This window comes from Achroia grisella, unplaced genomic scaffold (genome assembly GCF_030625045.1).
Source record: "Achroia grisella isolate CSIRO2021 unplaced genomic scaffold, CSIRO_AGI_Agris_v1 utg1186, whole genome shotgun sequence".
NCBI classification, from domain to species: domain Eukaryota; kingdom Metazoa; phylum Arthropoda; class Insecta; order Lepidoptera; family Pyralidae; genus Achroia; species Achroia grisella.
Window position 1 is genome coordinate 4567006 of NW_026712592.1, and position 72089 is coordinate 4639094.

At 32.7% G+C, this 72089-nt stretch overlaps 3 protein-coding genes across 4 annotated transcripts in view; 1 reads left to right on the forward strand and 2 right to left on the reverse strand.

The window, feature by feature from the left end:
• Positions 1-3265: 3265 nt before the first annotated feature.
• Positions 3266-15651, reverse strand: LOC131853526 (uncharacterized). The gene is made up of 4 exons (XM_059204443.1): positions 15449-15651; positions 10568-10706; positions 6203-10081; positions 3266-6042 (listed from the first exon to the last, which is right to left on the reverse strand). The coding sequence occupies exons 2-4, from the start codon at positions 10688-10690 to the stop codon at positions 5170-5172; spliced, it is 4875 nt and encodes a 1624-aa protein (XP_059060426.1). The 5' UTR covers positions 10691-10706; positions 15449-15651; the 3' UTR covers positions 3266-5169.
• A 2250-nt stretch (positions 15652-17901) lies between these two features.
• Positions 17902-40300, reverse strand: LOC131854480 (SID1 transmembrane family member 1-like). Of its 2 annotated transcripts, XM_059205604.1 has the most exons (18): positions 40194-40300; positions 39702-39803; positions 37389-37501; positions 35626-35741; positions 34851-34941; positions 31906-31989; positions 31468-31580; positions 30913-31043; positions 30043-30126; positions 29467-29572; positions 28019-28094; positions 26684-26854; positions 25434-25551; positions 24589-24711; positions 23573-23689; positions 23143-23278; positions 22159-22363; positions 17902-21010 (listed from the first exon to the last, which is right to left on the reverse strand). In XM_059205604.1, exons 1-18 carry the CDS (start codon positions 40237-40239, stop codon positions 20834-20836), a joined length of 2109 nt encoding a protein of 702 aa, XP_059061587.1. In that variant the 5' UTR covers positions 40240-40300; the 3' UTR covers positions 17902-20833. The 2 variants fall into 2 exon arrangements, with proteins under 2 accessions (XP_059061587.1, XP_059061588.1); XM_059205605.1 differs by lacking the exon at positions 22159-22363.
• Positions 40301-42893: 2593 nt separating this feature from the next.
• LOC131854508 (protein son of sevenless-like) overlaps positions 42894-72089 on the forward strand; it is a 30752-nt gene continuing 1556 nt past the window's right edge. Inside the window, exons 1-31 of the mRNA XM_059205639.1 lie at positions 42894-43205; positions 45881-46000; positions 46526-46663; positions 47240-47416; positions 48045-48254; positions 48512-48641; positions 48988-49091; positions 49591-49758; positions 50221-50285; positions 50671-50801; positions 51485-51585; positions 52175-52283; positions 52818-52959; positions 53654-53801; positions 54300-54480; positions 58765-58873; positions 59067-59223; positions 59596-59808; positions 59919-60014; positions 60407-60589; positions 63555-63717; positions 64248-64369; positions 64640-64759; positions 65590-65686; positions 66404-66547; positions 67178-67313; positions 67793-67852; positions 68287-68368; positions 68874-69030; positions 69668-69746; positions 71442-71513. Coding sequence (XP_059061622.1) covers positions 43110-43205; positions 45881-46000; positions 46526-46663; positions 47240-47416; positions 48045-48254; positions 48512-48641; positions 48988-49091; positions 49591-49758; positions 50221-50285; positions 50671-50801; positions 51485-51585; positions 52175-52283; positions 52818-52959; positions 53654-53801; positions 54300-54480; positions 58765-58873; positions 59067-59223; positions 59596-59808; positions 59919-60014; positions 60407-60589; positions 63555-63717; positions 64248-64369; positions 64640-64759; positions 65590-65686; positions 66404-66547; positions 67178-67313; positions 67793-67852; positions 68287-68368; positions 68874-69030; positions 69668-69746; positions 71442-71513 — 4010 coding nt within the window. The 5' untranslated portion in view covers positions 42894-43109. The remainder of the gene's footprint in view (positions 43206-45880; positions 46001-46525; positions 46664-47239; positions 47417-48044; positions 48255-48511; positions 48642-48987; positions 49092-49590; positions 49759-50220; positions 50286-50670; positions 50802-51484; positions 51586-52174; positions 52284-52817; positions 52960-53653; positions 53802-54299; positions 54481-58764; positions 58874-59066; positions 59224-59595; positions 59809-59918; positions 60015-60406; positions 60590-63554; positions 63718-64247; positions 64370-64639; positions 64760-65589; positions 65687-66403; positions 66548-67177; positions 67314-67792; positions 67853-68286; positions 68369-68873; positions 69031-69667; positions 69747-71441; positions 71514-72089) is intronic.

Genomic DNA, 72089 nt, shown 5'->3' on the forward strand with positions numbered 1-72089 from the left:
AGTGAAAAAGACAGCGCAGTTCCATGTCATTGGATCGGAATTTCTTTTTAGAGAAGCCGGCTCATGTTTGATGTAATTACTATTCGTAAAACAACTGGGTTACTTGTATATTACAACAGTTATATTAACGCATTAACTGGACAATGTAAATAAAAATATTAGACGGTACATGACACCTAATATTGTCGCTCCATAATTTTGCGAATGTGTCGCCATTAACCACCGCAGGTTAACGACCCTATAACCTGATAGTCATATTTGTCACATGTCATAAAGAAGTCCATACGGATGACCAAAGCAAAATATGACAACTGAAGAGGAAGACGCCGCGATTACTAAACTATACTTTACTCTATTGCGAAGAACACTGAACGGTAAATAAAAAAAATAGGCTAAGCTACGCCTTCGGTTTGTATTGGTCATTGTAGTGACCACAGATATATTTTTTATATATATATGTACTTCATGTGTTTTTCTATAACATACAGGTTAGTCGTAAAGGATATACCTATACCAGTTTTCAGAGTTTCTATCAGGTTATAGAAACTTATATAACGTAATTATTTCCACCAAACGTTTCCTGGTGAAAGTGGAAATATCAAAAATAATTTTCAACTTCACATACTAAACCGATTACCTAACCGCATAGATTGTTTAAAGGTAATATACAATATCTACTTTTAATTATATCGTCTATTTTGCAAATTTGGAAGAGTTGTTCACTTTCATGTATAGCCCTTAATACTATCCTTGTGTAATATGGGCCAATAAATTAAAATCAAGTTCCTAAATAAAAAATAATAAATATATATTTATGCGTGCAAAGAACAAGACTATAGAACGAACAGTGAATCAAAACTACTTTATATATTGTTTTAAATTTGACGCGGCATAAAAATATAATAAACTGTCATTCGCACCATGCTACGCAGTATAGTAAAAATAACGGGAATTTACGGGAAGATGAGTAAAGGTAGACGCATATGTCTGCCCATAAAAAAGATTTTATCTACTATCTACCCGCTGCTCTTAAGTTTACCCGTGATCATGGCGGTTGAAACACTGCCGAAATATCGGGAACTTAATATAAAAATAACGTGGTAAGATTTCGCGATTTTTACTAATTATACGTACAAATTTAGTTTCTTTGGTTCAATTTACTAAGATGGCACATTACGTTAAGTACGGTACAGCGATCGAATACAGAATATGTAATGTTTAATGTTAAATACTCATGTTATTTAATTTGATTCCGCAAAGCACCTCTAAATCAATATAACAAGCTATGACGTTACGTGATGTCAGAAAATTACGACAAATGTTAAAATAAAAAGAGCAAATAATAAAAAATACGTACAATTTTATGCTTATATTTCTCACATAAATTATTAAAGAATAATAAAAAATTACATTTTAACACTCATATTTACAATAAACCCTTAAATGCTTACAAAAAAATAAATAACAAAAAAATATAAAATATTTATCTATATACATAAATATAATTTGTAACTAGATACACATAATATAACTATTATTTATACAGCCAGATATAAGTATTCAGCTTATTCGTAATTGAAACATTACTGAACTTTTTGACACATAGCCTTCCTAACCGGACTTGAGTTCATCCACTTCTTATGATTATTAAAATTCAAATATTACACCTACATAGGTAATAGGCTCAAATACAAACCAAAGGTTTCCGAATATAGATTATAAAAAGAAACAAATAAGTCAATAAGGATCTCATATGTTCAAACTGCGTTATAAAAACTCTTTGTCTTATTTTATTAATATAATCTTTGTGATATTTTATTAATATAGTTACGTAACAAATGAATTCATGTTTTGGCGAAATGACTGATGACACGTCAGTTTAGTATACCTGCTCAAATTTATTGTACTATTTTCAGTTTCTCATAACTTCACTACTGTCAGGATTAGTGTGATCTTGATCGTAATCTCTTAAGACTCGCTTTGTAAAGTCTAATAGCTTGAATAATACTATTCTTATTAGAAGCAAAGTATCTAAAGTAATATGATTAGAAATCTCCCCTTTGCCCGCGAAGCGTCTACTCCGGGACAAGTAACCTCGGGTCTCTCGAGTGAGTTAGACTGGTCTTCAACGTTTTTTAAATTAAGATTCTTTGAACATGGGTGCCGTGTATGTTTAGTGGAGAATAGATGGGTTGGTCGATTGAAAATGGAATCTACCTAATTCTACACAATTATTAACAAACATGTAACTCTTATTTGCCGGTGTTAATTCTCGGAGATAAAATGCATGTAAATATTACGGCCATGTTAATTGAACATTGTTTTGTGACGTACAGATTAATATTGACATTTAATGGTGTCATTGTTTGTCAGTAGTATAAGGAAATTGTAATACGACTTCATTTCATATGTTTAGGAATTTCCGTATACCCAGGTACTAGATCATGCTTAATACAATATATTAATCGTATATGCTGCTAATCGCCTGGAAAGGGGAGGAAAATGATTTTTTTTTGTGGATGATAATGGAATGATGAACCCGCCTACGCTAACGGTTTAATCAAAGTTCATATGGGACTAACACGATAGATTGAAAAAAAAAACGAAATCTGTTCTCCGCAAAACAGAGAACACTAATGGGATTAGATAGCCATCACAAAGTAGTAATAATGTAGGCATATTGTGGTGTTACCAAAAGTAAAATAGGGTAATACTTAAAATCTAATGTGTAAAATATTTAGTTGGATTCCTAGAGATTAAGACATATCTAATTAGCTCCGTAAAGTCCCTAATGAATTGTAAAACTGTTATTTACATAACTTAAATTAATCACTTTAAATATTTATTTCGCACTGTGCTGACAAAACAAACATTTATTTAAAACTAGTTTCAGTTTTTGTAGAACAAAATAATTTAAGTGTATTATTTGTCTTATAGTTAAACGTGTCAAATTGATTTGTGTTACTTGCGTATTGTGTATTCGTAATGGTGTAATTATCTATGGGCGGTTTTATAATATACCGTATGATACTACTGTCGCCGTCCCTAGTTCTACGGCAATGGTAAACAAACGGTCAGTGGTTGAACGTAACCGCCATCTTGCATTGCATAGGTCAGGCACAGCGTGATCATACCCATCAACTTTATAAACATGTAAACTGCATAACCCTCACTGTAAATAAATTGTCGATGTCGTAAAGAACAATAACCTATTTCTCTAAACTTCTAAACTTTCCAAGATCCCAAGCAAAGTTTAACATTTCCAATAGCCTTGAGACACATAAGAATCATATGTTGGCAAAACGCCTATTGCACTATATCCAATACACAGTAAAGGTACTTTAAAAATGTATCTACAGTCGTTTTGTGTGTATTGCATACTACAAATAATAATTTGTTATATTTGCAGTGATCGTTTGAGGACAATTCAACAAGTCTTTGAACTGACATTGTAACATATAAATATATGTGTACAGCACACATTTATTCCATATGAGACATGTACACAAATTATAATAAAAAGTTACCTCATTAATGTATGCAGGTACTTTTTTATTCGATAGTTTACATTACTTTACACCATAAAAGAGTCATTTACAATATTTTCTGAAATAGCGAATTCAAATGACCAATTTAAATACCGCCAATTTAACGCGTTAGGTGTGACGTAATATTCTACGACAAAATAAAAACAAATGAAGAGGTGATAACTCAGATTAAATCAATATTATACTTTGATGCAATATTACTATTATTTTCAACTACTATAATCCATTATGGATAAACCTTCATGAAACAATTATTACGTTTTAGGTTATACTATTTTTATATTAAAATTAATACAGTAAAGATGGGCAAAATAAAGTAAACATTATAACTAACACAAATTACCTTAAAGCTTTTACTCGTTTTATTTCAATAGACTTGAAGTCAGGATTTGTAAAACTAGTGAAGAAAACTTGCGGTATGAAGACCGACATATCAGTACACTAGTTTTATATATTTTCCAGTATTATAAATTATTCAATTTTATTATGATTTTTCACTTCTCTATTAATTTGCTATCTATCAATTAAAATATATAAGAATTTCATTCTATTTTGGTTTCAGTACATTTCACGGCCACATGAATTCATTGTATATGTAGACGACAGATAAATATATTTTTTTCTATTGAAACCATTAAGAAAAATAATATACTTAGTTATTATTTTAAACAGGAACATTTATATAAAATAATGGTCTTGCTAGATCTTTGTGGTAATTATGATATAAGGTTTGCAGAGTTTGTGTAACAACAATATTAAACTTGTTAAGTAAAATTTCCGTATTCTACACACAGACCACATTTGAAATAATCTCTAATATGCAAAATGATAATTAAAAAAAATACAAATGACACATAGCAGGACATTGCGATTCTTGGCAAGAATCACTTAGTTAGCACATAATTAATGATGGTCAAGTTATATCACGTAAAATATTACTAACACCATTATTACAATAGAAATGATAACATTTCTATCAATATATTTGTCTAGTATAAAATAGGTTAATATTGGCAATAATAAAATGAGAGGTAAGTATAAATATTGATTTATCCACACAATATGTCCAAATTTAGGCTATAATACTATAAACTTTATAATATTAAACTATTAAAGGAATAAGCACAATTTGAACTCGATTATGTAAGTACACAGAACAAAAATAACTAGAAGTAGTATGGGTCATCTCGTTGACCTTGTTATGCAGTATATATTGAAACGTCAACTGTATAGTCTGTACTATACATTATAAACTGTATAGTGGGTACTATTTACCTGAAATGGAATATAAATTAATCTTTGTTTTAGAAGCCAAAGACAGCCCAGTAATGAATCACTGGAATAACTAATAAATCTAAAAGTATAGCCTTATATTCATTGCACCTTTTATCTAGTTTATTGAGGAATATAAGAAATGTAAAGAATATTAAAAGAAGTAATAAAAGATCTACGCAATATACTTTTAATAATCCTGGTACATAAATTACAATAAATAGTAGTAAACTCTTCTGCTGTTTTTTTCTGTTCTGTGTGTTTATATATTTTGATTTAAAATTATCCTACATATATATGAATTAAAAATCTTATGTACAGTCGACACTGCAGTCTCAATTTAACCTAGCTATAAATTAGGCAGGCAAGCCTGCTCAAAAAGACACAAAACTTTGTGTATGAGCTCATATTGTTCCGAATTTTGCACCATGCCTCCACGATTCAGTCGCATGTTACACACAATGCCGAGTACATCGACTTTATGTTCATTTGTTAATTGCTTTATACCATTGAGTATGGCAATGAGGCAGCCAGTACGACCTATACCGGCTGAGCAGTGCACAATAGTCGGTGGCGAGTGGTGTTCAGCGGAGAAGTCTAACGGTGTCGTCACTGTCACTGTCACTTCACATGGCACAACTTGGTTCTCTAACGGTGGAAACACAAACTTTGAATCTGGTTTCGGGCTATCATTACACTTACACACGTCTTCACTTTGTATATTTGTTTCGTTGAAGTCATAGTTTGAGTCCTTCAACACATCCAAACTTAAGTTGAGGAGGGCATTAACATCTTTAGGGCATTTGTGATCAGCCCAATTGTGAAACCAGTAGTGATATACTATTACACTGTCATAGGGCTTTATTTTGTGGTATTTAACATCCAATTTTCGAATGGTATATCCAGATTTCTTAACCATACCACAGTTTTTAATGGTGAAACTGCTTAATTCTTCGTCTTCTTCAGTTTCCTCAGGACATTCAAACGTGCTTTCTTCATTTAATTCTAATGGGAAGTACTTTTCGCATTTTTGTCTACTGTTTTCGATAAAGTTCGTAAGCATGACAATTTTTTGTACACCCAATGCTGCAGATGGACCAGGGTCAGGGGGCTCAGGGTTGAAAGATGTAGAGTTTTGGTAGACCATGAGCCAGAAATCGAAGATAGTGTTCTGCAATGGTCCTTGCGTCGCTATATAGCTGTTCTTGGAATATTCATGCCCCTGTAAATAAACATAAAAATAATTAAATCTTTATTTATAATGACAAATACACTTGTTATGCATGTATGTTATCGCATGCTCTTTTATGACACTATAATTAAAAGTACATATAGAACTATAAAAATACATAAGCTTTAAAATAAAAAAGTGCAATACCAACCTTAATAAAATTGGCATTGATGTAACCCTCGCTGACTTCATCCTTTAATATGAATCTTGAATGCTCATTTGGTAAAATAGTCTTATATCTATTCTTTGGATGGGACCCAGACACTATCGGCTTTTCTTGGAAGTTGGTTGGCATATCCCAAAACTCCTGATGAAGATTCCTCAATAGACTTTTCTGATATTCAGAGCATGGTTGAGTGGTCACTGGTTCTGGGATAACCATTTGCGGATTGTCCTTTGTTATATCCTCAACTCGACCTGAACAACAATGCTGGCCTTCTGTAGAACTATGGCATTTTACTTTGGAGTACCCATTTTGGAATACATCATTCAAGTCTCGTAACTGCTGTCTAGACAATACACTTGATGCATTTTGAAGATGTTGCATATTTGCTAAGTATAATCTAAAGTCTTCTGATGTACTTTGAGGACTTAGAGGCTTGGTAGTGATATTTCGAACGAAACCTGGTTGGTATGTCGTTTCATCTTGACGCCCAAATGCGTAAATTATCTCATTTTCTTGGTCACCACAAACATAAGTTAAATTTTGAGGATAATCTTGCTCTGAGTAAGAAGCAGACCAAAGATTATCATGAGACCCAAACCCAATTGATTTGTCTGTGGAACATATTCTTCTATTTCTATAAGATTTAGGTATTAAATTTTCAGTACTCAACGACTTTCTATGTTTATCTCTATGTGGCAGATCTTTTAAATTATCTTTGATTAAATTCTCGTCTATGTCCAAGTCTCTTGGCTCCTGGGGTTGTATGTTTAAAGTAAGTGAAGTGTTCGAACTTCGCCTCTCTAGAATACCTTTTCTATGTTCTCCTGTAGTGTTATCTATACTATGATTACTACTAAAGCGACTAAGATTGCACGTAGACCCATTCAGATTGTAATTTGAGATGCTCAGTCCTCTATTTACAGACAGTTGGGGATTCGAAGTGTTAATATTTAAAGTGAGTGAAGTGTTTGAACTTCTACGTTCCAGAAGACCTTTTTTCATTCCCGGTTTAGCATCTTTATTTAAAGAACTATTACTAGAATGTCTACTAAGGTTTGAAGAATGTATATTTAATGTAAGGCTGTTATTTGAGCCCCGTCGTTGTAATAAGCAGTTCTTTGATACATCCCCAGATAAACTAGTGTTTGAAGAGCACAACATATATCTTGTTGATGGAGTTAAATGTTCAGTATTTATTAAAGATGTATTAGAATCTCTTCTTTCCAATGACAATTTTTTATGGCGACAGTCGTTGAGGCTAAAATTAGATATGCTTGTTCTGACTGTCGCCAAATTATGGGTAGATGCTCCTGCACTGCTTAAAGAACAATTTGAGCTTTGTAGACTATGTGTACTGAGCATTAAACTTTGATTTGAATTTCTCCTGTGTAGTTTTTTGACAAGCTTCTCGTCTTCTGCACTGGGTTCAAAATCGTCGGAGGGCACCCCTTCCGGCAATGTTTTAAGATTAGTACTAGACACACTTAAGTTCTGTTTATAATTTAACAAATTTGACCCTAAAGTTTGTCCCGATTCCATGTGGTATCGGCTGTCGGCACCTGATATGTTTATTTCTGGCTTTTCGACGAAATCGGTCATATTCTCGTCAAAAGATCCCATGGTACGGGATCCCATACGAGAAGTGCCTGGTTGATAGAGCATGAGATTCGCGTGGTTTTCTCTAAGAAAAATACCACTGTCCTGTCCTTTCATAAACAAACGACGTTGTTCAGCTCCGGACAATATTGAATTATATCCAATTTTGGCTCCAACAAAATTGGAGTTTACACTTTTTTGTGCCAAAATGCGTTTCAACTGACGTTTTGGTGTATTAGGAACTGACACAGAATTTTGGGGTACTTCCAAGGTCTTCTTTTGTGGTAATGATAAATTTACAGTCTCAGAAGAATCTAATGATGTTGCTTTGACTTTCAAAGTGGGTGTTTTTACTTTCTTTTCTTCAGCGTCTGTATACAACTTTTCAAACTCTAACAATTCTTTCTCCAAGTCGCTGTCTCGTTTCGTTAAATCGATGGTAAGGTTTCGTAAATTCTTTCCTTTTCGTTTCGTTTGAGCCTCTGCTGATATCGTTGTTCCTTCTTCGGTCGTGACAGTGATTTCGAATTCCTTAGGAGAAAATCTGGGCATATCCAAAAAAGACTGTGTGTCAGAACTCTGCCTTAGACATTTCTTTTGTATGAGATCTGGTGATTTAATGTCTTCTTCCTCTACTTCTTCGGGTGATTTATCCTTTCTTTCATCTTCAAATTTAAAAACTGGTCTTTCAGTCATAGGCGATTTGGGATGCCTCTCCATACTTTCACAAGAGGTACTCACATCTTGATTCTTATAAGCTTCATTCATTTGTTCTTTCATCTGCTTCGCTATGGGTAGACCTAAGTTCTGTTCTATAATTTTAGCGTTATCTGAATCTAATGATATCGATTTGAGTCTTTGTCGTCTAGCTTGAGCTGTATTTGAATGTGTTGGCGTTAATTCGTATTTTTCGTCTGCCTTTTCGTCGACATGCAAAGAATCTACTTTGGCACAGCAATCAACTACGTCTGTTTCTATAATTTCGTTTTTAATTTCAGTTTCTTTGTTATCGTCATATTTAGTAATATTTAATTCTATATTTTTATAATTCGTGTCACAACTATTGTGTCTTCTATATTTTTTGGCTTCTTTGTCAGCAGGTGGTGTAAACCTTTCCCTCTCTATTGAATTTCTACCGCCATACTTTTTTGGTCGGGGCGACATTCTTGTGGCTCCTTCTTCCATGTTAACTTGATCAAATGTAAAGTAATTTTCCTTGTTATAGCTATGAATTTTAGGGCTCGGTCTTGCGCTAAGAACTCTTGGAGAACTAGGTTTCTCTGTTAATCCATTACTTCTATTTAAATTATTAGCCAGCGCTCTTGGTGACTGTGGCCCATCGGAATACTCTCGGGGTGTTTCTGGAAAAAATTTTGGTGACCTTACACTATCATAATATACAGATTTAGGAGAAGGTTCGGCAAAAAACGCGGGCGAAACTGTTTCTGGTGGCGTAAAAAACCGTGGAGAACTCAAACAGTCGGCTAAAATTTTAGGTGAGAAATCAAATTTAGATCCGGTAGGTTTTTCTTTTGCAGAACTGCATTCGAGTATTCTTGGCGAATTTTGCATTTCTAGTCTCTCTTGGTGGCCTTCTAAATGTGGACTCTCTGACACACTGCACATATTCAGCCTAGTACTGACTGACCGAAATCTTCTAAGGTTACTTGGCGATTCTTGACCTCTCTCGCTTTCTTTGGGTGACGTCATTGCTTCTTCAGATTCACTTTCCGTATTCAAATTCTCACTTGCAACTTTCTTAACAGCTTCTGGATCAAATCCAAACACTTCAGACTTATCAGATTTGGCGCTACCTAAAAACGGAGATTTGTCGTCTTTTTCTAAAGAAGGCGATCTAGTCGCGCTAAATTTTTTTGCACGTGTTTCTCTAGAAAGATCCGCACCTAGTTCTGAATCTACAATTTGTGCTAATGGTCGCGGTATAGTTGCTGAATATTTGCAGTCTAGTGGTCGTCGAGGCAACCACTGCTCAGGTAGCGGAAGCTTTGGTATTCCTCGAAACTCAGAAAGACCAGGTTCTGAAGTAGATGGACCACTTTGTGGCACTGTGTTTTGGACAATTAGTATTTGAGGAGGATCAGCTTCGCGGTCTGGGTCGGCTGGAGCACCGATAAGAGTGGCTTTAGCAGGAAGGGTTGTAGAGATGGGAGGTGCGGAGTGTGCTGCAGGCGGGGCGGGGATGCGCCAGGGGGGCGGCGGTAAGCGAGCACGAGGCGGCGTCGGCGACGAGAACCGGACTACATGCACCTGAAAACAAAAAGACTTTAATTTATTATCCATACTCGTCTACAAATTTCCTTCTAAATTATTATCTCATAAAACTGTCGCGTTATTTATAAAAGACCGTAGTTAGCTTTATATCAACATTTATCTTAAACTTATCTGGCCGTTTTGACCAGAGGTCTTTGACAAGTGGCAAATGAATCTGTCGATAGTGATAAATTATATTAGTTTGTTGTAAGAGGTCAAGCGAATCTTTAATAGTACAATACAAAACAAAGTACCTGTTTTAGTCTATCTGTCTCTCCATGTATTTCTCTATCATTTAGAATTTTAGAGACTGATTTAAGGAAAGTTTATATTACATACTACCTGAATAAGATTCAACTTGAGGTCAATTTTGCTACACGAGCATACGACCCATTTGATGGTAAACGGTTACTGTGGCTTATGGACGTATAAAACACGCTGACGTCGACGACAATTTAGGCACAAAACTAAAATTATTACTACCTGGTGCGGCGCGGTGAGTTGCGCGCCCTTGCGGCGGCGGCGGCAGCGCGCGGCCAGCACCAGCAGCAGGAGCGCGAGCGCCGCCAGCGCGCCGCACACCAGCCCCGCCTTTGCGGCACACATGCCACGGAACTCACATCTGTTAAACATATCGCATATTTCTATATATTCATAAAATACCCTGCACAAATATTTTTTTCATGTAATTGCTGACGGCTCATCCTAATGGTAATCCGTAATCGGTAATCGTCGCCTATACACGAACACCACTATGAATATCACGTTATCATTGGACACTAGCTAATATACTACACATATATTGCTATTCCAGAAGACTAAAATGTCATGCCTATTATCCTGTAATTTCACTGATTAATTTGCATCCTACAAACGAAACACGAAAAACATAAGCAAGATGCTTGTCGGTTCAATAGATGAGACTGAGTTACCCCACAGACAACTCCTTACAGTTTACCTCTGGGGGAACCAAAGCTGTTCTTTTTAAGATGTTATGCTCATTTTGCGTTTATAAAACAAATAATTGTGAACTATAGTGGCGTGGCAACTAGTTTGCTAGCTTAGATGTTTGGATCACTATATTATCATGTTCCATGGGAATCACGCACGAGGAATGAGTAACGCATTCCTCTCGTCTTGAATTCTTGATGACTCTTGTAAGAATTGCACATTTGTTAAGAGCTTAAGACATGTGTTTATTTCTACAAAATTTGGTTTTATTTAACTGGCTTCTTTTAAATCGACTTGCGTAACATCAGGATGGCATTAGATAGATGTCTCTTTATCACAATGATGAAATAAAATACAAACTTTCTCAGAGAAGACATTTATGAATACTTGGTTATTACTATTTATTTATAATTAAAACCAATGCCTATGAATGGTGTTGTACTGAATCCGGCTAAATTAGTCCAATTTAATCAAACAGCAGAAACAAGAAAACAATGTTTTGTCGCAGGTATGACTCACAAAGCAGCAAATTATTATAAATGTGGACTGATAATGTATCTGTGCAGTTGAAAATTTGTTTAGCGTCAGTAAGAAAATGTAATCTTATCAGCCAACAAAACATTTTATTCAGACAGAAATTGCGGTTGTTTATACAAATATAATTTATATTTTAATTAACTTTTAGATAAAATATCTGCGCCCGAAAGGTTAACTAATAAATATCCTTTTTAATATGTTTATTTGATGGTCAAACATATGACTATTTTACCAAATTCTTAATATATTTACCGTTGTTTATTGTTTAAATAAGTAATGAAGGTACTTATGAAGAATTACTTCATAGTTCAAATATGTTATTAGAACAAAAAGTATTGTTTTAAGTAATAGTGCCATAAGTACTGCGTTATTAAAATTGTGTGTAAATGTTGTATATATATAACAGAAATATATATAATTCAATAAATTCATTCACAGAATTTCAATACTTAGTTTGATAATAATCTAACAAGACGTATGCAGCACTATTCACAAGGTCGAATGAGGCATATTGCCTATCGCTACCTAAAATAACAAACAAGCTGGCGTTCCACGTGATGGTGAAATATGGAACCGCAAATTACACATTTTAGTATTATGAATTTATGACACTTTTGGATCCCTTCGATTCATAAATACGTAAGTAACTGTTGTATCAGTTTTTATGTATGTTTAATATGTACTTTCTAATATCTAATAATGAATACCCTTTAGACTGAAATATCACATAATATGAAGATTACTTGAATGTAGAAATATGTAAAATACTGCTAGTCTACTGCAGTAAAAATCTGCATTAAAATAAAATTTATAATATCTAATAATATGTATTCATTGTGTTCATACTGTGTCGTCATTATTAACAAGTGAAGTATACATCAAAAATATAATCTTAGTCATTTAGTTGTGTTGAACAACTATCTTGAAAATATATGACTTAGCATTAGTCACATGGTAATTTAGGGTTGCGAGGTACATATTAGGGGGAATATCCATTACCCATGTAATATAATCTGAGGGTTGACAACGTATAACAATCGTTGATATTAAATTTTTAATGTGACAGTTTTCAAATATACATTGTTATACACTAATGAAGAAGGCTAACTAGCTCGAGGTTTGTTTAATATAAAATGGAAATCGTCACATAATCTTGAAAAACATAATGAACTTCATGAAGAAAATATTGTGCCAACCTTATTTCATCCGTGTCATCAGTTTACATACCGTGCATGACGTCTCCGGAAGTTAGTAATTAATTGAAGAACACGTCCGTTCATCTAGCCATGTCTTCATAAACGTCAACACTCAAGATTAATTTCAACACTGCCACTACCTACCTCTTCGTTTTACCCTGGTAGACCTTGTATGAAGTCCTCTGTATACCTGTATCTCACGTAAATACGTGATATAGAGATTGAAGATGTAAGGTGCTATTACGGGATAAGAGGCATAACATCTTAATCCTCTGGAATAGGTTACCAATTTTTATTGGGCTATCAGCTTACTAGCCATTTCAGAGGCATACTAAATAAAAGAGAACAGTCAGGGCCTTTGAAGTATCGAAAAAATTGTATAGTTAGTTATGTTACTTTATAGCAGAAACGAGCTTGCGTCTCACCTGATGTAAGTGATTACCGCCGCCCGTACGCACACGCAACACCAGAGGAATTGCAAGTGGGTTGCCAGCCCTTCCTGGTGTAGTGTATGGATACAATAAAACTTGTTTCGGGATTTAACCATTAGTTTCGGCATGTCTTGGCGTACCTTAATTGCCTTAAGGCACCTAATGTGCCATTAACTTTGATTTATTAAAAACAATATTTGCACTCAAAGCCAAAGACATATATATATAATAATTTACAGTAGAAAAATTAAGAATAGATAGATGAGACCTCACAGGTTAGCTACACTATTATTACAAAATAATAAGCCCTGATTGATTAGTCATCACCACTAAGCAGAAAGTACTGAAGTTATTAAAAAGAAATAGATAGCTATTTAGTATGTGTATTCATTGTATAGAGAAGTTATCAAGAAATGTCGTTTTTCACATATTTCACAATATTTTCTTGATAAAAAAAATTCAAATTAAACTTTTAGCTACCATCTATAGATGATGTATCTACTCTTGAAAAGTGATTTTTAGCTTAAGATGTGATGTTCTGTTAGAACTCCCAGTCACTATCCTATACTACTTCATATAATTTATAGTAATGTTATAAGAGGTATTTGTGTGGTTGCAGAAAATAATCACATGCTCAATATTTTTATTTTGCTTGTTGCTTATATTAAGTTTATTTGAATAAAGATTATTTCTATGTCTATATATTGCATTCCACAATGTAAATATCTGTGAACCAATTTTGAAAATTGTTATAGAAATAACAATAGAAAACCATATTATTTGTGTGTGTTTCATGGGCTCAAATCACACTATGACCTATAGCAGACCTACAATGAAAAATGTAGAAATAAATGATAGAAAATATGATGCAAAGGAAGTTGCGTTGCTAGTTTGTTATGTATATGAATATATATATATATACTGTATCAATAAATATATAAGGTGATTGCTGTTATTATGAGCAGAAATATAAATTAAACTAGCAATTTCCCACTACTTTCCACTGCTTTATTTTTAGATAAAGACAACCCTCATGGTAATAAAGATAAAAAACACTTATACAAACATACTTTCACGTTGGTACTCTCACTAATGGTACAATACTACAGACTTTAGAAAAATAATTAATTACGTTCATTATTGCATAAAATATATTAGCTGTAGTTAAAACCAAACAATTACAATGTATACTTTTGTCCTTCTAGGGGAATTTTCGGTGTTAGTTTATTTTATAAGTACAAATAAAGTTAAAAACGAAAATTAATGAAAAAAAATATTGCAACAAATATTTACTTATTGGTTAATTAAACATTAATTTTTTTTTATTAAAAAGTGAAGTCAACACATGAAAAGAAAAATAGTAATGGAAGTAGGCACAGAAACAGCAGTTGAGGCAGTTAAAAAATATGATCCACAGAACATATGTTTAGATACTTTTCAAACATTGAATTATTTGATTAAATGGGCATACAAGTTGTTATTTATACAATGTTGATGCCCAATTAATCAAATATATCATTATGTAGTGAAAAAATACATCTTCTATGTGATAATACATTATCTGTGGTACCAAATACATAATATTAGTATTTTCATAAATTTATTTCTTTCATAAATTCTTCTAAAAGAAAAATGTATCTTAAAAATACTAACATAAAAAGTGTAGGATTTTAGTGAAGAACAGAAATCAGCTGGTTTTTTTTATTCGGTAGGTATAACTTATACCCAAGGTTAAAGTCCTTAACTGAAGATTAGGCTGTATGGTCTTGTACCATTGGCTAAAAAAATATACCCCTACTATTATTTAAACTTTTCATTTAATGTTTATAGCTAAACAGTACTCTGTACTTAACAATGTATTCATACATATTCAAAGGAATTTTAACCCTCAGGGCACAATATTTTAAATTAAACATATTATTGGAAAACAGTTACATTGTGTTTGTCTTTTAGTAAGCCTAGACTTGTAGTAACTTGGTTGATTATTATTAAATGAATTGTTGGTATATTTGAAGTTTCTACTCTAGTACGGAGAGAACTGTGCCTTGCAATTAGATGTTAATGTTAATTATTATTTAACGTAAGAAATAAATTAGGACTAAATTTTTATTCACTATTTAAGAAGTTTTAGGATGGAATTACAAAATCGATACATATGTGACTTCTAGTAACATCATTTTTTTAGTATTTAGAGTGCCTAATCATTGCTATAAATTACAAGTTAAGACATATAAATGGTTAATACGTACTGTTCATTTAAAAAACGTCGACGAAGGTCTTAATGTTTGAACATCCAATGTGTAGGTGCTGTTTTAATGGAAATTCACAGTACTCGACACAAACACACAATTCAGTTAACGTCACTGACACTGAATCAACAATTTTGGAAATGTTTTCGAATAATAACAGGACGTTTTCGTCCAAAGCAATCAACCCATAGGATTTGACGTTCACGGATCGGCCATTTTTATTTCAGGACAACAAAAGGGGTGAATGTTGCCATTTAACTAAAAGTTATTTCCCAGTTTAAATCAGCAAAAAAAAACAATTTAATTTTACATTTTTAATTTTTTGAAACATTTTTTTATTTAAACTATCACGTATGTACTATTTATATAAAGATAACTATACATATCTTATAACGAACTTTAAAACAAATTATAACATTTTACAAATGGGGAAATTATCTAACGTTTAGTTCGTCATGAACAAAATCGCCCACTTTTCGCATGATGATATTACGAGTGACGCAATGACTAATAAATAAAAATAGACTTCATGATACTCCGCTACATTGGAGGGAGTAATGTCGCGGGTCTGCCTCAACCGGCTACTTATTGCCGTTCAACGTGGTAGAGCCATCATTCAACCTACCAGAGCATGCGCGTTGTGCCGTTTGTAAATTGGGGCACTGGAACAGCGGCCCTGCCACTGCTACCTTGCTGCTAGGTCATCGATGCACATAATGTATATATAGTAACGTTACTATCTAGGTCGCAGGTTTTTGATCCAAATTTCATTGTGAGAGTAGGTATATTGTATTTACATGAATGAATGATATAAAGAAAGGTTTATTGAAATATATAGATACCTTATCAACCATTTATCTGCCTACTTAGGTATATAGGTAGAAAGAATATAAAGTTTATCAAAACGATATTTCGGAACAGGAAGTTAGCATTTGTATCTATCACTAGATGACCAATACAATTAGTTTTAAATTAACCAATACTGATGATTCTTGTATAGAAAGAAGTATAGTATTATTCATTTGTAGTTTCGTTTTTTAAAAAGATGTCATTAGCACTGTCTAAATAGGTGTATTAATTGTTTTATAATGACGTAATAAAATCTTTTATTCTAATTTTCCTCGTAAAACCTTTCTCCTCTTGCCCTTATTATCGCGTATATTTACCATGTCCCTCAAAGGTAATGAGTTCGAATCTGGTGAACACCAGACTATGTCAATTTGTATTTCTAACTGACTCTCCGTTGATGTAAACAACAATTTTAATCCAAATTAATAGACCAATTAGTAACCGGGGTAGGTTATTAGGTAGGATTCGAACATGCCCACCAAATATGAAGTTAAGAGTTACATTGACCGAGGCGCAGTTGACAATGCTTCTGACTATTTTTATTACTGTTTGGCTATAATTACGTATTCTGAAGCGCGTTATTGAAATAATTGATTTTTAACTATATTAAAAAAAATCCATACAGTAATAGAATACCTTTAATATAGACGCAAAAGTATTTCCTTCATAAAACTAAATGGATGAATACATCTTAATGAAATTTGATGTGAAGATAGATTATGTCACGAAGACGCACATAGGCTACGCTGCCTATCTTTTATCTCAATAAATAGACGAAGCCGCTGGTTACAGTTAGTATAGTCACCTAATTAATTGCACAATGTCGTCACATTGTGCAATTAATTAGGTGCATACATCCTGGAAACATTATAATTGCAAAAGTTTGTGTGAATATTGATGTTTATTACTTTCCCGTGAAACTTACTGTATCTATAGATTATAATGAAATTTGTTACACAGAATATTTCATAGATTATTAGTATGTAAGTATTAGTTGTTACTCGTGACGTCATTTGATTTTGAGACAAAGGAACCTATTTACGTCCTCATGATATAATGTATATATTCGTCTTGCATTTCGATCTGTTCAAGTCTTATTGAGTCGTGAAAAGGTAACGAACAGATAGACATCTTTTCGTATTACTATGTAACTTTATCTAATCTGTGATAGGTACCTATTACCAGCTACTTTAACTGCTTTTATTTGAGACTACCATCAAATATGCTCGCATGGAAATTTAGTTTTATTTTTATTACTTTTATCCTAAAATAAAAATAGCATAAGTTGCTCCTTCGAGAACATTAGCTATCTGCGAGTGAGTCCCGTCAAAAGAGATCCAGCCGTTTCAGAGATTAGCAAGAAGAAACGGAGACAATCATACATTTTAAATATTTTTTTACGTAAGAATCGTTTCTTTTCAAACTCGTTTAATGGAAAGCTATTAGTAGATATTAAATTATTGTAAAAGTAATTGTAGGGGTTTTGTTTCTGTTTTCTATAGATCTTGGACGGCTGAATAAAATTTTCTTAAATTAGAAAACAATACATTATCCGGTAATAGTATGGAAGTATGAATAAAGATAATAAAATAAAAAACCACGAAGCATAAAAATTGTTATATAATTTAAAACATATTTTAGAATACAAAAATAACAATTACGTTATAATTAACATACTTAAATCTAGACAATATGTAATACATATACATTGCTTATTACTGAATTCACCTTCTATTTTTAATTACTAGTTAATTTTCCGTTTTTATACTTACATATAGCGCTTAAACTACTTTTACCTACTTTATTTATTATACGATATCACATTGTGACTTAGTATGATTGACAAACCTTACCAATAACATTAATTGATAGGCCTATTGTACCACAATACAAGTGTGTTCGACGTTTTAAATGATTTTAAACGATGTTTTAAATGTTGATTTACAATACGGAGTATTTGAATTTGTTAGGCTTATTTTTATACGAATAAATTAATAACATTAGGGACACAAAATCCCATGATTATCGTAATCATATAATACTATATAAGTATATACCATGTACATAGATACTTTGGTAGCAACCTATAAAAAGATCAAAATATACTATTTTTTTGTTCGCCATATGCACTCTTATCTCAATAAAAAGACAGCATCATTGTTTATAAAATACGCTACATAAAGAAAACAAATTATTCAGTTATTAAAGATTATTGCGGCGTAGGTGTCCGCGTTAGTCATTTGTATTGATAAGAATTATGAGACAATCCACGCACGTAAGTAATTTCATGTAGTAAATAGAATATTATAATTACATGCATCTTTTTTTGCTTTCGTGTTTTGTATAGAACCCGTGGCAAATTAATAGCCTGCTTCACTATGTAATTCGTAAGTTCGTAGTATCCAAATAATGAATTTATAGAAAAAACGAAAACTTCAATTATGGAACTATTTTATTACGATCTCACTTATGTGTCTGTCATATAATGCACGAGCCATGAATAAAATCGTGAACATCTTCGATATCGAAGGCAATTATTAAAACACCCCAACGATTGTTTCTTATTTATTTTTGGTTGATATACCCCACCCTCTTTAGGCATCCCAGGCTGAACGTGGTAATACGTTACGGTACATGTTAACGAGACAAAGCGGTCTAATTACAAAATATTATATTGATGGTTACACAAAATAAAAAAATAACATCAATTCATGGAAGACATATTTCATCTATCATTAAAACAACATTAATTATTTTCATAATGATAATATAAATATAATAAAATTTTCATTAGTATAAGAAATAAAAAAGTGATGAGTAATTAAATTAATAAATAATAATTCAGAAACAGATTATATCATAATATTCATAGGAGATAAGTTTCTATATAATATTATTCAACAACTATATAGAAATAGTAAAAACTGTGTTGCCTAATAAAAATAAACAAAAAAAAACTTGTAATTTCAATGTAAATACAGTTAGTACTTTTCTTTTTCGTAATGTAAATTATAATTACGTATAATAAAATTTTAGTATATACAACAGAAAATTTAATTACAAAACGAAAACAGTGTAATTAATAACATCAAGCGATAACGTTGTTTTAAAGATTTCAGTCAATGTCAGTAAGATCCTCCCATTTAATAATTTTCTATATATTCACCCACAATGATGTATATAGTTACTATGTAGGGAACAGAGAACCGTAGATGAAGCTGCCACATCAATCGTTACATACATTTTAATAATTCGTGTCAAGCATAATGTGATAGATAGTCCGATTTTTCACAGGAAGTTTTAATACTTATGTTTTAAAGTTTCCTAAACTTTTTTAATATCTAAATAATATAATAATACAAAAAATATTAACAAATTATTACGTAGCGTGGTCAATAAAATACATAATAAACTACTTAAAATAATTTACATAACACTACATTGTTGAATCTAAAAAAAATAAAAAACATACATTACTTGAAATATAACTAAATAATTACAACCATAATATTAGATTTCATTTGTCCACTAATAAAAGAGCACACCAAAAAGTTACGAGTGATGTATCACATTATCATCTTAATGTAATCTTGTTGTCGTATCACTATAAACGTATATGTTTCTTTTAATTTACGTTCATTTACAAAATAATGTTATTTGCACAAAGCGGATCTTTAATAGCAAGCGTACACCAACATTTAGCATTGTATAAGTTTGTATATTATTTTTGTACTTGCATTCGCATTGCATTATAAACAATGATATTATTTATAAATAACATTGAATTACCTTTATTTTACTTATTAAATTAGTATTGAGCAGTCGTGTCACATCATATAAATACTATAGAATACTACGCCTCTCATTAATATTTGGAATGTACGACCGGCGTATCTTGTGATAACAAATACACTAATTTTATAAGTTAAATTTATTTAAATAGTAGAAATTATTATTATTATATAAAAAGGCAAGAGCTCTAAGATACATGAAAGCGGCACAAAACAAGCCAAAGAGTATATTAAAATTTACAAAATTAATACAATTTGGAAATTATTAGAGTTTATATTTACAGAGTGTTTCATATTATTTAATTACAAATGGATAGTTACATTGTATACAGTAATCCCCCTATAACACGGGCATTCCCCCATATAACGCGGGGATTTCACACATTATATTTCGGTACTAATTGTTCATGTTGATTATGTTGATTTGTTTTGTACAGTTCATAATTAGTTTTTAAGTTCATATGCATAAGTTTAGTTTTGATTTGATTTTAACAAGAAGTATATATTTCGTTCTCTATATAGTTTATTCTAAATATTCGATTTAAACTCAGTCCCAGCCAGAAAAACAAAACGTGAATAATTTATACACATACGCAAAGCTTTATACCAGGTGGTAAAAATCGTTATAAGGGAAAACTCCTGTAACGTGGAACCAATCTACCGTGTTATAGAGGGGGGATTATTGTATATGCAACATATTGACTTAAATTAAAATTAGACCTTACAAACGTTAGTACGCTCTATTTCAAAAGACCTTTAGTAAACGCCTGGGCGTCCTCCGCTCGTTATCGTCGACAGTAAGCAGAGCGTTGAAAGAGAGGTAGAGAGCGATTGCCGATGCCGCATGCCATACGTCATGGGAATCATAGAACTGTAGTATGGTGCACTCCGCGTTGTGACGGCGGGACTGCGCCGGGGTTTGCTGCAGATTGGAGTATGAAATTAATAAACTAATAATAAACTAGCTGTGCCCGCAGTTTCACCCAAGTGAAATTTATCGCTGTGTGTTATGCTGATGTATAAGCTATAGTATTGTAAAGTTACATTAAAATCGGTTCACTAGTTTTAGTATGAAAGGCTAACAAATGTACATCCACACATGAAAACTCACTTGCGCGTATATAATATTGAGAGTAAGATTAAATGAATTAGTTAATGATTTGTTATTATTTTCTTTAATTCCGGTATCATTTAAACAAATGTAATAACAACCAATTAAATAAAATGGACTTACGCAAAATAAAATTTAATGCATTAAAATATTTGATAACATAATGAATCAAGGATATATCGCAAATCATATCACTCGTCTTGTAAATGTAAATAACTTTTAAACTATTAGTAATATACATATTTACAATAAACATCTAAACTACAAATAATAACATAACAAATGTATATAACAATTATAGAAACAAAAACATTTACCATTCTCTGCTAATCCTAGCGTAACCCAAAATAGCAAACGGCAGCTAAGAATTGTAAAAATACATTATTAAAAAAATGTCAAGGATAAATCAGAAAGCACCGGACTATCTGACTTTGCTAAGTTAGGTAAACGTTGAGGTACAGGTCTTGATATAGTCTCTTGTAAATTTACTAATACTAATCATATGTTATAACTAGGTGTTGAGATGGATGTGTGGTGTGATACCAATGGATAAGATAAAAAAACTAATATATTAGAGGAAGTATGAAAGTGTCGCGGGTGTCGGCGTGGTTACAGAGTAATCGTCTGTCGTGGTATGGGCATGTAATGCGTAGGAACGAAGGTAATATTTTAAAGAAGGTATTACATATGAATGTGGATGGTTATATGGGCAGAGGAAGGCCAAAAAAGAGATGGATGAACTGCGTGAAAGACATGGTAAGAAAGGGAGTAAGTAACGAGATGACTGCGAAAAGGGATGAATATAAAAACATAAACGCTGACTCCAAATAAATGTGATAAGGATGAAGCAGATGATGATGATATAACTAGGCGTATTGTATAACGTATACGAAAAATAAACTAAGCAGTAACTAGGAACAAGAAAGTATGACAAAATAACAACTAGTAACAACACTCACCGACCACTTGGTTTTGCCATTAAGAAATAGTTTCAATGCAAAGATCCAAGTTCCAATGGCACCTGCCAGGTATAGCCAGCAGTAGATTGGCACCCTTTCACGGTTCACCAACTTCATCACGATATAGAACATTATGTATACAAAGGTGTTTGCCATGAGAACGGCAAGGAGATGGGGAGCGATGTCTTTTTTGGGTTCGACAATACTGGAGGAACAAAAACACATTATTACAATTATGTACATTAATGGCAATATACATGTAATTATATTAGAGAAAACCATAAAAAATCTTTTACTAAACCAATTTGCGTTGTTGATTAGCTATAAAATACATTTTTGAGTTTCCAATCAAAAATAATAATCTCAGGATAATTTACACAGCGCCATTTAGACCCAAGTTAAGCTAGTTATGGCTTGTTTTATGGGCACTAAATAATTGACACAAATACATACATATATTTTTTAAAAGTAAATACACAGTCATTTTTAATAAATAATATTTTATACATAGAAAACACCCAGACTGATACAAACAATCATACTCATGAATACGAATCTTTGTGCCGTGCGAGAAATCAAACCCGCGACCATCGAAAGTAAGGCGGTGTGCTAAACCGCTAGGCCGTAAAAGGTGAAAGAAATGGAATCATTCATATGATTCAACGGAGTCATTCAGTTCAAAACTTTATGAAAAGTGTTAATTTTACATTTGAAAACCTACTTTTTAAATAGCGATTCTGCTGAGACCTTTCTTATTTGGACCGTACTTTTAATTAAGAGGGGTGAGGTCACTTACTCAATTGATTAAAACCAACAGTTCGGGTGAAGTGTTTGGCGCTTCGCACGGTGTGCTTATACCGTTACAGTCTCTGTTGCTGTGTGGCTGCCAGCTTTAGCAGGCCTTCTTAGTTGCGCCTCGGACGAGTAGACCAGGTTGGGGAATACCACCAGGAGAGCCCGGTGTTGCTAGCTACGACTACTCACCCGTATATCGCCAGTGCCCAGTTGACCGCATTGGCGATGGCCAGCAGAATGGCTCTCACGGTGTTGTCGGGCCTTAACGCGCGGCGTAATCCGTGAGTCCGCAGCGAAGTGACAGCGCGAGAGAGCACAGCACATTCTGCATGTAAAAAAATTTGAATACTGTCTTTATTACTAGCAATAACAATAATAACTCAGGACAATTCACACAATAACTAGACTATAGAAATACTTAAGTGTATTTTTGTTTTGTAAATACATAACATACTTAAAAAACACCCAAACCAATACAAACTAACATATTATACTCATAAATACAAACGTTTATATCGTGCGAAGAATCAAGCATTGGAAATAAAATGACGTCCTATATGCTTGACCACCGACGTCAAATGAGCTAGTAATGTACATTAGACTTGAATAAGAAACGTACCAACACGAAACCGTCCCACGTAATATATCTTAAGCGTGAGTATAAGACAAGTGAACAGGTGTAGCACCGTGAATATCACCCAGAAATATATGCTGGCGTACAAGATCTCGACCAGACCTGCAAACAAATGAAGAGACTGTTAATGTTTAAAAAATGTATATAATATCAGATAGTAAATTAATTTAATAAATCGTATTTTAGTGTACTTTCGTATTTTAATTAAATCATATTTTATGAAAACCACAAGCGCGAAACTACCCTAATAATATAATGGTTAATGTAACAAACGTCTAAATATATTTTTCATTATAGGTTGTTTTACTTAAAAAAAAAACGATTAACGAGTTTTATACAACAAAAACATGGACATCACGTGATAATGTAAGGGCCGTGATAGCACTCATGTGTTGCCATACCGGAGGACTACGGTGTCATGTCTCGTATCTTGTAATTTCACTACCTTACCTTGCCCCTCAATTTAAACACATCCTACATTGCAAGCTGCTTGACGACTTGAATAAGCGAGACAGATGTAGCCACCCATACGACTTTTTAGAAAGTCTACCTCGATCAATAGTTTACATTCTTAAATGTGTGTATTATAAATATTTTCATTTATTTATTAATTGTGTAAATAAAAACAAATAAAGTAAGTGCGTTATTCATATTTATTTACGGAATTACGAATAACGTTACAGATTCCATACAATTATTTAATCTACTAATACGATTTGATTTGGAGATTGGCAAAACTTATTTTTAGTTCGACTGGAGACTGGAGACATCCCTTTTTTGAAGCAAGTTCTCTATTGGACTAATTAATATCTTCATATCCCGAAATATTATCAGTGTATCATTTTATAATACATTATCTTTTTTATATTGCTTAAATCAATCAATATTATATTAAACACGAAGAACAAGATGTTTATAATAATTATGGGATGTGTTCTTGTTGTAACATCTTGTTCTTAAAATGTGTGAGTTAACTGAGAAAAAATCTGTAAAATACTTACCGATTATTATAAGGACCGCGAGCATAATGAAAGTGGCGTGGGCAGTGGCGTTAACGTCGGGATGTCGGTTTTGGTACAGCTTCACCATACATAATACTGCCATCACGTACATGAACGACGAATCTGTTATATTAGACAAAGGATTAAGTATCTTACTCAGGGATGATGTAACTTTTTATTAATATGAGAGACTAAGCCCAGTACTATCGATTATTAATAGTGATTTATATTTTTACAATCATAAAATTAAAAACATTCTTCCTGAATACAAATATGATATACATTATTTATTAATCTAATGATTAAATTTAAAATGCGGATAACTCACGAATTATTATTTGTATAATTCAGAACAGATTAGCACGGGGTGGATTGTGGGGTTTTATGGAACACATATTTTTATTATTTCTCATATAAGTTCATGATTTTCACTACCTACTTCTTAAAGAAAACTGGCGTGAATTTAGCTTCCTGTCTTTTAAATGAAAAGCATTTTAGGATCGAATTCTAGTCGCAGAAATGACCTCAAATGTACAAATATCCATACTTCGTAACTTAACTACTACGAGGCAGTTTGATACGTTAAGATTTTTATTTATTTTCATTATAATCTTTTTAATCTCGATACACTTAATCCAGCGCCTTTCACACACAGTCACTTAAAATCCCCGACTTATCAAACCCTCGTATTATCATTAATTTTCTCATTCCCACTACATCTCAACACCCTCAGTTCCTTTCTTTACTCCTACACACGTATTCAAGCATACAACCTCGTATCCACAATCATATGTTTAATGTTAATGGCCATAAGAATTAAAACAATTTTTACACATAGTACATACCGAACTGAAAGTTCATCTTGTTAGGACAAAGGTGGTAGCAAGCTGACAGTACACCCTCCATCACTAGCACCAGCCCCATGGAGTAAAACAAACCATGGTGCTGTGGGATCCCCTTATCCTATAAGTTATTAGTACGTAAATGTGATATACAATATATAGATTACCGGCAAATAATTTAAAACTATCATGCTACAGTACACTCTTGAACAGTATTGATGACAATTCTTTTTGATAATATTAATATAACTCATCGGGTCCTTAATAAGGCATTTACCTCTCCTAAACCTTTCCACTAGGCTGCTCTAAGATTCGAGCTAACTCACTCTATTTTACATTATTCATTTATTTCGGATATTCATCTATATTATGTTAGTAAACAACTTATAAACTTTGTCAGTGAATTATAATATATATGTATATATATATCCTTGTTGTTTGACTTCATATATCTATTTCCACGTCTAGATGCACTGGGTCCGCAGCAGTGCAATATTATTACTAATAAGTTATAGTGACAGGGTACAAAAACTCTACATTATTGTTTCTGATTCTAATGCATTGTAATTTTGCGTACAAATGTGTGTCCCTACGCTTCTTATGGTCTTTCTTCAAATAATTTATATAGTTATCGGCAAGATTTCTTAATTCTTAAAAACCATAACAATTTATAATTAATTAGTTTTTATCAAAGTCAGTCTCAACCAAGCTATATTTTATAATGCTAGATAGATGCTACTAAAATGGCAAAGATCGCATAGAGGTCTTGTCTAGTATCGAGTACTACGCTAGACAGAAAGCTCGTGAGTTCAAATATGGTTAAATAAAGAAAATAAATTCTGACTGACTCTTCGGTGCTGGTTAAATCGATAACAAAACACCAAATTAATCCGAGTGACGGCGCCCCATACCAAATTGGATTTAAACAAACTAATTCGGGTTTTGCTGACTTACTGGTCACGTGGTTTTATAGTTCATATATTATATTTATTTTCCTATGAATAATTTTGTAATATTTTTGTGTAAAGAACATTTACTCTAAATAAAACAAATACTGAAGAATAATGTAACTACTGACTAGGCAGTATGGGCAATGCTCTTCGCCTGTCCAAATTGGACGAATTTTAACTAAAAAACAACAACTAAAACAGATAAGAATTTTTGACAAACAATAACAGTGGGCATGTCAAGTCATGTTAACGAGCAGAGTATATTAAGTCTATATACATTGAAACTTATAAAAAAAAGTTTACCAGCTCTTGGGGTTTAGAGGCTCTGACTTTGACTTGTATCACAAACACCAAGCCCAGTACCACATAACTAATATTGCTGTACACGTGGTTGAAATCCGACATCATGCCCAGTGGATGCGCGCATAAGAAATTGTAGTAACATAAGTCTTGATTCCCGGTTTGAAACACCATCTATCAAAATTAAAAAAACATTAAATTAAATAAAATAAAATATTATGTAGGACATTTTAGCCACCTATTAACGTCAAGTTTTTTGTACTAATATTTTTCTCCTACCGTCCATTTAGTGCTAGTTACAGTATACAGATTGAAGAGGAGAACTGGCAAAAACTCAACTGAATTTCTATTATTTTAAAAGCCAGTTTGCTTATATTAGGTACTTATATAGGTGTCTACGTCTAACAATAAATGAAAATCCCGTGCAACAATACAACTATTGCCATACACGTTTGTCATTTAAGTAATCGTTTAATGAGTGGTAGGCTTTGCTCAACCAATATGATTTAACTGATGTTTTAAACATAATCAACACATTTATACCAGAGTTGCCAACCGTCCTGTTCCTAGGATATGTCTTAGTTTTTGTAGTGTCCAGGTACCTAGTTATTAAGCAGAGTCCTGGGGTTTTATTTTTTTTATTTGGTGCGCATTTACATTCACTTTCAACAGTTATAAATTTTATTCAAATACTTTTATTTATTAAAAGAGAATGATTATTTTAATGACTTGAATTTCATTACATATTAATTTAACCATTGCAACTCTGTTACTCCATCATGTTTTTAAACTGAATTGTCCTGATAAAATAACTCCAATACTTGGATTTATAAATTTGATGTTAGCAACCCCTAATCGTATAGATTAATATTGTAGAGATGTAAAATTTTTGAAATTGGATGTTGGGGTTAATCTGTGATCAAAAGATCCGATTTTTTAAATTATTTTATTGTTCGGTAGCGTATTAATCGACGAAATAAATATGCTATATAATAACACGCAACGACCAACAGGTTCGGAACTGCAATAAAAAACTGTTGCAAAAACGCCGAAAATGTGATGCAGACAAAGTCCGTGCTACAAATATATGTATGTGCCGATGTGCTATATTTATGAACTTAATGGCAAAGTGAAATCCTGAAACTGTTCTTATCTGATGAAAAGAGGTAACGACTATGTACATAAACACCTCTATTATCAGAGAGACAGTAAACTTTGTACAAAGTCCCATCCTATCTACGGTGTATTCACCTTTCCATAGCCATTCAAACTATAGTATTGAACTTATTTATTTAGTACTTAAACAACGATATAAGAATAAACTTGGATGAATAATACCTGTTGGTAAGTGTACAAGAGCTGCACTACAGGCAAAACGTAGAAGACCGCTACGGTAAGAGCGCTCATGCAGTACCTGTCATGATACAGAAACAGAAATTGTAAATTGTATTGAATCGTAAAGTATGTTGGACTCTTTGCTCTTGATTAGCGTCTTATTTGGGCTGTTGTACGTGCCCATGTAAAATGTTACTTAGCTATAGTAAGTTCGAATCTAAGCAGAGCTTGTGTTATGGGTACTAGACAATTTATATAAATACTTAAACACTTTTTTTTAAATACATATATAATATACATAGAAAACACCTAAACCAATAAAAATCATACTAATGAATACAAATGTTTGCGGCGTGCGAGGAATAGAACCCGTGACCACCAAAGAATATACATATACTTAGCATCGTGACCAAGTAGTTTATATCACGACTTCTATCCAAAAGGTCGTGATTTCAAATCTGAAAGACATATACCTATATTTATTAGTGACCCTTTGGGGATGGCTAATACTATAAGCAATCTAAATTAATCCACCGCCACTTTGAATTCAAATATACACAGAGAAATGGGATTATGTTCAAAAAGTTGCTGTCATTATCGTTACAATAATTATAATTGGAAAGTAAATGGATTTGGAATATGTTTTTTAAATATCCTCCGATGTAATGTAATCGCAATAGCAATTCATTCAACACATACAGGATTAATCAGAAAGGTAGTATCAGTCATGAAAAAAAACAACATTTTCCAAGAAATACTAAAATAATTTTTAAATTTTTAATACTAAACCCCGATCACATGGCATAGTTGCTCTATTTAATCCTTACTAAATTTGGTACGCAGATAGTCTAAACCCGAGGAAGGACAATTTTAATAAAATGAAGTGGTTAAACGGGGAGATGAAGGTTGTATAGAAGTATCGTCATTTTTAAAGCTAGAAACATGAAGCTTCATGTCATATTTGTTTATATTTAATCAGCAGCCTATTTTTACATGACATTCAAAGTTAGTAAAAATATTACCTTTAAATGGGTAAAATAATATAGAGGATGAAAGTTTGTATGGAAATTGGTCAGCTTTGAAGCTAGAATAATAAGACTTTTTTTGCTTTTGGGGTTAGATTATTAAATATTATTCTTTATTTGGTCAAGGTCACTATTCCACGCGGACGTAGATGCGGGCACAGCTAGGACACTATAATTGTGTTGGTATAGCTTTTCCTACTAACCCTGTTACATCAAAATTCATCCTTCACTGGTGCCCGCAAACGTGAACCGTTAGCGCAGCCGCACACATAATTCTATTTGTCACTCAAAAGACAGTTATGTTACTCGTAAATGGCGAAAAATGGCGCCATCTAATCTCTTTCAATCGGAATTAATTAACAAAACACGGGTATGCTTATTGATTGGCGGTACAGAAGTTGTAAATACTACTAGGATAATGATCACCTGTTTGAACGGCGCTCATAGGTACTTGGGTGTGCTGTACTGAGGTCAGCGACTGTCAGCGACCATGTGGGAATTAACCCATCGTCTATTGTACGTTCTCTTGATTCTGTAAATGTAAATAACAACATAAAAAAAAGAAGGGAAGCAAAGGTATTTCAGTTTACAATTACAATTACTTTTTTTATTTTCAATTAAACAGCATAGACAATAGTTTTTTAGAAGTCGGCGTGTGTACCTCTGTACCTCACTCATTTCTGCCGCCAAGCAGCTTGCTTTTTATGATGTGTTCCGGTTGAAGGGTTGGAGATGGTTGTGAAATTACTGGGTACGGAGACATAATATGATATCTTGGTACTCTGGAATGGCAGCGGTTAAAGTGATGATGTCCGTGTAATGTCAAAATGTTAATGTTGACGGTTACCACTTACCATCAGGTAGACCGTCAGCTTATATACCATTCTTATTATTTGGGGTACACTCCCTAATAAGTCAGCGTTCTGTACAGACGTCTGTGTTTACGTCTTAACATCTTATGTATATATTTTTTTATTCTGAAGACATAAAAAATGCGACAACCTTCGTCAGGTGTTTCTTCGACATGTGGACGCTGCTCATTGGAAGTAGACGGCACCGGTTCATATTCTATTATCCTCTCCTCAACTGCAATGATAACAACATGTAAAAACTCAAAGTATGTGTCCATAATACAAAACAAAACCACGAGACACCCAGGCTACACACCGGGCTAAGAATTCAAAGGAAACCTATAATTATGTGTAGCGCCAAAATGTATGGTTACTTAATTTATATTCTTTCATTTAATTCTATAGCTATGTATGACTCAATAACGGGTATTACTGTATTCCATTTACAATTGCAATCTATTCTATTAGATCGAACTATACGAAAAAAGTACACGAAGAATATGGCACCTGAAAATAAGTGTGGATTAAGTCCTGGGTGGATGATTATATTCGAATAATAAGGGAATATGTATACGTAGTAACATATACACATATGGCATAAAATTAGTTGGGTAGTATTTTAAACAAATTACTTTTTCAATGTCTATACTTATTTGTATTGAGTCACCTCGCGACGCTGAGTAACCATAGAGCATGCAATAACGCATGCATTGAAATCGTTCCAATAACAGCGCATGCCGTATGCGCATCTTGATCCAGAACTCATGGGTTGACTTTCAACATTTCATAATATATTTCAATTGATAAAATGAGATAAAATAAAACATTGAATTGAAAAATTAACCAATTGAGCACATCAAACGATTTAGTCACTTGTGTAAAATTTTGTAATAGATTTTTTAATAAGGGGTCATCCTTATTAAAAAATCTATTACTTTTTCAAAAAAAACTTCGAATAACTCAATTAAATGCGCATTAGTGTAGACTTATGGTTTCATTCAAAAATAGTGTTAAATAATACCTGTATAACTCGATGTATAGTTCGGCAATACGAGGAGCACAGTGAGTAGTGCCACAAGGGCGAACAACGCTAACGGAACCAGCACGCCCACCACGTACTCCTTGTACGATATGGTTGCAATGACACGGAACCTATACATTTGAATATTGTTATTGAGTATAAAATAATGATTAAATTTTCCCCTGCGTTACATTTCAATATAAAATATAGCCTATGTGTTATTGTGATGCATACGCTATATTAATGTAAAGAGTAACAAACATTCATATTCATAAACTTACGCGTTTATATTATTACAACCGGTGCCGGCGGTTTCAACCGCGTTAAATTTCAATAAGAAATATAGCCTGTGTTATTGTCATGCATAAGCTATATGTATATATACTGTGAAGTTTCATCAAAATCCGTTAAGTAGTACTTGCGTGAAAGAGTAACAAACATCCATACTTACAAACATTCGCGTTTATAATATTACATTAAGATTAAGATATAAATGTTCATTCATCAAGTTAACATTCAGATAACGGTAAGCGTTGTGCAAAAGCTAATTTTTACCTGAAGTCCTTGGTTCTGTTCCCAAGGTTCGGTGGCAGAAGCGAACCTGTGCATGCCTTGTCATTCTCATTCACAATGAATACCACGTAGAAACCCGCCGGAAACATCGATTGCTACAAATACATCAATGATTTTCATTATAACTTATGACATATTATCCATACTAATAATACAAATGGCTGAATGGATCTAATATTGTATAAACTTATATACCTATTATTTAAAAATGAAGCAATGTCTTGGGGACTAACTGGTGACCATATACTAAACATTGCCTATTACATGCATGTTGTCTTAAACTTGTAAGAGTACAGTTGAAATTGACAATAATCTGTAGTTCAGGGTCTTTCAAATATAACATACATCTATTATACAAACAGATTTATACCCATGACCCAGACCCAGACCTGGCGAATGCCCATAATAAAATATACTCACAGTAAGCGTAATCCCGCCCTTGCTGGTCATAGTCAAATGGTACCCTTGATAGGATATATTATCTTCTGTATCGAAAACTGGACACTGAAAAGTATAACGGAATTATTAATCAGTTACTAAGGACCACACGACGTGGTTCTATTATAACATTTACTAGAATTTATATCAACCGAGTTTTAAAATGATGTTGGGGTCGCGAAAGGCAATTCTAACTTCTAATAACTACTAACATATTGTTGTTTTTAATTGAGGATGATAATAATAATAACCAAAGGACTAGTCACGCAGCGCTATATAGTACCAAGCTACCTAGATCTCGAGTTATGTATACCTAACAAACAACTTATGAATTAAATAAATGTATTATTTTTGTTTTATACATATAAAACACCCATACACAGTCATACTTATAAATACAAATGTTTGTATCGTCTTAGGAATTGAACCCGCAGCAATAACACAGAAACTATCAGTTTTCGCCTCTTCCACAATAAATGTATGTATGTAGTTAAAGAAGATAAAGTTATCAAATTGTGTGAGTCAACCGGTAATGTATCGGAGCACACTGAATAATAGGCGTTATAAATCCGTACTTCCCCGAACAATATTCACTATTACAAAGAGGTTTTGTATGTATGATTATTCGGTGTAAATTAATACCGGTTCTCCTGATCCGATTTTAAAATTCATGTTAGTAAGGAATATTATTCCCGAGTGTTATAGGCTATATAACATCACGCTATGACCAATAGAAGCGGAGCAGTAACTGCTGCGTAAATGGTTAAAGTTAGGGAAAACAAATGTATGACGAACTTGTTCTATTAAATTTAATATATTAAATCTATAGGTAATATTTAAAAATCCTAAAAAAAGGCCGATACTGTCTGTCGGCCTAATGACTTTTTTTTAGGCTTAAGGGGGTCTTCCTATGTGATGGGTTGAAAAAATCGATTTTTTTTTTTCATAAATTGCTCCCTTAACATGTCTAGAATACGGTAGTAAAGCGATTTTAGAAAATTCGAAGTCGTTTTAAAGATACAGCAGGTAAAAGAAAGAGCGGTTCGGAGCGGTGAGTTGGCAGTTAGAGACCGGGCCTATTGTGTACCGTCGGCTTTATACCTGGCCTGTTTTTATTAATATATTTGTTTATACAAGTTTAGACACGTTTCTACAGACTTAAAAAGGATAAAACCAATAAAGGAATAGGAGGAAAAGGAGCAGGTAAACTTACCGAAGTTATCCAAGAAATTACAAAATTCTACGGATTAGCAATTCGACGCCATCCAGATTCGCTTGAAGATATGAGAAAGGAAGTTTGGGCAACGTACTATCACAAATGTTCTTCTGATGAAAACCCTCAGCATCAATTTTGTCCAGAAGGCGAAGACAGTTGGTGTAAACCAATTTCATCACGATAAACCACCTCTAATTCCGCAAGTCCAAGAAGCTATCAAACCGGTTTTCGAAGATTTATCGAAAGACGAATTATTAATTCGTTGTTTAGGAGCAGAGACACAAAACAATAACGAATCTTTGAATTCTTTGATTTGGACTTTCGCTCCTAAACATCTTCATTCTGGTCCCAAAGTTGTTGAAATTGCTAGCTACTTAGCAGTTATTATCTTTAATGAAGGTTTTCAAGGTATTTTAAAAGTTATGTCGATTATGGGATGCCCTGTTGGTCGTGAAGCCCAAGCGTATGTTGAGAAACGGGATGAAAAGCGCATCTTACGCTCTGAGCGGCGCGTAAGTGATGTCGTTAAACAAGCCAGGATTGACTCAAGAGCTGAACAATCTGCTTTAAAAGAGAAATATATATATTTCACGAGGAAGAGGAAGGTACTCTATGGACCAGGCATCGCCGATTGAGAGTAAGTTGATATTTTAATAGTTTTTAACGGACTTGAAACTTTAAACGCGTTTTTCTCAAAACTGTGTTTTTCAAACTTTCCTCCATTGTATCTCAGAAACGGCTGGACCGAATTACTTTAAATTTACTCAATATATGTAAACGCATGGAATGAACTATTATCAATCGAAAATTTCCAAAACTTCGATTTTTTTATAGCAAAAAACAAAAAAAAAAAACGCCTAATTTGCAACTTTTATTTCAAATGTCTATCAAAAATCCAATTTTTTTTATATTCATTTGATTATAGATCATTCCGTGCTTTTAAGCCTACAAATTAAAAGCGTTTTTTTTTTTTTTTCAGATAAGCCGCGTAAGCCGGAATTGTCTAGGAAGTGGGAGCTCTTTTTTTTTCGAAAACGGGGGTGTTCAGAGCGCTGTAACTCTAGTTTCTATTGAATATTTTTAGTATATATTTTATATTTATATCCAAATATGTGTTAATAAATGATAAAAAACTTGAAGCTCTAAATATTTACTGGTCGTAGAAAAAAAATCCTAAAATATCCCTAAAAAACAGGCCGTCACATAGGAAGACCCCCTTAACTCACTATAAGTTTGTTATAGTAATTAAATATCTTCTGATCTAATGCATTATTTGTGAATGTGTTTATATAAACATGATATTAATCATTATCGAAATAAATAAGTAATTTATTATAAGTATTGATTTTTCAACAAAATTGTCCTACATTACATCATTTGATTTCAACGAACACTTTACAGGATATCTTACTTTTAATAAAAGAAGAACCTGAATATTGGGCCCGTGCGAAGCCGGGGATAATCGTCTATATAACACAAGGCGTTAGAATGTATCGCACATACGAATGTCTTTTTTAATACGATGTGTTAAAGGAAATTAAATTTAAAGCCTTGATTGACTGATCGTGTAGTTCTTCACTTATTTCATAGAACATGCTATCGCCCATTCGGGGAAGTTTATACTTGTAATGTGTAGGACTAATAATACTTATTAATTCGCGCGCAACTTAGGTATTTCATTCGAGGTAAATCATATAATATAGCTACTTACAGAATTGTTTTGTATGGAGACGGTAGCACAAATATCACTGTTGTTAGATTCTATCATAAGAATCACACTCTTTGGTATTGAGTAGTTGAATCTGGTTAAGAATAATACAAAATCACTTAAAACATTATATAAGAGTGTCGTCATCTATTTAACAAATAGTTATCGCTATAAATTTTTCTTTCATTTATTATACATACTTCCAATTCATCCCATTAACTTACTCTTATATTATATTGAACATTTATTATTTAAATAAATTATTAAATTTAAAAATCACGAATGTAATTTCTATTTTTCGAATAATGGCAATTAAAATCAGCGCTGTAGTGACACGCTGCAGCACCAGGTGAGTGAAGGCCCTTTTAGCTGGCTTGGCGCAATATTAGTTTTTAAGTTCTTCTATATTTTCCACACAAATAATTTTTTGACGTTTAAACTTCACGCAAGAAAAATCATCAAGCTTGACAAAATAATACTTAAATAATAGAGGACGGAGTATTTTCGTATATAAGGCAATTGGGCTATATTAGGTGTTTAGATCCTGTAGCACTGCAACTTTTACACTGTCAAGTAAAATCTACTGAATGGTTTCGAATGAAATTTGCTACACAGGTTAGAGCACATCCTAAATTACTTGGATATTGTTAATTCCAATTTGCGCGGAATACAGCCTTTTATAATTATTGTTAGTTAACGAATACATTCCTGAAAATCGGTATTACTTAACCAACTACTTTTTTAGTACATCAATGAAGAGTACATAAATATGACTTACCTAGGAAAGTACTCGTCCAATGTACCATTATTATGTTCAGTCTGTGTAGGCGGCGAGCTGTCAAATGAGAAATAGTAGTACTTGGGACTGCTCGGGTTCGCCTTCAAATCTGTCCACTTTCAAATTTTATATTATTAAGAAACATAACCACAATTTTATACTTACTAAAAAATGTTAAGAATGAGAGTAGAAATATATATATATATATATATATATCAAATAAAGAAATGGTATTATTAATATACAAGTCGTTGAATATGTATTATAAAAAATAAGATATTTTTGGCTGTTTGTATTTTGTGAGTTCATACACAGATTTTCAAAAATCGAGAATTAGAAGTTTTGATTTCCCACGAAAATCTTACCCTATATTCTTATATAGCGTAATATTTTCGTGGGTTCAATACATTTTTGTATAAATCAATGATAATTATCAGTTAGTTATTTCTATGGCCTTGAGTAAATAGGATATTAAAGTGTATAAAAGGTTGGAATATCGCGAATTGGATTGTAAAGGGAAAAGAATGATTACTGTTCTTTTACTCAACTTATTATACTTAATTCTTACACCCTCCATATCTCGTATAGCGCCTACTCTCCGGTTCCTAGACGTTTTCTTATTTGTGGGATTGTCAAAAAAATATAAGGCCAATACAGTAAGACCCTGCTTAATGCTATTTCGTTTAGCGTAGATTCGATTTAGCGCTCCTTTATTCAAACCCGGGGATTCCCTGAAATGTTGCACAAAGCTAGGTTTTCAAATATGTATATAACGGAAAGACGTCCAGGAAATAGTTCAAGAAACAGCAACTAGTCTTTCTAATATTGAGCTCAAGGAATTGAATGAGTAAGAAGAAAACGAAAATATTGATAGTAGTGTGTTTCCGAAGAACAAAAAGAACTTTCGATGACGTTTGAAATAAGGTATATATACTTATAAACCAATATATCGCAAATGATTTAAGTTTTGACAGAAGTTCAAAAGCAAAACAGGGTGTTATAGATGCTTTATCCACTTATGAAAAACTTCAAACAGAACCTAAAAGGAAAACGCGAACTACAATATATTCCTTCTTGACAAAAAGTGAGAAAATTGAAAACACAGAATATAATTAAGTATCTAAGTGACATCTAGTGGATCTAAGTTACAATTATTTATTTTTGTAAATATATTCGTTTATATTGTTTTTAATTTTGTAATAAACATATGTTTGTATTTATTTTATTAAAAAAAACATAAGTAAGTAAAATATAAGTATTAAATTTAATGTCTAACTAATTTTCTATCCATCTTCCCTTAATTCCATTATTTACATGTTACGATAGCCTGTTTCGTTTAGCGCTGAAACTGTTTGGAAACTATAGCTCTCATTAAGCGGGGTCTTAGGGGAGAAAGGGGATTGTTAATAATGTGACATAATGACTCCATTGCTAACAAACTACCATGTCGGGTGACCTCCACGCAGTAGTCCCTGGATACCAGCCGATCGCGATAAATTGGCTAGGAATTTGTCACGATGGGCTAACTGACCTGACCTCATGCTCTTCTTATCATCCTCCACTGGTGCCCCGCCAGCGTAAACAGTTAGTGCAGGCTAGTGCACCATTCCATTATCATCAATAAAAAAGAGGGGTCTTACTGCACATAATAATAATACGAATAATTATTTTGATAAAATATACTATTGATTTAAATATTAGACAACTAGATTATAAACAGAACAAAATAAAATTGAGCTGAACAACGATTAAAAATAATGTACCTTATCAAGTTTTATGTAGAAATTCTTAACCCGGTGCACCTTGATGTCCAGAGAAACATCAGTGGGTTTGAATGTTGTCACTTGCAATTGTGGCCGATTTACAGTTGTAATGTCTGTGGAAAATAGTGAAATCAATGTTTCCTTTGCCCATATCATTTGAAAACGGCGAGATATGTTTACATTATTCAGTCAACCCGGTAATTAATTTAGTATATATAAATTCTTACTACATTCTCTTATATAGATTAAAATTCACATTTTAAATGTCTATTTTTATTTAATAACTAATACTCTAAAAATATTATAATTTCTTCAGTTACTTAACCGTAATGATCTTTATGATTTTCATTCCTGTCTATCACATTCACTTGTCATACTACTGTTATATATTAAATCAAATAATTATATTAATAAATTACTTAATACGGCTATGAGCTAAAACTCTAAAATGACTTGAACACTTTAATTTTTGTATCTTGTTTGCTGAGATGATTTAGCAAAAAAAAACTTTTGTACGAAAATCGCTACTTCGGATTATATTTAAGTTTCATAGGCCTATGAAATTTAAATGGGAACCTAAAGGAAACGATATACAAATACATAATATCTTATTAAATTGTTAATTTTAAAGATTCATTTACTTCATTCCATTTACTGCGCTTTGTCTCAGTTTAAAGACTTCAATAAAAATTCTCTTTAATTTATATATATATATATATGTAGGCGAGTGTTTAAAAAAAAATTAAGTACAATTAAGTCCGTTTCAGTTTTAAGGTTTCACATAGAAACGGTGTTAGTTATCTAATTTTTCACCTGATAAAATGATTCAACGTGGTTTTGTGTATATTTTTTCTTATTATTTTAAATATCACATTAATTGTAAATTAATTTATTAACAAAATAATAGATGGCGTTGTATAAATGCATTTTTTTCTAATTTCATTATTTATCAACAATAGACAATGTCTACACATATTACGCAGAATTCAACGGTTTAGCCATTATTGTTATTATTTGTTTATGATTTTATTGAGCTTCCTCTAATGAATAAATTAATAGAGACGTTCATTATAGTTGATAATATAATTCTATTACGAATCACTGAGATTACAGAAAACAGTATGTGATACTTTTTATACTGTTTTCTGCGATTTATCATAATAATCAGATACATTATTATTAGGCTTGCAACGAATAGTGTATTCGGCAGTATACCGAATAGTAAATTATTATGTATAATATGTTTGATTTGATAAAATAATTATATACTGATTCTTATATTACAGACCAAATAAGTTGTAAATTTATAATTCTACATACATTATGTGTGTTGTATACTAGTACTTCCATAAAATAATGAATCGTGTTAAGCACATTCTTATAATTACTAATATTTTTTTAGGGCACATACAAGCGATTGAGATCAACTCAATACTGGTGTAAATCAAATGTATTAAAAAAACACTAAAGCGTGAGTCAGAATCGCACAGAAAGTTCGATTAATACCGCCTATTGAAGCATCGGCACAGAATCAATAAACGTTACACACATTGCTATCAGTCATTATCTTTAGTTAATTTAGCGATAAATGTATGTAGATACAGTATACAAGTAATACGTAGTAGGTATACAATGTCTCCAGGTGACTTGACTGCTTAAATTTTATCGAATACGTACAGAAAATCTTCAACAAAAATAATTATACTACTAGATAAACTAAATTTATTTTGTTTTACGAATATTTAAAAAAATCTAAGATATACAAATATAAAAAAATCGAACGGTCACTACGCCATGGCTGTCACAACATATTATTGACAAATGTATGTATGTATAATAACACTAATAATAATGTAAATAAAACAAAGTCCGGTTAAATAGTCTACACACCCTGATAAGAATTCGATTCCGATTTCACAACACAAATGACGACAACGTTGTCTAGACGTTAATTGTTCCTAATGATGTGCCTTATTTAGTCAAATTGTTAGAAGCGATCTAGTGATTGACTCCGATTGTTGGGTTTAGCTAAACTGGTATAACTAAATAATGACTGAATTTATTTACATCATCTTTGACTTGTCTCGATCTACTCTCCGTCTTAAATAACAGAATGACTATAAATACATCACATAAAATAGAAAAACAACAAAATTATTTTTCGTATACATTTTATATGCCTTAATTGATATTTCAAAAACTGAATTATGTAACGTAATCAAACAGTATGTAGATCACCAGCTCAGCTAGGAATTATCGATAGTAACAGAACATATGTTTATTATTATTTAATTAATAATAACTTGCACTCACTAGAGCCAGCGTCATGAGGGCACAGTGTCCTCCCCATATCAGTGAAGATCATTGAGGTGTGAGGTGTTGATACAACCAATGGCATCTCCCATGACAATATACCTAACAAACAGAAACATATTATGTTTTATCATTCCCAACTTTTTATTACTGTTCAGAATAAATTCCGGCATTAAGCTAAATACAGTAAATAATAAATAATAAAAACAAAGCATTTCTTTAATGACTCACAGTTAATTTTTCCTATGAACATAATAACTAATAAAAGTATGTAACAATTTTTAGTCTTTTTTTATTACTGTAATATATTTCTTTTTTGACTTATTCAACTCTCATGACATGACATTATGTCAACTACATTTTTTATACCACATAATATTATGGCAACCTTCCAGTTCCAGTTAATAAACAAATAAATTAAGCAAACATGTTATTATACTGAATACTATGCAGGCATAGTAACAGATGCAGATTGTAGGAAATAAATCTCACCTTTCTGCTGAACAGCTGTTATGAAGACAGGGTATGTAGTATTCATTGAAGAGTTACTATATACATGAACACGTGTAGGGAACCCATGCCAGTTGTCATTGTCCTAAACACAAACATATACATGTAGTTCATTCATCATTAAGTTTAAAGAAGATATACTTCTTGCACTGATCCCTATCATCATATGTTATAGTTTACTCTGCTTTTATATATATCATCTTTCAGCCGGTCAATCCTTATTTTTTGTTTCACTCTCTCAATTTACATCCAGCCATGTTCATTTAAAATAGGTATTTGAATATATATAGTTCATTCAATAATAGTAACAGAAAGTAATAATAATAATAATAATAATAATCTCAGGACAATTCACACGGCGCCATCTAGACCCATGTTAAGCTAGCTAAAGCTTGTGTTATGGGTACTAGATAACTGATACAAATACATAGATATTTTTTTTTTGTAAATACATACATATTATACATAGAAAACACCCAGACCGATACAAACAATCATACTCATGAATACAAATGTTTGTTACACGAATCGAACCCGCAACCATTGTCTTTGCTAAAAAAAACTAGATACTAAGAGAGGTTGTCAACATATATATAGTAGTAAAATATATATAGTACTTATTAATGATGTTTGAAAATTTTAAAGCTATTCTTACTATTACTTTAACCATTGTGTTACTATTTGTCCTGTATGATATTGATTTTTTTCAAGTTCATATAATTCATTATCTATTTACCTCGTCAAAATCCATTATATGTTCAGTCCAATTGTTCACACTTATATGAATTACAGTATCATATTCAAACCTGCAACAAGTATTATATTTACTTTAATTTTATTAAATATTGTAAATATTATACAAAACTTGCAGCTTTGCCATGCTTCCACCAAAACTGGCGAAGTCCTACCAACTCTTTCTGAGCGCAACTCAAGGCACTTCTAAGTCTACCTTCCCTATGACAGTAAAGATTCTGAAATCATATTGAAAATTACAAAACTTTGCAACAAACCTTACCAAAATAAAAAAATATATTCCTAAGTCTGATTTAACAAATTTTTATACTAACTCAGGAGTAATATATAAATTATAACACACCAATTTTAGACATATTTACCCCCTCCTACCCTTTGTCACAGCTTATTTCAATACTAAATTTAAATGTGACGTCACAAAATCTAAGATCCACCCAAATACAGATTATGATATAAAAATAAAGTGATATATGAATATATTAAGAAAAAAAAATAAAGTTAATATACAAATGCATGTTTTATATTCTATATATGATAATAATAATTAAAAATATAATGATGTATGATTACTGATTCAATAAGTAAATTTTACAATTTAAGTCTTGCACATTCACACTTACATTGCATTATGCAATACCTTTGCAATTCCTTTTCGACAACTTAACATTGAAATTATGCCGACTAATATTTATAATTATTTTCTGTTATAGAAATAAATAAATTTGTATCCAATACTTACGTGTTGTATATAAATTTTTTTTCGGGGCTATTGTTTACCGAGAAATTACTGTTTTGCAAACAATTAACCATACAATTAAATAGCACTACACCTAGTAATAAAAATGAAAACATTGTTAAGATTTACATGTATTTTTGGAATAATTTGTGACATTACTAGCAGTGTAATATAAATTATTTACTTATATTCAATATTAAATCAACATCTAAACTGAATGATCCATTCTACACACAAAATAAAATTCAAATAAATAATCTAGCGTTGTGTCTAGCAAACGATCTAGTTCAGTTGAGCGTTCCCAAAGATGAACTATGCAAACTAGTTCGCGTTTCGGTCTTTGGTTCATTTAATAAAAGTGTGATAAAACGCAGAGTCATACTAAAAACGAGAATACATATTTGCGGGAAATAATAATAGAGGTTGACAAATTTACAATAATGCCTTTATATAACTCGAGTCGGACGAACGAACTGAATGAATCAATTAGTGCGGAACGAAGATCTGAAATAATCAGAATTGTTGTTTTTAGTAGTGTATAGTAGTATTAATATATTTTTTGAGTAGTATCTACCAGTTGACCAATGGCCATCTGGTATTTTCCCTAAATTTTGTCAAATTTCGCACAATAAGTTTTTTTAATACTTGATGGTACTTTATTCGGTTCATGATACAGCGGGCTTTTTCTTTTTTTTAATAAATTGTCTACGTCGGCGCTGCACTATAATCTAATTATAATAATAATAATTTAGTATCCTGATAATATTTTTTATTTATAAAACTTTCTAATAATTTATTACGTTGTTTATTTCCTGCATTAATCGTGTACTTACTTTTGAATACGTTAATAAACAATTGATATGGTTACCGACTTACCGTGTTGGCTACATCAGCAACATGTGTGTGTATCTTTACGAAATAGCAAAAAAGGCTGATTACATTATAAAATATATCAGAACAATTTTGTTAGAAACTTAATGTCATAAAGTATTATAATATATCGTATAATATAATTAGTAATTCGGAATAAATAATGTACAATTTAATTAAATTAATTTACTTTTCTTACTACCCTGGTAATAAATAATAATATTTGAATGCGAATACTAGAATTTAGTATTGACTAAACTTATTGTGAACGCACCGACTGTAAATTTATTGAACATGGCGTCGTTTTGGCCATCAAATGAATCTTTGAATTTACAATTTAATTAATTTCTTTTCTTAAACTCTGTCTATTACGTATTTTATTTGTTGATTGTGATCTTATTGTGTTTTATTAATTAAGATTTCGCCTGTTGAGATTTTGGAGACTGCCGAGTTTCCAAAATAGTGGAGATGAGTGTGTCTGTTGTTTTGCAGTGATAACTAGGTTCTTTATACATGAATTCGCGGGGTTGGTCATTAGGATGCTGCCGACAGTGGAGGAGAGTCGCGGTTATGATTTCCAGGATCCTGAAAATGTGGACAAGTGGCAGGGTCTTTTCGTCAACTCACTGCGCAAGGTTTGTATACAAATGTTTAAGACTACAATTGAATAAATTTCGTGTTACATCTACGTCTATTATGTTGTGTAAGTGTTATATTCTAAATATCAGGATAAAAGAAATTTAGTTTAATATATATTAGGTTAAATTTGAACATTTGTATATCTAGGTAATTAGGTAGTATACATTGTTTTCAGAGGCTCATGATACTGATTCTGTTTTTTAAGATGTTTGTTAAGATAACAATTGTAATTCTGACAGAGGTTACTGCAGTTTTACCGGTTATTTTATCAATATTATAGATTAGTGTATGAAAGTAATTACTTACTTTTTTTCATTCATTTGCAGCAGAAAATGCTGCATCTGTAAATCTTGTTTTGTGATACCCAAATATGTAGTGTGTTTGTAAGGTATTGTTTATATTATAATCATCTTACTATAGAATTTACACATAAAAGGTTAGTAAATAGTGATTAATTGTTTAAATTGTGAAGCGGAAGCTCTAAGAGTTGGCTCCTTCTTTCTCTCACTCTAGGAATTCGAAGGTTATATATAAAATACACACTGTAAGAACATAGCCATCCATTAGTATTAAACCTCTCAACCATGACAATATTTTATGTAATATATATTTATTATCATTTATATTGCACACATTTTGCAATAACTACATGTTTATTCCTTTTTTGTTTTATATATATGTACCAAATAAAGAATAAACATGTAGTTAACACAGTACATATGTATGGGTGTTTCTCTGTAAACTGGGCAAGGCGTCCTAAGAGGGAACTTATTTGCTATACATGGATATTTATATTTATAAATAAGATTTATTTTCAATAAATCTTATTTAGGGAATATCCATCTAGGTATTTATTAAAATACAGCAGATGAACCAAAAATATTCCCATTAGTTTTGAATCTATTAAGCATTCTCTGGAAATTCTGTACAGGGGACTGTTAATTGAATAAAAAGATACAATTTTTATATCAAAATGCTTTATTTGTATATTATAATTCAACTTCGGTTAACAATTATGTAACTAAACCTTGGAAAAAATTATAAATCTGATTTAACTGTATGATATCGTATTCAGACTCAAACTTCAGCACTGAAATCTTAATATTGACTTTTTTAGTTATTTCACAATCATATAATCTTCATTTTTAAATGGTAGTACTATACAGAATTTGGTCCAACTTCATTTTCAAATTCTGAATTAGTGTAAACAACTTCTACATTAGGTATTGGCTTGTTCATAAATGCAGGAGACTGTTGCCAGAGGACTGTTTAATTTGATTTCATTGATAAATAGTATAAATAAAAATAAGTCTTACCTGAGGACTGGCTGTTAACCCAACAGCATAAACTGACTTCCACAGAGGGATTCTCTCATAGTTCTAAATATGATGGATTTCATGCTGTAATGGCAGCTACCACATAAACTTCAGAATTGTTTGTTTGTTTGTTTGTTTGTAACACTTTATTGTACAGTAAATACATTTAAATTAACTAAAGATACAATGGGTATTGTTTTGATTATGATTGCTTAGTTTGAATTTGACTACTTACATGTGATGAAGATGGCAGTGCAGTATAGCATGTGTTCATTGTTTACTGTTTATTCATATGTATATGTATCAGCTCAGAAGCGAAAGCACAAAACACTGACAATTAAAGAAAATGTGATATTTTAGATCTGTAACCAATCTTTCAGTAATTGACATACATGATGAAATATGATTTATACTTCAAAGTGCATATACATAGATACATATATAACATAGAATTTTATCACTGGACCTATAATTTGTCTGATTACAAGATACTCTTTTGTAAAAAATTCCAGACTACAGGGTACCCTTAGGCCTCTATAATCTCTCTAACCCTCTGTAATCTGACAAATTTGATGGTCTGACACTGCTCTGCAAAACATTTGTCGGATAACCGGGGGTTCTCCTGTATATTGTTGTATTCCATTAAACATAGAAATGACATTGTATAATATTTAGAATAAATGATTTAGATTTTATTCAAAGGAACTGTTGACAAAATGCAGACAAAGGAAAGACAAAATTTCAATGTATTTTTTTCTAATTGTGAAATAACATTAATGTAAAACATAGGTTTCCTTAACAATCAAACAATAATAGGACAACATGATTAATTCCAATAGTTAACAGTCTCTATTAGTTTAGTCTGTAGTAACTATTCTGGTTTGGTGACATGCCAAGTGACTGGTATTTGGGCCTATTAAAACAATTTTGCTACAATAAAGTTTATTTTCTTAGATTTGAAGTGTTGAGCAGTATATTATGTTTTTTTTAATTTTTTTAATTTATTTTAATGAATATTGGCCTGTGACATAGAGTAGTGTCTAGTTTACAGAGACATGTCCATGTACAAAAGTTCTTTTAGAATTGAAAGAATGAAAGAAAATATTTATTAATACCATTGCATTCTCATATGTATGGGTTAAAAAAAAAATGTATATATATATATAGATATATATATATATATCTATAGGTAAACCAGGCATACTCAAATACAAAATAAATTGCTGACAAGTTGCATATATAGTACATTAGTGCCTATGAATGAGACGGAATAAAATATATATTTATACCTAATAGTAGATATAAATTGTTCTCAAGTTGTAATTATAACTCATATAACTATAAAATTTTTGTAGGTACTAGACCAAGTGCATCCAACATTAAATGCTGAAGACAGTGCATTGCAGTATGTGGAGTCTTTGTGTTTACGGCTGCTCGCCATGCTTTGTGCAGTGCCATCCCCACTTACTGTACAGGTATGCATGATTAACTTCTATTACTCTCATGTAAAAAATATCTCCAAGAATTTTTTTATGCTTGGAGATATTTTTTTACATTTCAGTATAATAAAAATATATGATACTTTTACTATATCGAATTTGTATAGTTCTAGCATAGGAGCTCATTACACAATGTGCGGGGTGGAACTTTTAATTTTTTTCCAGAGAAAATTGATATCACTTCCTATTGGAGTTTGTAGTTAGCATTAATAAAGTAACGAACTTTGGCCATTCACATTTATCAAATTTAATTAAAATATAAAAAAAATATCTATTTCAAAATATTCAGTACATACCTATACTATATATTGTATCAAGTATGATTATCTTTAGTATTCTTCTATGGATATTGTCATCAACATTTAACATTTTAACCACTGACAAAATATCAGAGCAGACATTCTTTCATCTTCAAATAGTATCTGTTAAGAATAGTTGACAAGTTGACTAATATGGTATAATATCATTAATAGTATATTTTATTCTATGTGTTAACATCAGGATGTGGAAGAACGAGTGGCGCGAACGTTCCCGACGCCACTCGACAAATGGGCACTCGCAGACGCTAGGGACGCTGCAGTACAACGACGCCGCCGTGCTTTGTTGCCGCTCGACAAGTTGCACCATATGCTTCAAAAGGTAAAATAGAGAAGATAAGGAGAAGTACATCTTAATTTGGGAGCATAAATAAATTTATATCTACAGTTCTAAAGATAAATTGGCAAAATTGGTATAGGATCAATATAGAAGTAAACAAGAAGGGTCATCGCAATTCAATTATTTTTAATAATTCAATCACAATTAACCTAGTATTTATGCTAATACATAGATAAAGATATATAAAAGAAAATAGATAGATTAAAGATAATAACATCAAATTTATTATATCATTTAATAAAAAAAAACAATAATCAAATTGTCCTCTTTTTAAAGGCTGTAAAGCATTTTTTTCAATTCATAACTTGCTTTTAGTCTATATTTATTTTTTAATATAAGATTTTTAAGCGTGAATCTGCTTTGCTCACTGGATAATCCACCTCTTTTTGGGCATAAAAAATTTTAGTTACTAGTTTAGATTCTTTGAATACTTTATAATCATGGATAATCATGATTATAAAGTCTTCAAAGAATCAGTATCCTTATTACTTATGTCTTAACATTGTACAAACATGTAGCCACTCATTTTAAAAACTTTAGAATTGTTTTCACTAACAGGAGGTCCTTCTATACAAGATCGATATGTCAGTATCAGTCTTCATCACAGCAATACTGGAGTATGTCAGCTCGGATATACTGAAGTTGGCTGGGAACTTTGTGAAGAAGATTTCTCAGAAGTCTGGCTATGAGACTATTACACTCTCTGATATAAAGACAGCCATGTGCGCTGATAAGGTAATTTATTTAGCTGCTTCACCAATTTTTCAATTGCAATTTTTTTTGTGCACGATGATGTGATATCACTCTTGCTTTAACTGAATTTTTCAGCCTGCCGTCAGTAGGCGATTATAAGATGACGGAGCCAGTTACGTCTGTTACCAAATGTAATGAAAAAATAAAAATAAAATTATCTTTATTAGCGTTAGGTCTTGCTTCCCTACATTATGAATGAAAACTATATTCAAACTGTTAAGAAGCTATTGCGTGCATTGAAGATTAACGTGCACAAATGCATGTCAAAAAACCGTATACACCCGAAAATTCTTAAATGTTATTAATTATAACATAAGTATAACACGAGGAATTGTATGTCAACATACGTATAACATGTAATTATATCTTAAAACTATTATAAACGCAAAAGTTAGTATGTATGGATGTTTGTTACTCTTTCACGCAAAGACTACTGAACGGATTTTGATGAAACTTACAGTAATATAGGTTATGCATCAGAATAACAAAGGCTATATTTTTTATTGAAAGTTAACGCGTGAAACCGCGGGCACAGATAGTATAAACATATTTAGTACATGTGTAATTGTATTTGATGTACAGTGTGAGATTGTTTACGATTTGACTGCAGGTACTCATGGATATGTTTTACCAAGAGTCAGAGATGGCCTCCGAGGCTGGTAGCAGTACAGCGGAACAGCGAGGTCGGCGAGGTTCCTTGACTTATGCAGAACTGGTTAGGGATCTGTTAACCGATGAGAAACACTTCCTCAGAGAATTGCATCTTATTATCAGAGTGTTTAAAGATGAGCTGGAGAAGATACTGGATAAGGATAGTCGGGTGAGATTATATTTTTTAATAATGATTGATTTAAAAAGACAGTTGTATCGTCAGAGTGACAGCCTTCACCTAGTAATTTCTTGTATGCAATCTGTTAGTAATAACAAAACTGATCGCAAGTAGAACCATTAAAAATAATATGGTGGAATATAAATTATAGTAATCTTATACCTATATGTTTTTACCACTATACCATTTGTATTTGTGTAGGTGTAGGATAATTACTTGTTTCATACAATCCATATTTTTATTTACAGTCAATTTCATTAATATTCGGCAACATAGTGGACATCTATGAGTTAACCACCACGCTGCTGGGGAACCTCGAAGACGCGATGGAGATGTCTCAGGACTCACCCACTCCCTACATTGGCAGCTGCTTCGAAGGTGATATATCTTTTGTTTTATAATAAAATTAGGTTTGGATTATCTGTGTGTTTTCGACATCAATTCGAACACTTTACCTATTCTTTAAGAGTCTAGCGATAGCATTAAGATATGGAAATGTTCATCTTAATAAGTTATTTTCTTTTGATGTGTCCCATGATGTGTGAATCTTTCCGTAAGACCAAAGCTGCCCTAGTAGACTTAATGAATGTGCAGGTATATAGGTATATATACATAGAATGCGGTTAATGTGTACCAGTGAATCAATAATTCAATATGACTTAATTTAACGGTAACAAAAGTGATAAAAAATATATCAATAAACAATTTTCACTTTGATCTACAGAGCTAGCGGAGGTTGAAGAGTTTCGTGCATACGTCCGTTATGCGAACATCGTAACACAGAAGGAGTCCCGTGATGAGTTGCAGCGGATTGTTGATGATCCACTTGTGAGTTATTGCATCAAGTTATTATTATGAACTTTTGCGTTCTAGCATTACGCCCCCTCTTATTTTCCTCTATAATAGTGATGATATTTTGTTATCATTTGAGACATTGATATGTCGAATCTATGATTTTATATAATAGTAAAAATAGGACAGTAAACTGTGAAATATTAACAATATACCATCTAGCCTTCAGTTATTTTGTATTCTGACTTGTGTCGTTATACATTCTCATTTCTATTACATAAGTTCAACTTCAAGTAATGGTTTATTAAGTAGGTTAATGTTGTAATAAATGACAACTTATTAATGATTCTAAATGTAACTTAATTTATTATGTGTTAAACATTGTTGATTTTTATTAACCGAAAGTCATTAACTTTTTATATTAGACTAATCAAAACTTTTATTAAAATTATGAAATGGTTGAAATAATTACTTTCTTTCTTAGTAGTATCTATAAAAAATAAAGTATGAGCTGGTTAACAATTTGTTTTTACAGCTGTCTGAGAAACTGGATACCGCGGGTCATGGATTTCGATTGGCAGTGAAATATTACTTGCCTAAACTGCTCCTTGCGCCTATCGCACACGTCTTCCTTTATCACAACTACGTACTCGAGCTTCTACCTATAGCACCTGCCACTGAAGATAGAGAGAGCTTTAAGCAGGTTAGTATATTTAATGTGACGGAAGTGTGAACCTCTCATAATTTATTCATGATAAGTATATGCGTTATTGATCGTTTCTTTTCATATGCAAACTGTATTAAACATTCTTGTCTCTTATTCCGTTTTCCATATCCATACTTGTATGCATAATGGATACTGGGATGGCTGACTGCTGTACTACTCGACTTTTTTTTACTGTTTAGAGCACTTTAGGGTTTCATACTATTACATAACTGCCAGTTTCAATATTTTTGAAATTAGAATAGTTTAGCAGTGTTTCATAATAAATACGCGGTTAAGATGTATTGCCTTTGCCAGCAGTATTAAAATGTTATTAAAACGAACACTGACAATATGAAACAAACTTGATTAATGACCAAATTTTTATTACTATATGAAGTGCTTAGTTTTTTAATAACAATGTATTAAAATATGATAATATATTAATTATTTTATTTACAGGTCGAATGCAATTTACATCCAATCAAGAAATTATTAATTAAAGCATTGGGAAATGGCCCTAAAATGTAAGTATACATAAAACATAATTTAAGGTCTAAAAGATTTCCCTCCCTTTTGAGGGCGAGACCTTGGATTTAGCGCGCTTACCCAGAAGAAATCTATACATCGTAGACTTGAGTAATCCTGGGTTGTGTTTCTCCGGGAACACAACAGCTCGTAATTATTCCTCTAATCATCAGTTTTCATAAATTCATCGTGTCGTGTCGTGTCCTAACATTTTTCCTCGTTTTCTTTCATCCTGAGTACTTCTTAATTTCTTACTTTATCTTTCCAGCTAATTCTTTCGATCCTTTTCCAACACCACATTTCGAAAACATCTAATTTGTCCAATATTATTAACTAAATGTTAATGTAATTTATGTGAGTGATGATTTGCGGTCGTTGTGGCAGGGACGCGACGCTGCGGATGGCGTCTCGGTCACGACGGCAGCTGGCCATAGAGAAGTGCAACGAACTGGCGCGCCTCGTCGACAACTGGGACAACCGTGACATTGGACAGTGTTGCAACGAGTTCATTCGAGGTATGATCCATAGAATACTTCCTTACTAATATTATAGGTGCGAAAGTAACTTGTGTTATAAAGTAACTCTGTCTGTCACGCTTTCACGCCGAAATACTGAATCGATTTAAATCAAATTTGGTACACAGATAATCTAGTAGGACATAAACTACTTTTTAATGCGAAAATAAGGTTGTAAAGGGCTGAAAGGGGAGATGAAAGGTTTATTAGAAGTATTGTCATTTTTAAAGCTAGAAAGTTGAAACTTATATTTTAGACTGTTGATTAAATATAAATAATGTGACAATCAGAGTTAGTGAAAATTTTACCTCGAGTCCGTAAGGTAAAATTTTCACTACCTTTATTAAATTAAATGTAAAATAAAATAGGGGATAAAAGTTTGCCTGGAAATTTGACATTTTTGAAACTAGAACGGTGTCATTCATGTGTTTTTTTTTGTAAAATAGTCTAAATAATTAAAATGCTATTCAGGGTCACGCAGACGAAGACGGGCAAAGCTAGTATGATTTGAATTTAAAAAAAATCCCCGTGTTGACTAGATAAACAATCAGACATATAATACATTTACACCAGTGTGACTTGACTGAAGACTTAATAGCTTAAAATACCTATTTAAGAAATAAGGTAGACATTGAGTCTATTAGGTATAAAGTTAAGTGATATGATATTTGATGTATGCACAGAGGACACATTATCAAAGATTGGTCCGGGTCGCCGGATAGCAGAGCGACGGGCATACTTGTTCGACGGTCTCTTATTACTGTGCAAGCCAATTACTAGTTTGGTGAGTTTAACTTTTAATTGTTAAAAATACGTGTCTAGTCCTAACACCGGAAGGATACTTTATACAAGTTCGTTTGCCTTGGTATCTATTTACCCTCAAGTAACATGCTGGTTCCAGAATATATTTCATATAAATGTTTGAAAAGAATATATAGCACAGGGTCTAAGGCGATGGCGAACATGATATGGAATATAATATGGAAGTATGAAATCGCCGGTTTACATGACTGTAGATTATATAGTTACGAGAAGACGTATCATCCTTGCCGATCAATAGCGACCTGACATGGTAGTTTTTAGCAATAAGGTCACTAGTAACATTACCACAGGCGACTCGTAAATATATGCCCTGGGTTAAACTACTCAGGGCCTACCTTCTTATATTTTTCAACTAAAAAAAAATTATTCAATGTATCGCCTATTGTTTTCAGTGAGGGCTAGGGGCTCTTTATATCTACGGGATTCCTGGGCCGCAGCGCAAAAAGCCCTTAGGTAGAACTGCCCCTGCATTACTAATAATCCACTTCCCATATAATGCATCTGTATTTAGCTGCCGTATCTGTATGTAACTGGGAGCCGTGTGCCTACAGGTGGGCAGCGCGGGTGGAGCGCTAGCGGCAGGCGCCACTGCACAGCTTAAACTCAAGGAGAAACTTCACGTACGGAAAATGGAACTCGTTGACCGCAACGACGCCGACGGTGAGTAGTCCCTGATAATGACAGGAAATGCAATAGATCACAAGCAATATTCTTAGGAGAGGGCAGTAGAAGCATTGTCAACTGTCCACATTGTGGTCAATGTTCTAGTTGATATGCCTACATGTTGCAAATATATTATTCTAAAGGGAATGGGTTGACTTTGGCTCATCTCGTTGGCAGAGTAAAGTCATTTTCGATAACTACCATTTTTACCACAAGTTAGTGACAGATCGTAAATGCGCACTACAGTAACTTGGCAGATTAAAATAATTCTCTATACCTACCATTTCTACCACAAGTAAACGACAATAAGCGTTTTGTTTATTATTGATACGATAATCCAGTATAACCTCGACATATGTCTACGACCTCGTCTTAGTCCACAGGAGTGAGTAAGCCGCTACATAAATTATAACATTACATTCCATTAGATTGCCTGTCGCTTTGTTTTCATAAAGGAATAATGTATTACATTTTTCGTATTTAGGTTGTCTACTAATAGGTAATAATGGTATTTGCATTGGTTGTACACAGAGGGTCGTCACCTGGTGGAACTAAATCCACGCGTGGGCGGTGCAGTGCTACTGGCTTGCGCCTCCTGCGCTGAGAAACGGCACTGGATGTGCGACCTTGTCATGCTCAACACAAAGCCGATGCTCGATCGCACACTAGACAGGTGAGTGTTAAAATAATAAAATAGAATTATAAATATAATCATATCATATCTCTGAACAATTCACACAACATCATCTAGACCCGAGGTAAGCAGAGCTTGTGTTATGGGTACTAGACAACAGTATTATCCATAGATTTTTTTGAATATATATGTACATAGAAAACGCCCAGACCGAACATAACTATTAGTATTAACAAATGTATATATAAACTAAACAAATAAAACGCTTCCAACATATTTAACATACTCTGCTAAAGCGAGCGTAACCCGAAAGCGCAAACGCAGAAGCTAAAAGAATTACAAAAATATGCTCAATAAAAATAAAACGCCCAAACCGATATAAACAATCATACTCCTGTATACAAATGCTTGTATCGTGTAAGAAATCGAATTCGCAACCTGTTAAACCCTAGACAACTGAAGACGTCAAATAGAATTATGATCATAGAAAACAATATATGTACGAATTCCATATTTATTACTATTATTATTAAAAAAGAATGAAGACAATGATGATACATAGAAATTTAAGTAACAAATAGTAATATTGCAAACAAGATCAAGGTGTGTCACACTAGAGTGCCAATATTAAATATAAATTCCACTGTTATTGAAATTACTATTGTTTCTTTTTTTATTTTTCTTCGAGCATTGTTCTTTGCGAGGTGAATATGTTGTGATGGATTGGTTATAGCATCCTGTTGGATTTGGAGCGACGTCATCCGCTCAGGCTACCGCCAGTGTCACTGTATCGGTTTGCAGTACCAGACTCGCCCCAAAACATCGTCTTAGAAGAGCCCCCACGACATCAGGCGGATAACGCGCCACCGCCTCTTATTAAGGTAGTATGAATTAATTAATTTCTCGTGGTATATACAAGTTTCTTTTAATATCATATTTTACCCCTCTGATCCGTCCCCCGTCCAATTCAAACGGGCATCGAAATTACTACGGCCTGAGTCGAGGTTCGAACACCTAGTGGTCCCTCAGACTAAAGTCGTATCCGTCAGTCGGGAAGCCTTCAACGACTCCATAAGTCCATCCACGTGTTTAGAGTGCCATCTGCACTCGCCCCCTATAGTCCGGTGTAACTATAAAGGCCAGCTGCAGCCAACACCATTAGAGCAGTCCCTAAAAGTAACAAATTTTACTAGTTGAAGATAGAAAGGTGCACGTTCCTGCACCAGTCTATTTTTCCCTTAAATTTCTCCCTTATCACTTAGGGGTATGAAAAATAGATAGTAGCCAATACTCAGACCTACTGAATATGCATATAAAATTTCATAAAAATCGGTCAAGCCGTTTCGGAGGGGTATGATAACTAACAACATTTTTTTTAGGGTGCTACACTCTTAAAACTGGTGGAGCGTCTCACGTACCACATCTATGCGGATTTAAAGTTGGTCCGCACGTTCCTCACCACATACCGCTCGTTCTGCTCGCCCGGGGAACTTCTCGATTTGCTGGTTGAGAGGTTCAACATACCAGAGCCGAGTGAGGTTTACGACGCACCCAGACCTGGTGAGTGCAATGTAGTTTGCTCGAGCATAAGTGTCTTGTCTCCCGTATTAATACTTGAATTAAAAAGGTTTACAATGTAGTAATTGGAAGAAAATCGGATATTCGTTATTTGTTAGAAATATACAATGTAATATCTAGAACAATTTACACACCATCTAGTCTCAAGCTAAGCAGAGCGTGAGTGAATGAGTACTAGACAATTAGTACAAATAATAGATTACTTGTTTTTGTAAAAGCATACACAATAATTATAGAAAACACCCAGACTGATACAAACAATTCTCTGTGCCGTGAGTAGAATCAAGCCCACAATCATCGGAAGTAAGGCGGTGTGCCACTAGACCACTGAGGCTGTCAATATATGTATTAGGCGATCGTTACAATATTGGATAACATTGCCTATCAAATATTCGTAATCTATAATTTTATATCAGTTATAACGTGATTTGTGACGGAAATCATAAATATGCTCACCATATACTAGTAACAATTTGCACATATACAATTGACGAAGTACCTGAAAGTAAAAAAAATACTAATACATTTATATTATATACTAGCTGTTCCCGCGACTTCGTCCGTGTGTAATTTAATTTTATTTTCTAAAATAAAAGTAGCCTAAGTTACTCTTTATTACATCGGCTACCTACCAAAAAAAGTCCCATCAAAATCGGTCCAGCCATTTAAGAGATTAGCCGGAACAAACAGACCGACAGACAGACAGAAAAAATTGTAAAAAATGTTATTTTGGTGTTTATATCGTATTTATATTCATATGCATGTAGTAAAAAACGGTTATTTCAATATTACAAACAGACACTCCAATTTTATTTATATGTGTAGGTGATTACTATAATATTATGCATTGGCAAAGCATTAATCTTAGTAAGCATATTAATTATTGTATTATTAATTTACTATAAATACCATAACATTTCCCCATGAGCAGCATGGGCATGGACAGGCTTTACTAATTGCAGCGCCATCTATCCAAGTCCGACATAAATATATAACTGTTTCACCACAGTATTTATGTATACATACATTATATGTTAATTTGTGTGTATATGAAGTGATGCAAGTAAGATAATGTACAATTAAAGTAAATAATTACATTGAAACCAGGGACCAAATTATGTAACGATGTTATTAACAATTCTCGATCATAACTCACTAGCTGTGCCCGCGATTTTGTCTGCGTGGAATAGACGACGAATGGCGAATTTCCATACAAACATTGATCCTATATTTTATTATACCCCCTAAAAAATCTTTACAAACTCTGTATGTCATATTTCTTTATATTTACTCAACAACCTAAAAAATAAGTTTCAAGCTTCTAGCTTTAAAAATAACAATACTTCCACGTACAAAACTTTCATCTCCACTTACAACCCTTTTTTCGCATTAAAATGTAGCCTATGTCCTTTCTTAGGATCTAGACTATCTATGTTCCAAATTTCACTTAAAACTATTCAGTAGTTTTGGCGTGAAAGCGAGACAGAAAGACATAGTTACTTTCGCATTTAGAATACTACTAGTAAGGACTAGTAAGCATTAAAATTGGTCGGTTTACGATTCTCTAGGAACCACTTGAGAGTTGCAAATGCGAGCTAAGTTGTATAGTTCGCAATTGCAACCGTTAACTGGTACAACATTACAACAAAACACATAAATGCAAAATTGTATGCTTTGAACAAATACAATTGAGTCTTGTTAATAAAATCATTACGTAATTAGACCCTAAACATATTTGACTAGTTATAATGAGCTTTCGTCGATTAAAGAGCTTTATTGGGATTAGAAATAAGCATTGATTGGTTCGCTTTACGCTGAAACATAATCATTCACATTGGCCTTGGCATCGTAATGACACTTGTGATAATATGGGTCAAAACACATGAATAACAAAAGTTCGTACACGAGTATCACTGATAGATACGTTATTACCTTTATAACTTTTAAACAAAAGTTTTGTTAGCTAAAATGAAAAGGTAAACTTACTACCTATCATAAATAAAAAATAGAATATGTTTATAAACTAATGTTTAAAAAAAATGTAGGGAATAACATGATATGCCTTTTAAATTGAATTAATTTGAAATCTATTAAGAAATTAATAATATAAAAATAATAATATCATAAAAACATGACATTTTAGAGAACAGCGCTAGATTAAAAAATGTAATGACTATTCAAAAGTGCTTCAATGTAAGTTTATTTGAATAAATGATTTTCTATTCTATTCTAATAATTAGTGTCTGCTTGCATTTTTCTATTTCTATAAATGTATTTTATTGAAATAAAGAAGTCATTTGATTATATGTAACAAAAATTATGTTTAAAACAAAGTTGTCAGTTTATCACAAGAAATAGTAAGCAAACAATAAATATAATGAACATTATATATGACTATTTAATACTGGATTGTTATTAAATCTCCGTACTTCTAATCATTGTAAGCACATTAAATTCGCCTTTTGTATGACATTTCATTGGTTAGAAAATCTAAAATAAAAACTTTAGTGTTAGATGTAATTTGTTGTTAATTAAATATCATCAAATCTGATTATAGCCATAAGACTGATGGCTGATAGAATGATAAAAAAAAGATGTAGTTTGTGATAGGACGTAATGTGTTTTGACCCATGAACCACATTTCACCAAAATTGCCTCTCTGTGCACGCTAGTCACGCGGATCAAGACGAAGAAGGACGCCAGTCCCAACTCATCGCTAAACATTTATGCCGGTAATGTATATGTTAATGTTGGATATAGTGCGCATGTATTAATATGAACCAGTAAGTCGTGTATGTAAACTATTGTTGATTATGTATTGACGATGTTTCGAATGCTAAAATGGTGCCATAAAAATTACAATTATACATGAAATATCTGTATCGGTACTATTCCTTACAATGAAATTATTGGTATATGATTATATTGATTATAATTTATTTTATCATTTAATCATTATGCATGTTCCATTTACAATAAGCGCTAAATGTCAAGTTAAAGTCATAACAACAGATACAAATGCGTTCCATACTTAAAACAGCAGACTGTATTAGAGAAAGTTAGTGCAAGTGCATTTTATTAGCAGTGGCAGAGCTTAATTTACCATGTGGTCTAGTTCACTGGTTTATTCACAGTATAAAATATCGCTAACGGTTTCCATTTCAATCCAGAATATATTTATATCTCTGTGTGTCTGAATTTGCACTTTCGCTTTCAATTCGAACAACCGCCTTGATCGCAAATACACACACTGAGTATCAACTACGTTACACAGCTGTATATTTTTAGTATTTACCTGCACTTGAACATAATGCCATGATCGTACATAGTATGCATTAATATCTGATCGCTTTTATGTGGTGTCATATGATATGCTTTCAAAATATTTCTAAGTTTCTCTTATCTTTACTATTATGAGTGAAATTGTTCTAATAGGTAAGTATTTTGCAGTAAAGTATTTTACGTTACTTCGAGCAGCCCTTTTTTATATATTTTTTGTCTCTATTCGTCAAATTAGAAAATGCAGATGGATTTGTTATACAAAGTGAAGCATGATTTGGCCCATCAGAAATCGTTTATAAATCGTATATAGTGTGATGGCGTGTAGAAATCTATAATTATCTCCTTTTGCTGAACTGCTGTGTATATATGAGACAAGTTCGTTAGTTGATAAACAAGAAATCTAGAATGAGTTGCCTAGTCTTCTATCTTTATAAGAGATCTTAAAGCAATGTATTATATTTTCTATCGGCAGGAGTAGAAATTGAAAAGCAATAATACGTAATACTAGTCCTGCAAAACAATGTCTTAGGTTCCCTACGGACTTTTAGAGTATACACGAATGCCTTTGTATACATATTGGGTTATCTGTGCCCGGTATATAATGGTATAAGATAATTCCATTATGAAGTAACAATTCGTGTATAATGGTTTGCTTGAAAGGTTAAAAAAGCTAATAGAATTTCTAGTACAAGATGCTAAATACTTTGAGTTTTGACAATACAGGAGTTATGCTATATATTCCGTAATGTCACTGTTGATAGTCACGTGTATAAAGTGGACAACCATGTACAACATACATTTCGTTATGACTGTCAGTTTGTCAAAAACTTTTTGCTATCCTTATGTGTACTTATTGCTATGCTGACCAGAAAAGTTTTTTAATATGTTCTATTAAACTTGAATGAATTTGTATTTCTTTCCAAAATATCTTTAGATTAATTTAAATCTTGTACATATAACATAATATTTAATTCTTTATTGCAGACGGAATAGAATGTGTAGGCAGTAGTGATGCAGAGAAGCTCAGTAAGAACACAGCGAGAGAAGACTGGAAAAGGTATAGGAAGAAATTTCAACAACCCGTTAAATTTCGGTGAGTATCAATTCTGTAATTATTAGAAACTATTGAATAAGCAGAAATATTTTTATTCATAAATTCTATTCTCACATTGGTAGTTTTGTTTCATTTATTTATATCATTAGGTTCCACCACTGTTACAGTCTTCTTGACTTTATGATATATTATTATCGTATATTACTCTAAATGTCTTTTATAATTTGTGCAGAGTAATCAATGTACTAAGGCATTGGGTGGATCAACATTTCTATGATTTCGAACGTGAACCGACGCTCTTGGAACGCCTGCGTGAGTTCCTCGAGTCAGTGGATGGGAAACCGATGAGGAAGTGGGTCCAGAGCGTACTGAAGACTCTCCAGAGGAAGGTCAGTAAAGTTTAGTTCAGTAGTTTTGTAGTGATCTTTTTATGTAAGAGTAACTGTTGGTCAATCCATTGATTTGGTTTCTTAGAATACCTACCATACCGAGACTTCAAGTAATTTAGATAGATTTATAATATAAAAAAACCGATTTCAATATTTATACAATTATTAATGGGAACAACCAACACAGGAATACATTTCTAAAAAAATGTCTACATAGGTCTCATATATCTTCACCTAACATTCTTCGCTCTGTATGTATGGTCTCTGTATAGTTCGGTAAAACAATTGTTTCTTGTTACAAAATGTAGTATATATAAATATATATATAATATATTATATATTTTAGATATCTGATAATATGTACAATTTCAGAGCGGGCAGGGCGCGGAGCCGGAGGGCGGCGGGTGCGGCGGGTGCGGCGGCGGCGGGGGCGGGGGCGGCGTGTCGCACGTGTTCAACCGCGCGCCGCCCGCCCTCGTGCGCCACGTGGCCGACCCCGACCGCCACGTCTGGCACCCGCTCGCGCTGCACCCGCTCGAGCTCGCGCGACAGCTCACGCTGCTCGAGTTTCAACTCTATCGACAGGTGAATTCAGTTGAATTTATATTATTTAAACAAATTTAATGTTCTTAATATAATATACATTATATGAAATTACCCATTGTAACTAAAAAGTTTTTTATTCTCCAAACTAGGTGCGCCCTTCGGAGTTGGTGGGTGCGGTGTGGACCAAGAAAGATAAAGAAAGATCTAGCCCCAATTTACTTAGGATAATTAAACACACCACAAACGTAAGTTCTTGATAGCTTGAGAGATTACTATTCCTTATTTTAATGTTTCCCTTTTCATTCTGTTTGTGATTTGATTATAATGAATATTATTGACAAACAAATTGTAGGAAAGAGATCATATGTATTTAATTTAATTTAATTATATGTAAACTTTCAACTGCGCTGAGTATTAGTTGATTGGTGATGAATTCCAATTTAATCCATTGGAATTCACCAGTAATTAATAATTAATAATTCTGTAATAGTGTTTTTTATGTGAGAGAAACAATAAATAAATAGTTCCATTAATGAGTTCAATTCCAAGAAGTACAGTGTGGAGGTATTAATTAGAGATAAATGTATTTGAGGTACAGAAATTATTTCCCTAGTTTATATTATAATTTAATATACAGTTTACACGGTGGATGGAGAAATGGATAGTGGAGAGTGAGAATTTGGAGGAGCGCGTAGGAGTGGTGTGCCGGCTGTTGGAGGTGGCGGTAGCATTGAGGGACCTCAACAACTTCAACGGAGTGCTCGCCGTGGTGGCAGCCTGCGGCAGCGCCAGCGTACACAGACTGAAGGCCACCTTCCAGGTACTCGCATAGACATCTTACTAATGTTATAAACGCGAAAGTTTTCTGTGTGGATGGAGGAATGTTTGTTACTCTTTCACTGAATGGATTTTAACGAAACTACAATAATATAGCTTATACATCAGAATAACACATATGCTATAAATTACACGCGGGTGAAACCGCGGGCACAGCTAGTAGATTACATAGTGGACGTGTGGGGATGTCGCTCACTCACACAAGTGTCACGTCCAATCAGACAATCTAGAGATTCTATATGTGATGATATTATTTTATCGTTATTTGATGATTGCTCACGCTATCACAGGTATAATGTAATCTGGATGTCTATCTTTACCGAATACCTAGGTATGTTTAATGTGACTGCAAATACCTGTAATCACAGGATGAAGTAAAAGATTTGATTTTAAATATTCAATTATTCAATATATTTATTACTTGCTGTACCCGCGACTTCGTCCGCGTAATAATGAAAAAATATTTAACTCAATTAACACAATATAAGTCAAATAAATAAGTTTCATCATTTTAGCTTAAAAAATGATAAAAAATAAATATTTAATCAATAGGCTAAAAAATAAATTTCAATCTTCTAGCTTTAAACATGACGATACATCTATATGACCTTGGATCTACCCTTTCAATCCTCTTGTAACCCTTTTTCACATTAAAAAGTAACCTATGTCCTTTCTTAGGATCTAGTCTATCTATGTCTGTTTCAAATTTCAATTTAAATCGGTTCAGTATTTTTTTCCTACCCCCCCTCCCCCTAAGAGTAAAAATTTTACAAACATTGAATGTCATATTTATTGATATTTAAACAACAGCCTAAAAATGAGTCTCAAACTTCTAGTTTTAAAAAATGACGATTCTTCATACAGCGTACCATTGCAATTACAATCCTTTTTTCACATTCAAAAGTACCCTATATTCTTTGTCCGGGTGTAAATCTACCCCAAAAGAACCAATGAAAATAGTTTTATTGTTCTAGTTTCAAAAATTACGAATTTACATAATAACTATCATCCCCTATTTTATTTTACCCTCTTAAGGATAAATTTTATACAAACAATGAATGTCATATTTATTTATATTTAATCAACAGCTTCAAAAATAAGTTTCAAGCTTCTAGCTTCAAAAATGACGATTTTACATAAAAACTTTCATCCCCTATTTTATTTTGCCCCCTTAAGGGTAATTTTTTTACAAACAATGAATGTCATATTTATTTATATTTAATCAACAGCCTCAAAAATAAGTTTCAAGCCTCTAGCTTAAAAATTGACGATTTTACATAAAAACTTGCATCCCTTATTTAATTTTATACCCTTAAGGGTAATTTGTTTACAAACAATGAATGTCATATGTGTTTATATTGAATCAACAGTCTAAACAATAAGTTTCAAGCTTCTAGCTTCAAAAATGACGTGTTTATATAAAAACTTGAATACCCTATTTTATTTTACCCCCTTAATGGTATTTTTTTTACAAACAATGAATGTCATATGTATTTATATTTAATCAACAGTCTCAACAATAAGTTTCAAGCTTCTAGCTTCAAAAATGACGATTCTTCCATACAATCTTTCATCCCCCTTTTAACGCCTTACAACCCTTTTTTCGCATTAAAAAGTAGCCTATGTCCGTTCTCAGGGTCTAGACTATCTGTATATCAAATTTCATTCAATCGGTTCATTCAGTAGTTTTGGTGTGAAAGCGAGACAGACAGACAGAGTTACTTTCGCATTTATAATATTAGTTTTTGTCGCAGCACAAAAATATATTTTTATCGTTTCCGTACATATAGTAATTTTACAGTATTAATCTACAAACCAACATTTTGTTTCTTACAATCAGCTAAATAATTTAAATAGTTTCATAATATATGACACAATGAAAAGGTCATTTATTTTATAAAAAAGGCAGTTAGTTTTTATTTTAGTGAAAAATAAGAAAATTCTATTTTGATACAACAACCGTATATTTATTAATACCTATATTTTATTAATTTTGTGTTAATGCTTTTTAAATAAACACCCACACATTATTTCTGTACAACCTACAAAAATGGGTAAATAATTTAATTTCGAATAGTGCCACACCACAACATTCTTTAAAAAATGTAAATAATAAAATGTGAAGAAATTGTGATTGTTATTAAGTTTTTTTTTTAATAAGTTCGTCAGAACAGAGAAACAACATTTGACATTTATTATTATTTGACATTTGACATTGACTTTAATTTTTGTAATTTATATTGTAAAACTTTAAGTTGGGCTAAACAGGACTTGTATCCAGAGCCGTAAAACAAATTAATAAAAAAAAATCGCCAAATTTGTCTCGCAATCGGCCAATTTCAGGTTTATAGAAAAAACACATACACACGATATACGATTTTATCATAAAAAAGTGTCAAAAACGATATTTTCGCTAAACGTCAACGTCATGTTTCCGGCAAGATCTTTCATTTTACATTATGTTATCTGTGGTTTTGTTCTCTGTGATGGATACCTTATTGGCGCAAACGCACGCGATGTGTTGATTGGTTGTTAGCTAGTGAAATGAAAAGATGGCGAATGGCGCAAACGCACGCGGTGTGTTGAATGGTTGTTAGCTAGTGAAATGAAAAGATGACGAATAAGTATTCAACCGCATAAAGATAACCTTGTATTTCCATTTTGAACCCCTTACAACCCTTTTTACGCATTAAAAAGTAGCCTATGTCCTTCCTCGGTGTCTAGACTATCTGCGTACTAAATTTCATTTAAATCGGTTCAGTAGTTTTGGCGTGAAAGCGAGACAGAAAGACAGACAGACAGAGTTACTTTCGCATTTATAATATTAGTAAGGATTAAAAAAAACCATTAAAAAAGTAAAATAATTAATTTATTATTATAAATTAAAATGAATATAAACACAAATTCTATTTACAAATTTATTGTAATCTATAAAATCTCTTTAATAGTTGGTACCCATCCGGCTCATCCGCGCCCTGGACGAGTTTCGGGAACTGAACTCTGACCATTTTCGGCGATACCAGGAGCGGCTACGCTCGATAAACCCACCTTGCGTGCCATTCTTCGGAATGTACCTGACCAATATATTGCACATCGAAGAGGGTAATCTTGGTAAGTATTAATACATGAGATACATCAAGTATCTACAAGCTGATATGGCACATAATTTTAGGTTATTTTGCTTTAATCTTATAATTCAGTCAATATAAAATTAAAAATCATTTATCAAAAAACCTTGAGATTGAGTTTTTTTGTATTTTTCCTACCTGTTTAGTATCAGATTTAATTGAGAAGGACCGGTAAGAAACTCAACTGAATTTCTTTTTTAAGCCAGTTTATTTACATGTTTATATATGTGCTATATCTAACATTAAATGAAAATATTAGATATATAGAAGAGTATTGAGGGTTATTTAAGGGTATAAAAACTGTCCTACCCTTTTAAGTTGGTCTTAATTTACGCAGTGATTAATTTCATAAAAGTTAAATCGTTTCTGTTTTTATTCTGGACAAATATTGTGGTCAGATATTTTTTATATAGATCTACAAATCAAAAACTTTTATCTCCTCACTTTTACATTTATGTTATTCTGAACGATGAATGAACGATGAAGAAATTTAAATATTTTATAAATTTTCAGATTACTTACCCAATTCTGAGTTGATCAACTTCTCCAAACGTCGGAAAGTTGCGGAGATTACCGGCGAGATTCAGCAATATCAAAATCAACCGTACTGTCTCACAGTCGAGTCTAAGACAAGGGTATGATAATTTTATGTAATTTTTGAAGAAGTATCTATATATTTTTAATTGACATCTGTCAATCGTGATTTTCACTAATATAAATTCAAACTCCTTTTTGAAATTTTGAAAGTGTTCTGATACAAACACAACACGAGAATTTTAAGAATTTGTCAATTTTTTTTAAAGTTATACAATGACGTTTATTGTTACTACTACTATTTAAATAATTCTTACTTCGTAATTCGCCTATATATACTAAAACCTAGAAACTGTTGTCCCTTGTCACAGGCATTTCTGGAATCGCTCGATCCGTTTCCGGGCATGGATGATAATGAGATCACAAATTATCTTTATGCAAAGAGTCTGGAAATCGAGCCCCGGCAGCCAGTCAAACAGATGCCCAAGTTTGTGAGTATTTGGTTATAGTATTTATTTATGTATTTATTTATTAGAAAACTAATTAAATATAGTATTTATTTATGTATTTATTTATTTATTTATTAGAAAACTAGCATTTTACAATCCAATATATGAGTCAAAAGTACATTTCTAAAGAAAGCCAGTAACAGATTTTCATTGCAAAAGTAAAAAAACAAAATGTGGCAGATAGATTATAGGTAAATTTAGAAGTACAAATGAAATAAAAATATTTATAGCTAAACTAATTTTTGTTTGGCTTAAGAAATAATCTTCACCATTGTCTCAATAGCATGTAATTTTGTTTATTTATACATTTAGTGAGCACTACAGGTTGTAAACCTTTACACCCACCAATGGCAAATAACAATACTATAATAATTAATATTGGGGATTCCGCATAATTTGTTTGCTGCGAAAGTCCGTTACAGGGCATTAGCATAAATTATATTTTGTATATATAATTGTATAGGTGTGACCATCCATTACTTTTGCAGAATTGATATATAGGCACGTTATTTATTGCGTCATTTCGATATATATATCGAATTTCCTCGGACAGGTACTGTCCGAGGGAATTTGACATAATTTCGTCTATACATATAAATAATACCACACACACATCACGTCGTCATTTGACTATTTGACATTTCTAAGGACTAAGGTGTCATGCCTTACCATGTAATTTCACTGTCACATATCACCCTTTATACAGAACCAGTTTACAGAACAACCTGCTTTGCGGCAGTATCAAAAGGAGTACTCGCATAGATGATTGTTCAAAGGTCATCTTAGGTTTTAATATATATTTTTATCAACAGCCCCGAAAGTATCCTGATCTGTCCTTGAAGCAAGTGAAGGTCTCCCGCAGAGCGCATCATGATTCTGGTGCCGCTCCCTCCGTGGATGATAATATCAGTATGCACCTTTTCATTTTTTGCAGTCCTTATGTGGTCTACATATGTGTATTTAGATTAATGTTAACATGTATTTTTATATCATTATAAACTAGGTGACCCGCTTAATTTCGTCTGTATCACACTTATGATTTCGCCCATTTACATATGTTATTATGATGAACTTGTCAAATTTCATTAAAATCTGTTCAGTAATTATTGCGTGAAACAGCCATCCATCCATCCATACTCACAACCTTTCGAGTTATTAATATTAGTAAGAAGAGACCAGTATAATAGTAGTAATAAACCAGGACAATTCACACAGTGCTATCTAGTCCCAAACTAAGCAGACTTTGTACTTAAGTACACAATAACTGATACAATTATTTATATGTTTTTTATAAATACATACCTAATATACGTAGAAATCGCCCAGACACACATAGTCATGTTTGTATTGTTCGTAGAATCGAACTCGCGACCATCGAACTCAACCACCAAGAGAGATTCATTTCACAAAATTATACAACCCCTCGCATACACATCATATTATAAGTAGTCACATATCACAATGGTATGGCAAACTAACGCGAATTATTTTAAAAGTGAACTTATACATCAGGCGGTTTGGATGTGAGAGCAATGTTTTATATTTTTAGAAAAGTTTATTAGGAACGATTAGATGTATCTTTTTATAATACTCCTTTATTTATAATGACTGCATGTATGTGTCCAGGTGTGTCCCAGTTGTCACCGACTGGTGGCTCGTGGGAGAGCGGAAGCATGTCAGGTGTTGCGTCCGCCCCCACGGCCTCCTCAGGTCCCATTTCATCTTCTGGAGGGTCTTCACTGCAACTACACCATAATGACGACCACAGAAGTGAGCACCTGTATATTGCTTTTGAGTTATTTTCCAGCTTTATGAATTTAGTTAATTTTCGATTCGACTCTGTTCCTTCTCCCGCCACACCGTTATGTTTCAGGAACTACAAATGCAATCGCTTTGAATTTGGAAATGATTAAAAAAGATATTATTAAGAAATGTGTATCTAATTTTGATAAATCTTTCATAAATGGTTGGTTATGCAGCCCAATTTTATAATTACATGAGACCTGAATCATGTTCTAGTATACTAGAGTAGCAGTACTAGAGTCTTTGTTTTTAAGTGTACCTGTACAAGTATTAGAATATAATATACTAGAAATAATCTTAATAGACTTAAAATAAGTATTTTTGAATAGTATTATTTTTTTTATTCTACAACTCATTCGGAACGTAGACTCATTTCAAGAAGAATGAGTATGAAACTTGCGTGTTGCTTGTTTAAATAAATTTAGTTCTAAGTAAATATACATTAACAAGAAAGCCGACATGACAATCAACATTGAAACCGCTACACATTGAATCTTTGTACAATCAGATATTTGTTTGGGACCTTCTGTAAGCGAGTCTTGCACTTTACTAATTATAATATATACATAATTTAAATGTGTCCCTCTGTGTGTGTAGGTAGCCGCAGTAGTCAAGAGGGCGTGGTGAGCCCGCGACCTGAGCGCGCATTCTCGCAGTTGCCACCGCTGAGTCTACTCGACAAGGGACTCGCGCTATTCGATTCGCGCAAGCAGACATCTTCCTCACACAACAAGTAAATTCTTATCACAAATGTATGACAGTATTAAATAGATATAGATGTAAGCAATGTTTCCAGTCTATATAGGTTCTTAATTCCTTAAGAGTATGTACTTTGGCAGGGATATATGTTTGTTAGGAGAATACAATATTTTACGGGACTAAACTGAATGTTTCACTGTATTGTTAAACAATTCTTAAAGACAATATTCGCGAAAGACCAAATATAGTAATTTGATTAATTATTTAGTATATGTTAAATTTATTTGCCTATCCTGTATACAGTAAAATAGAGTTTATAGTGATTTAGTTATGAACTTATTAATTCTTAAGGATTTGCAATACGGGGATGAAATTCATAACTGACATGTTTTATCTATTTCGGTTAAGGTAATATGATGGTCATCGAAGTAGTATAAAAAGTAAAGTAGGTATAGTAGTTTATTATATATTATATATAATGGCTGTTATTGAAATGACTTTATTGAATAACAGGAGTTCGAGTCGGGACGAGCCTCCCTCACCGCGGGATCGTCATTCCCCACGCCATGACAGGTGCGTTGTATTTTGCTTCTCAAATAATGTATAACGGAATTATTATAATGTGGCTAACGGTGTGAGTCCCCACCAGTAAACACTTACCAAGCTGTGCCGTTATTCTGTTTGATTGTCCAGTTATTTATAAAAAAATAGGATTAGACGTGTAACATTTTAGTTACACGTATTTGTAAATTACTCAGCCGCGGTTGGCATACCATCTTAGTGCGGCTATGTCGGTATACAGACATTAGATAGTTGTGTAACTATAGCATCAACGTAATGAAATAATTATGAGGTCACGCACGTATACATGATTAATAATTATAAGCATATACAGCATTATAAATAAAATTTGAAAACGGACTTTAATTCTTTAAGTTTAAAGGCGATATCGCATTAAACGCATGCTGCGTGAGATATAGAACTGTACATGAGGGGTATGTGTGCAGACAAAGCTCGGGCGGCGGGGCGGGGCCTATGGGCCCGGCGGGCGCGGCGGGTGCGGCGGGTGCGGCGGGGGCGGCGGGGGCGGCGGGCGCGGCGGGGGCGGCGGGGGCGGCGGAGGGCGCGGGCCGCAAGCCGGCGGCGCTGTCCCCGCGCGGGGCCATCGTCGACGCCGAGCTGTTCTACTCGCGCAGCGCCGACCACCTCGCGGGACGCAGGCTCGAACAGGTCACTATTCATTAACGCTTTACGAGTATTGAGGCTAAAGGTACCTCCGTCAGTATATGTTAATTTATCCAGAATTTAACGCCTGCGATTTAGTAAATGGCTATAAAGGAATACTTCTTATTCGTAGCAGTTGTGTACTTTTTTTTCCATTGTCGTCGTCACTAAATTATTCATATTATCTGTGCCTTATATAAAACGGCTTCCTTCATAGAATGTTCTTTTAAGAAGAAATATTATTGTAAAAGAGAGGAATATACGTTCATTTTAAAGTCTTCTTTAATAGTTTCGACAACTATATAGAATGTAGTAATAGATGTGTAAATAAAGAGTTTTGGAATTTTGAAAGTGCGATGTTTGCGTGCAGGAGCTGGTGCCGCCGCTGTTGCCGCGCGGGGCGGGCGCGTCCGCGGGGGGTGCGGCGGGCGCGGGCGGGGCGGGGGGCGCGGGCCCGGCGGCCCCTCCCCCGCGGGCCGACCCCGACCGACCACCCCTACTTCCGCCGCGGCCGTGTTCCCCGCACTGTACGTACACCTGTACCTATACAGCTACATATTATATGCATATTCAGTAGGTCTCGGCTACTATCTGTTTTGCATTCCCCTAAGTGATAACGGTTGTCTACCTCTAACATTTATTTTTATTTGTTGAAAAAAAATATTTTTATTCTAATGTGGCATTAAAAAATACATACAACTCTAAATTTTCACCCTTCTATCACCAACATATTTTTTAATAGCAATTTTCATTTATATGTCAAAACAACATTTGTAGGGTAAGCTAGTTGATTTATATGTACCAACCTGTAGTGTTTCAGTTTCACACAAAAATTGGTTTCATTCTATTAAGGCGGACTTCAGACAATATGTTTAACATTAAGTTCGTTTATAAAATGAGTGATTGCTTATAAATATGTCGTGCTGAATAAAAATTTCTAATACCGGTTCGTGCAATTTGTGCGTAACCGATTTTAATTGATTTAATTAATGTACGAATTAATTCTGGAATGGTGGAAATATTAGAAGGCTTATGCACAAGTGATAATAAGAACTGTAAAACATTATTCTTCGTGAAATGAGCAGAGGACTGATGTCTATAATCACATATAATATGACATCATTGTATCAATATTATATCAGTGCATGTAATGCTTTGTTCCAGTAATATCGTCCAGTTGTGAATTGCCTCCCGAGCCGCCCGATCGACCCTTACCGAGCCCCAAACATCACGACCTTTTCAGGTAATATTCACAAATAGTCTAATATGCACCCTTGTAATACATTATATTTTCTATTTAGAAAGTCTTAACACGTTGAGGACCGCATTGAATAATCTTATTTCTCACATAGGGACCGGATTTTTTTATTGTTAACTACCTGTTCCCGCGGTTTCGTCCGCGTGGAAATTAACTTTATATTTCTAAAATATAAGCTTTTTCTAAAATAAAAGTAGTCTAAGTTACTCCTTATGTAATATGTAAAAAATCTTTTTTTGGTATATACACACATAACTTAGACTACCGTATCTATATTTATATGCATGTAATAAAAAAAGGTTATTTCAATATTACAAATAGACATCCAATTTTATTTAGATGTATAGATTACGTATACTATTATTTAAATATGTTTTTAGTGTACAATAATTTGAGGTAGACATACAGTTATTTAACCCATAGATTTAATTCAATTAAAGTGCCCACGGTAAATTTACTTGCCCAACCAACGTGTAAATTTACTTTCATTGCGGAGTGACCCACCGGTGGGCATTTGGTCTTTTTTATCTTAATTGCTTAGTGCCCAAAGTGTAAGCTTCGCTTATCTTGCGACTAGATGGCGCTGTGTAAATTGTCCAGAATATTATTATTATTATATCATACCCAGGTAGACTTCTCGAAAGTCGTTTGCATGAGTATCTCTAGGGTCTTGATCACGGTCGGATAATGTTATGTCCGTACTGTTCATGTATTCAGCGCGGCGGTTACCATTTACTTTGGTATTCCAGCTAAAAAACATTTTAACGCTGTAATTTATGAGAATTAAACTTCCATTATCTTTATTATTGTTATAATATAAGTCTCTCATGTTATGTTTTGAGAAAAGAAAATTGGTATTTGTTGTCATGATTTAATTTTTTTTATTAGTTCCACAAAGTCAGGTGCATCAGCTAGTATTCTGAGTATTCCTTGGAAAAATTGAGGTCAAAATTTTAAACTAATAGTAGTGTTTATATATTAATTAAATAGTATTTTAATATTTATTTATCAGTCTTGTAACATGACACTGGTCGGTTATCGTGTAATACAATACACAGTAAACAGACACCGTTTCTGGCTTTCCCAATACAAATACGTCAGTTTGTCAGTAGGTATTTTATTAAGAGTAGTAATTGTATTGATTAATAATGATATAAGATATATAATAATATGAAATGAGAAATCGTCGTGTCATAATAAATAACCAGATATTTCTTTATCATTAAAAATTTCTTTGTTATGTGTGAACTTTATTTGTATTAATATTGAATGTAACGATGTTGTAATTAGAAGTAGCCAATGTTTGCTTAACCATACAGTCTTCTTTTTTACTATCTTATTAACGCTGAAGTTTGTTGTTGGATATAAGGATGTTTGTTACACTTTCACGTATTGGATTTTAATGGAACTTTACAATAATATACCTGATACATCAGAATAGGCTATAAATTTCACGCGGCTGAAACCGCGGGTACGGCTTGTATTGTTAATAATCCATAATCAAATAGCGAATCTCGCTATTTAGTATTAGTTATTTACGTTAATATTTTACCGAATAGTGCAGAATTTTTTTGTTAAAACAATTATTTTTGATGTCGACATAGTTTTTTTAACTTATATATGATTAATTATTTTATGACTAGTATTTTGAAAATAACTTATTTGCATGTGTTGTTATAGAATGCCAGCGATGTCTCCAAAGCGATCGCCGGCTCCGCAGCCCCCCGTCAGCCCCATCGTACCGGCGGACAGGTATTTACTCTTATGGAAGTTCACAATAAATATTTCAACATATTTTGTTTCCTACCTACTTTTTATAGTTGTTAAAAAGTAGGTATATAACGAAAAATGCTGTTATCTATGTATGTATTAATACGAGATGCAAAAAAATTGTCTCCCATTTTACAAAAATTGGAGGATTATGAAATTTCGCTTGTGTTTACACAGTATAAAAGAAAGTCGCCGCCGCACTCTGTTCATATATATCTTTTAAATTACGCAACTGATTTTAATGCAGTTTTCAGCAATAGATGAAGCGATTCAAGAGGAAGGTTTATATGTATATATAATACATGCTTGTTCAATATAGAACAAGCCAAGACATTCAAAGATTTGTAAGGCACAAGGAGTGCAGAATGCTAATATGCATTTAAATCAATGAAAAAAAAAACATTACACACAGAACTATGTATTTGACTTACATATGCATATATACTCTTTTGTTTATTGGTATAATCTGTCTGTCTGTGGTCAAATTGAGAATAGACTAATATTGTTTGTCTTTAACATTATTTGTCTATAGTGTTACTAAATGTTAAATTAATTGTG

Excerpts from the sequence above, each read along its gene's own strand:
- LOC131853526 (XM_059204443.1), bottom strand. The coding sequence starts at position 10,690 with ATGTGTGCCGCAAAGGCGGGGCTGGTGTGCGGCGCGCTGGCGGCGCTC. Across the intron at positions 10,082-10,567 it reads AACTCACCGCGCCGCACCAG|GTGCATGTAGTCCGGTTCTC; the intron begins GTAGTAATAATT and ends TTTTGTTTTCAG. Across the intron at positions 6,043-6,202 it reads TCAATGCCAATTTTATTAAG|GGGCATGAATATTCCAAGAA; the intron begins GTTGGTATTGCA and ends GTTTATTTACAG.
- LOC131854480 (XM_059205604.1), bottom strand. The coding sequence starts at position 40,239 with ATGAATACTACATACCCTGTCTTCATAACAGCTGTTCAGCAGAAAG. Across the intron at positions 31,581-31,905 it reads AGGGCGGGATTACGCTTACT|CAATCGATGTTTCCGGCGGG; the intron begins GTGAGTATATTT and ends ATGTATTTGTAG. Across the intron at positions 25,552-26,683 it reads CCTCTAAACCCCAAGAGCTG|GATAAGGGGATCCCACAGCA; the intron begins GTAAACTTTTTT and ends AATAACTTATAG.